Consider the following 72089-nt stretch of genomic DNA (forward strand, 5'->3'; position numbering starts at 1 on the left):
AGCAAGATTAGATCTCATGGAATACAGGGAAACTAGCTATTTGGATACAGAACTGGCTCAACAGATGGTGGTGGTAGTAGAGGGTTGTTTTTCAGACTGGAAGCTCGTGACCAGCAGTGTGCCACAAGGATTGGTGCTCAGTCCACTATTTTTCATCATTTATGTAAATGTTTTGGATGTGAACATAGGAGGTATAGTTATTAAGTTTGCTGATGACACCAAAATTGGAGGTGCAAAGGACAGCAAAGAAGGTTACCTCAGATTACAATGGGATCTTGATCAGGTGGGCCAATGGGCTGAGTGGCAGATGGAGTTTAATTTAGATAAATTTGAGGTGCTGCATTTTGGGAAAGCAAATCTTAGCAGGACTTATACACTTCATGGTAAGGTCCTGGGGAGTGTTGTTGACAAAGTTATAGGATTCCATAAGTTTTAGGAAACTCATGGACAAAGCAGAGATTCGTTTTAAAGGAAGAGTGCTAAATTGAGGAAGACCAACTATACCAGAATTTGGCAGGAGCTGTGGAATGTAGATTGGGAGTAGCTGTTTGCAGGGAAGTCCACATTCAATATTTGGGAGGCTTTTAAAGAGAGGTTAATTAGAGTTCATGTTCCTGTGAAAATGAGGGACAGAAATGGCAAGATTAGGGAACCAGGTGAAATTGAGAGACTGGCTAAGAGGAAAAAGGATGCGTACGTAAGGTCTAAGTGACTGAAGTCAGACAAAGCTTTGGAAGAGTGTCAGGAATGTAGGGCCAATCTGAAACGAGGAATTAGTATTGCTAAAATAAGCCATCAGATATCCTTAGCGAGCAAGTTTAAGGAAAATCCCAAAGCTTTTTATTTATATATAAGGAGCAAGAGGGTAACTAGAGAAAGGGTTGGCCCACTCAAGGACAAAGGAGGAAAGATATGCATGGAGTCAGAGAAAATGGGTGAGATTCTTAAATGAGTCCTTTCCATTGGTATTCACCGAGGAGAGGGACATGGCGGATGTTGAGGTTAGGGATAGATCTTTGATTACTCTAGGTCAAGTCGGCATAAAGAGGGAGGACGTGTTGTGTATTCTAAAAGGCGGTAAGGTGGACAAGTCCCTAGGATCAGATGGGATCTATCCCAGGTGATTGAGGGAAGTGAGAGGGGAAATAGCTTGGCCTTTAACAGTTAACTTTGCAGCATCCTTGAAAATGGGGAGGTCTCAGAGTACTGTAGAATTGCTAATGTTGTCCCCTGGTTTAAGAAGAGTAGCAGGGATAATCCAGGTAATTACAGACCTGTAAGAGTCTGTTGTCAGTGGTCGGGAAGCTGCTGGAGAAGATACTAAGGGATAGGACATAAGCCCATTTGAAAGAAAATGGGTATATCAGTGATAGGCAGTATAGTTTTGTGAAGGAAGGTCATATCTTACAAACCTAATAGAACTTTTTGAAGAGGTGACAAAGTTGATTGATGAGGGAAGGGATGTAGATGTCATATACATGAACTTTAGTAAGGCGTTTAATAAGGTTCCCCATGGTAGGCTTTTGAAGAAGGTGAGGTTGCATGGGGTCCAGGGTGTTCCAGCTAGATGGATATAAAACTGGTTGGGCAACAGGAGACAGAGAGTAGTAGTAGTAGTCGTAGAAGGGAGCTTCTCAAAATGGGGACATGTGACTAGTGGTGTCCCACAGGGATCGGTGCTGGGACCACTGTTGTTTGTGATATACATAAATGATTTGAAGAAAGGTGTAGGTTGCTTCATTAGCAAGTTTGCAGATAACACTAAGATTGGTGGAATACCGGATAGTGAAGGGGACAGAGAGAATACAACAGAATATAGATTGGAGAGTTGGGAGAAAAATGGCAGATGGAATTCAATCCAGACAAATGCAAGGTGATGCATTTTGGAAGGTGCAATTCCAGAGCGAACTTTACAGTAAATGGAAAAGTTCTGGGGAAAATTGATGTACAGATAGATCTGGGTGTTCAGGTCCATTGTTCCCTGAAGGTGGCAATACAGTCCAGTAGAGTGGTCAAGGCGGCAGATGGCATGCTTTCCTTCATCGGACGGGGTATTGAGTAGAAGAGTTGGTAGGTCACGTTCAATTGTATAAGGCTTTGGTACAGCCACACTTGGAATACTGCATACAGTTCTGGTTGCCATGTTACCAAAAGGACGTGGAGACTTTGGAGAGGGTGCAGAGAAGGTTCACCGGGATGTTGCCTGGTATGGAGGATGCTGGCTATGAGGGGAGGTTGAATAGATTAGGATTATTTTCATTGGAAAGAAGACAGTTGAGGGGGGACCTGATTGAGGCCTACACAATCATTGAGGATTAAAAAAATTGAATTTAGGCTGTTGTCAGAAGCAACAAATATATGTAGGTTTTGATGAACCACAAAATGGCTTTTCACTTTAAAATAACACAACAAAATGGCTTCAGGTTATGATTTGACACTGTGAACCTGCATTACTGCTTTGTTGAGTTAGCTGAATGAGAAGATAAAGCAGACAATGGAGTTTTCATAAAATTAATCATAAGACATTAACTGACCACTCAAATTAACCTTGAACTGCCAGCATGAGATGATGACCTACGTAAGACAAGAACTATTTCCCAGGAAATATCACTGGATAAACTTGCTGTCAATCATGTCATTTATTACATTTGATTGGTCTTTTCTTGTAATTAAGGCTGTGCTTTCTCAAAAAAAACCTATTATGTTTAATTTTCAAATGTAATTGTGCAATTTCACAATTACATTTGAAAATTATACAAGCTTTAACCTCTGTTGCTGGATGAAACTGCGCCAGACTGCCTTATTTTATTAAACTGGAAACCTTGCTTTATACAGACTGCATTTCTGTTGATTCTTTTGACTGATCATGAAACAGAGAGGTCCCTCCTGGGATCTAGATCTTCATCATGAGAGGTGTAGACAGGGTGGATAGCAAGAAACTTTGTTCCCCCCCAGAGTGGAGGACTCAATTACTAGTTCAAAGGGAGAGGGGAAAGGCTAAGCAGAGATATACATGGAAAGTTCTTTACACAGAGGGCGGTGGAATGCATTGCCAGTGGAGGTGGTAGGGGCAGGAACAATACTGTCATTAAAAATGTATCTAGAAAGATGCAAGAATGGGCAGGGAGCATAGGGATACAGATTCTTAGAAAATCGGCAACAGGTTTAGATAGAGGATCTGGAACAGCACAGGCTTGGAGGGCCAAAGAGCATGTTCCAGTGTTGTAATATTCTTTACTAAGAGATCTTGGAGTGCAGCTTCATAGCTCCTTGAAAGTAGAGTCACAGGTAGATAGGATAGTGAAGGCATTCAGTATGCTTTCCTTTATTGGACAAAGGACTGAGTATAGGAGTTGGGAGGTTACGTTGCAGCTATACAGGATGTTGGTTCAGCTACTTTTGGAATTTTGCATGCATTTCTGGTCTCCCTCCTATCCGAAGGATGTTGTGAAACTTGAAAGGGTTCAGAAAAGGTTTACAAGTATGTTGCCAGGGTTAAAGGATTTGAGCTATAGGGAGAGCTTGAATAGGCTGGGGCGGTTTTCCCTGGAGCGTCAGAGGCTGAGGCATGATATTATAGAGGTTTATAAAATCATGAAGGGCATGGATAGGATAATAGACACAGCCTTTTCCCAGGGGTGGGGGAGTCCAGAACTAGAGGGCATAGGTTTAGGGTTGGGTTGGGGCGGGGGGGGGGGGGGGGGGGGGAAGATATAAAAGAGACAGAAAGGGCAACTTTTTTCACACAGAGGGTGGTGTGTGTATGTAATGAGCCACCAGAGGAAGTGGAGGAGACTGGTACAATTGCTACATTTCAAAGGCTTCTGGATAGGTATATGAATAGGAAAGGGTTGGAAGGATATGGGCCGGGTGCTGGCAAGTGGGACTAGATCAATCAGTGAAGCAATTATAACAGGATTCATTCACAAGTCATCAGAATTGATAGAGCAAAAATATCTCAAAGTTATGGGGTTGTGGACAAAATTATGAAGATAGGAAGGGTCAAGGCAATGACAGGATTATAAAGCCAGATGAAAATTGTTAAAGACTGTCATTGTTTCACTGGGCATCCAGGTGAGTGAGCCCAGATGTAATGAATGCAATTTGTCACAGTTTAAGACATGGACAGCAGACTTTTTGATGACCTCAAATGTACAGAGGGTAGAATTCGAGAGACCATGTTGAAGCGCCTAAGAACAGTGAAGTTAGGCTGACATCAGAACTGTCCAAGCACCTCAAGATTTGTTTACCATTTGGAAAGTATGAAAAATGTTAATTTTCAGTTTAACTAAAATAGATGCAAGTGTAGATTTGCCACTTCATTCAAATCAGGGTGACATCAAATACTTGTATTCCCTTGGTGACAATTTGAAAAAGTCAACAATTGGGTCAATAGTGGGGGAAGTTTTTTTTTAAAACTGGAGCACGCAAGCTTTCTCTTTTTAATAGCAAGTGTGTCATGCTTCAGATTCAAAAGAATACAGTGAATCCCAGCCAAGGTGATCTGACAAAATGGAAAATAAAGCTGGGGAAAAAGCCTGTGCTTGGTGACACCACAGCTGCTGTGGGAACATTTCCTGAACATGTTTTTGCACATCTGTGACGTCAAAGCTAGTGTCTGAGGAGCTCTGATCATTAAAAAAGCTTACAGATCTAAAATAAAACGCTGAAGCAGATCTTGGGATTTCTGTCTGAATTGGACTGCAATGTTACACTCAGTTGGAACAATCCAAATGTCAAGGCACAAGGTAGGTTTCAAGCACTTTACTGAATGTTATATCCCAGGCTGTAAACATGTACACTGCAGACTTGTACATGGCACGTCCTTGCATGCTGTTATAAATTTCTTTTCCTAGAAGTTTTTCCAAAAGTTCATTGCAGTGTGAAAGGTATTCACATTGCCTTGCATGTAGTGAGAGTATGCAGAGTTGATCTGGCATCATCAAATAATCACCACTGTGGCTTGACAACAGTCAGAGATGGTTGGATGGTCCAGAACAGTAAGTCACATAAAATGTACAGAGAATTGGTAACTGGGTACAAAATTGCTTTGATCAAAGAAGATAGACGGCCATGTGGAGAGATGTTTAATCTGACTGGAGGTCTGTCATCAGTGGTGCTCCATAATCAGTGCTGGGACTTTTGTTTGTAATTTCAATAAATTTGGATGAAAAGGTAGGTGATCTGATTAGTAAATTAGCAATCAACATGAAAATTATCAGAGTTATGGATAATGAGAAAGATTATCAAAGGATACAGCAGGATATAGATCAGTTAGAAAGTTTGGTGGAGAAATGGCAGATGGAGCTTAATCCAGACAAGTGCGAGGTGATGCATTTTGGGAGGTCAAATGCAAAAAGAAAATATATAGCAAATAGCATTAACACACAAAGACATCATCAGTGCTTGGGAGCCTCCTGCGAAGCGCTTCTTTGATGTTTCCTCCGGTGTTTATAGTGGTCTGTCCCTGCCGCTTCCGGTTGTCAGTTTCAGCTGTCCGCTGTAGTGGTTGGTATATTGGGTCCAGGTCGATGTGTTTGTTGATGGAGTTTGTGGATGAATGCCATGCCTCTAGGAATTCCCTGGCTGTTCTCTGTCTGGCTTGCCCTATGATAGTAGTGTTGTCCCAGTCGAATTCATGTTGCTTGTTGTCTGCGTGTGTGGCTACTAAGGATAGCTGGTCGTGTCGTTTCGTGGCTAGTTGATGTTCATGTATGCGGATTGTTAGCTGTCTTCCTGTTTGTCCTATATATAGTGTTTAGTGCAGTCCTTGCATGGTATTTTGTACACTACATTCATCTTGCTCATGTTGGGTATCGGGTCCTTCGTTCTGGTGAGTTGTTGTCTGAGCGTGGCTGTTGGTTTGTGTGCCGTTATGAGTCCTAGGAGTCGCAGTAGTCTGGCTGTCAATTCCGAGATGCCCCTGATGTATGGTAGTGTGGCTAGTCCTTGGTACAAAATACCATGCAAGGACTGCACTAAACACTATATAGGACAAACAGGAAGACAGCTAACAATCCGCATACATGAACATCAACTAGCCATGAAACGACACGACCAGCTATCCTTAGTAGCCACACACGCAGACAACAAGCAACATGAATTCGACTGGGACAACACTACTATCATAGGGCAAGCCAGACAGAGAACAGCCAGGGAATTCCTAGAAGCATGGCATTCATCCACAAACTCCATCAACAAACACATCGACCTGGACCCAATATACCAACCACTACAGCGGACAGCTGAAACTGACAACCGGAAGCGGCAGGGACAGACCACTATAAACACCGGAGGAAACATCAAAGAAGCGCTTCGCAGGAGGCTCCCAAGCACTGATGATGTCGCCTAGCCAGGGGACGAAACGTTTGCAACAAAAACTTCCAGCTCGGCGAACAGAACCACAATGAGCACCCGAGCTACAAATCTTCGCACAAACTTTGAACACAAAGACACTTTCAGGTATAAGTCCAAAGCTCCCTGAAAGTGGCAACACAAATGGATAAGATGGTGAAGGCAGCATACAGCATGCTTACCTTCATCGGTCATGCATGGGGTAGAAAAGTTGGCAAATCATATTGTAGCTGTATGAAACATTAGTTCGGCCTTTTATTTGGAGGATAATGTGCAGATCTGCTTGCAGAGGCTTTGGAGAGGGTGCAAAAGAGGTTTTCCAAGATTGGAGTATATTAGCTCTAAAGAGAGTTTGGACAAACTTAGATTGTTTTCAGAGACTGAGGGGAGACTTAACAGAAGAATATAAATAGATGAGAGGCACGGAAAGGGTTGATGGTTGAAGTCTTTTTTCGCCCAAGGGTGGAAATGTCAAGTACTAAGGGGTATAAAGTTTAAAATGAGAGGGGAAAAAGTTTAAAGGAGATGTGTGAGGCCAGATTTTATGCAGAGGATGGTAGGTGCCTGGAAGGCACAGCCAGTGGGGCGGTAGGAGCAGATATAATAGCAATGTTAAAAGGCAGACATACATGTAAATAGGCAGGGAATAGAGAAATAAAGATCACATGTCGGCAGATGGGATTAAGTTAGAATGGCATTCTGGTCAACACTTATATGGTGGGCCAAAGGGCCTGTTCCTGGCCTGTAGTGTTCTTTATCCTAAATTCTATGATAGCACCAGTTAGAAAGAGGGTCAGCAAAGGCATTGAAGTAGGATTGACAGGGCTCATCAGGAGGTGAGGAAGATGTTGGGGGTGGGGAGCAGATGGGAGGCAAGTGAGTGGTGAAAGGAGAGAGATGGAGTGAACAATGTTGCAACTGCAAACCAGTACCGGTACTCGCTGTCTGCTGCACAATGATCTGGGCAGTGTGGGTAAATAAAAACAAGAAATAAAAAAAGGCCATTCAGCCCTTAGAGTCTGCTCCACCTTTCAATAAGATCATGGCTCATCATCCAACTCAGTACCCTGTTAAAAACATAAGCCTGGAGTTCTGCATATACAAATCTACTTGACATTACTATGATTGCACTAATCTTGGAGAAATAGAGTTCCAAAAGAATTGTCACAGGCTATTTGAGGAAAGACATTCTGGCTATTGAGTGAGTGCAGCATAGGTTCACGAGGTCAATTTCTGAAATGGTGGGATTACCTTACACTGAAAGACTGGAGCGACTGAGCTTGTATACCCTTGAGTTTAGAAGGCTGAGAGGGGATATGATTGAGACATAAGATTATTAAAGGATTGGACACTCTGGGGGCAGGAAACATGTTTCCGCTGATGGGCGAGTGCCGAACCAGAGGACACAGCTTAAAAATATGGGGTAGAGTTTAAGCTCAGTTGTGTGACTCACCGAAAAAGAGGTTACTAAACTCAAATGTTCGTTTCAATTCTTAGTCATTAGTGAGAGAGAAGCAAGCGGTCTCTGATATTTAAGCATTTTAAAGTGACAATATTAGGACAGATGGATTGTATTTTTGTTACTGCACTTTGTGAAATATTTCAGATCATGTTATGAACAACTTGGTTTATTCGTTTTTATCTTCACATCTATTGTGTAATAAACTTCTGTTTATTGTTAAAACCAAATCTGAAGCACTGCATGTATTGCAGTTAAAGACCACTTTGTCAAACAATTTAAAAAGGGTTTCAAATTTCAATGTGGGATCTGACTTGTCCAGTAATAACTAACTGAAATCATGATCAAAAATAGTTCTGCAGAGGTTTCCATTATATGCGTCACATTTTATGGTTTCTTTATATCACCCAGTTATCTTCATCAGTCGCTACTTCTTATTCAGAACAGTCATGCCTTTGACATGACTTTGAGCACACAATGAACTGATATGTGGGTCCCAGAATGAAATTTGTTTAAAATATTTCATTTAAGAGAAGCATTATGCATAGTTGTTTTTACATCTTGTATTGATTCATGCTCATTATTTCATTAAAGTACAGGACGTTATACCCAATATTTAATAACACATGACTGAAACTTAATGATATACAGGCAGAGTAGATTTTAAAGGTATTACCACGATGATAAAATTTATTTCTAACGACACAGATCAGTACATATTATTTATACAGCAATGGACACCAATGCAGATTTGATGTCACTTCCATCTTGGAACATAATTATTTAAACCTGAAATTTTGTAGATCTGAGGCAAAAGTACCGAGCTTCTCTGCTATGGAGTTGATTTGTACTTGCTACTCTGCTTTAGTAGCAAGTACATCTGTCGCCCTTCTCAAAACAAAGCATTTTCTCCAGCACTTTGCAGTCCCTGTGCTTTCGCTTCTTCATTATCAAAGGTTGAATGATGATGAAGAGGTGAAAATGTGTTGCTGGAAAACCGCAACAGGTCAGGCAGCATCCAAGGAGCAGGAGAATCGATGTTTCGGGCATGAGCCATTCCTGAAGAAGGGCTCATGCCTGAAACGTTGATTCTCCTGCTCCTTGGATGCTGCCTGACCTGCTACGCTTTTCCAGCAACACATTTTCAGCTCTGATCTCCAGCATCTGCAGTCCTCACTTTCTCCTTGATGGCGAAGAGGGCCAAGTATGATCAGAGTTATTTCAAGATGACTGACACAGTTTGCTTTTTCACAAAGCGCGAGTCCAGATTTAAAAATAGATCCCAGATTTGAAATGTTGATCTTTCCAAGTTTTCCTCAGCTGTGGCTTCTATTCTTCAGCAGCTCAGTAACTTGCATTTATTGCTTACTCTATAAAAGTTACACAAATGTTAATATTACATCAACATGGAGTGCACACTTCTATTTCTAATATTACACAAAACAAAGCATTGCCTCACACTGTCAGTTTTACACTGTGGCTTTCTTCCTCATTGCTGCCACCAGCTCAATAAATCATGCCTTTTTTTTTAAAACCAGGGCCCAGTGGCTGGCTTCCATTCATCAAGGAATCTAATTTAAATAAATTTGTTAATTTCTGGTCAGCTGACATCAGTTGATGTTAAAACGTGCTCTAAAATTTTAGATGTGAAAGGGAACTGTACATAAGCAAGTGGATCTCAGTTGCTACTTCAAATCTCTCCAAAACATTTGAAACAAGAATAGACTCAAGTCCTTTGAGAACTGCACCAACTTTAAATTAGACACAATTGCCCATTGCTATCATTTGGATAAGTATTTGTGTCATACAGATTTTTTGTTTTCATTACAATTACTCACTTACTTTTTATTAAGAGGGATGTCAGTCAGTAATTGAAGCCCATGTCTTTCCTTTCTAAACTCTTACTAGATCACATGACAGAACACCCCTGGTGCTCACCTTCCACCCTACCAACCTTCGCATAAACCATATCATCCACCGACATTTCCGCCACCTCCAAAAAGACCCCACCACCAGGGATATATTTCCCTCCCCACCCCTTTCTGCCTTCCGCAAAGACCGTTCCCTCAGTGACTACCTGGTCAGGTCCACGCCCCCCTACAACCCACCCTCCCATCCTGGCACCTTCCCCTGCCACCACAGGAACTGTAAAACCTGCGCCCACACTTCCTCCCTCACCTCTATCCAAGGCCCTAAAGGAGCCTTCCACATCCAAAGTTTTACCTGCACATCCACTAATATCATTTATTGTATCTGTTGCTCCCGATGCGGTCTCCTCTACATTGGGGAGACTGGGCGCCTCCTAGCAGAGCGCTTTAGGGAACATCTCCAGGATACCTGCACCAATCAACCACACCATCCCGTGGCTCAACATTTTCAACTCCTCCTCCCACTCTGCCGAGGACATGGAGGTCCTGGGCCTCCTTCACCGCCGCTCCCTTACCACCAGGTGCCTGGAGGAAGAACACCTCATCTTCCGCCTCTGAGCACTTCAACCCCAGGGCATCAATGTGGACTTCAACAGTTTCCTCATTTCCCTTTCCCCCACCTCACTCTAGTTCCAAACTTCCAGCTCAGCACTGTCCCCATGACTTGTCCGGACTTGTCCTACCTGCCTATCTCCTTTTCCACCTATCCACGCCACCCTCTCCTCCCTGACTTATCACCTTCATCCCCTCCCCCACTCACCTATTGTACTTTATGCTACTTTCTCCCCACCGCCACCCTCCCCTAGCTTATCTCTTCACGCTTCAGGCGCTCTGCCTTTATTCCTGATGAAGGGCTTTTGCCCGAAACCTCGATTTCGCTGCTCCTTGGATGCTGCCTGAACTGCTATGCTCTTCCAGCACCACTGACCAGAACATGACAACTGTAGTTGACTGCATGGATAAGTGATGATCACTTGCAAAACCCCAGAGCTGAAGGGAGGTAAAGAGAGGCTTATAATGTTGCTGCAAAGATTCCAGAGAGGTTGGTATCCCATTACGAAATCACCATTTATTTACACATGGAAAGTCCTTGATACTGATCCAGCTCTCATGGTGAGCAGAACGTCTGAAAGCCCTGTTTATATCTGTAAGTTCCCTCTTTGCAACAGATTACCAGCCCCAAAATATTCCATGAGGTCCACCTGGCTTACCTCATCACGATCACTTCAGTTGCCAAAGACAGTAATTAGCCTGAGGATTGGAACACTTTCTGAAACCAGAAAAGATGTACAAAAATGATAAAGATGGATAACAGAAATTAGCAAGGGTAATAAAAGAGGCCTTCCATAAGCACATATTAAAAAAAAAGATCGTGATTGGTGAGAGCAAGTATGGGTTCTTAGAAACTGAGGTAAAATTACAGGGTATTAAAAAAAAAATGTAATGATGTTATGGTTGTGTCTGCTTTACAGGAGAAATTGTGGGGAACCAAAGGGTTAATCGTAAATCAAACTTGAAGTAAGTGATGTTAGTTTAAAAAAAAAGAGAAAAATCAGAAAGTCAAATCGGTAATCACTTAATGCTCACTCAGTTTCTCTTTCATCATCAAAATTACCTATAATAAATTTATTAGTTTTTTGGAGGATGAACTGTCAGGTTCACAAAGGAAAAAGCAAGGATTGTGTGCTATCCTTGGAATTTTGAAAGGTAATAAGACAAGGTCTAACCAGCATGAGAACTCGTTAAAAGGACAAAAAGCAGACAGAAGGAACAAACATTACTTTCTGTTTGGAAGGCTTTTATGATATGGTGTTGCTAGAGTTAATGGTTACAAATGATTACAATATAGATTAATACTTTGTATGCATCCAAGATAGGCATTGCATATAAATATTCAATTGGTTAAATAGGTATTTTACTATTGGTGTTACTAGTTAAAAAAATTACAAAAACATTCTTGGTGATTTTGGTGGTGAGAAGGTCACTCAATTGCTTATTAGCACTTCTGGCAGGGAGAAAGAAAAGGCAGCCAAGAATCAAGAGTTGTTGTGGTGCAGTGATAGTGTTCCTTCCTCTGAGCCAGGAGGTTGATTCAAGACCCACATCCTCGGAGGTGCATAGTAATCTCTCTGAAAAGGTGATTAGAAATTACCTAGATGCAAAGAAGGGGCTTTTGTGATGCAGTGGTATATACCTACCTCAAAGTTAGAAGGCCTGTGTTATAGTCTCACCTATCAATAGGTGTGCCATAAAGACATCTAAACAGGTTTATTAAAAATATCGAGCTGCATCCACGTTTACTGAAAGCTAATTAAGAAAATAAACTGCAAAGAGGTCCAAAGGATCTATGATGGAAAGAAAATAGCTTCAATAAACAAGCAATATGTTATCGATTCACTTTTGAAGGGAGAGCAGAAAGACAACTTTTGCTGGTTTTAAATTGGAAGGTAACTCAAGCAAATATTAAAATTTTGTGCCTGAAGGTGCTGTGCATGATGCCCTCCACTTCCATATAGCTCGGAGATCTCAAGGATCAGTTCAAGTTAACAGTGATAGGTTTATTACATTAACACAAACTATAAACACTGCTGAATAAGTCATTGGTAAGGCCACATCTGGAGTACTGCGTACAATTCTGGTCACCCTGCCGTAGATGTTCTTAAACTGGAAATAGTGCAAAAGGATTTACAAGGATGTTACTTAGACTGAAAGGTTTGAGCTGTGTGGAGAGACTCTATTGACTGGGGCCTCTTTTCCCTGGACCATAGGAGGCTGAGGGGTAACCTGATAGAGGTATATAAAATGATGAAGGGCATAGATAAGATGAATAGCCAAGCTCTTTCTGCCAGGGTAGCAGAGTCCAAAGCCAGAGGGCATTGATTTAAGGTGAGAGGGGAGAGATTTAAAAAGGATCCAACTTTTTCATGTATAATGTGAAGCATATATGGAACAAACTGCCAGAGGAAGTAATAGAGGTAGATATAATTACAACATTTAAGAGATATTTGGACAGGTTCATGGATAGAAAAGGGATTTAAAGGGATATGAACCAAACATAAGCAAATGGGGCTAGTTCAGTTCATGAGATGTTTGGCGTGGGAAAGTTGGATTGAAGGGTCTGTTTCTATGTTGTATACCTCTAGGACTTTATAACATGAAGGTTAAATGAGTTCTTCTTTATCTCTCCACTGTGTGCCTCAGACCATTTTCTGTGTCCATGCAACCGGTCTGTGACAACAATGCAGGAGATGGTGTCAGAAACATTCTTCGAGATATTAACACTTTCAGTCCATATAACAGGAGGCATTTGGTTATCCTTGTACTATAATCAGTAAAGCTAACAAACAGAAATGGCATATAATACAGAAGATAGATGACATATAATTATGTCTGGAGAGCAAGAGTTAGAAAGTCTTACTGCAATTGCAGAGGGCTAAGATTTTGAAGAGAATAGTTTTAATCTCCTTACATAAGGAAGGATATATGCCCCTCATTGGGTAAGTAATGGAGGTTCACCACCTTTAGCAGTGTGAAAACATCATACAAGTGGAGATCGAATCGAATGATTTCAAAACTGCAAGAATGGAGAGGTGATCACATTGAAATCCACCAGCTTTAAGGAATTTGACAGGATCCTGAACAGCTTTTTCCAAAGCTGAAAAGTCTAGGATTAGGCAGCATACTCCCATGATTAAGGACATTTCCTTCCTCGAAGGGTTCTGAAATTTATTTGGGCTCGGGTGATGTTTAGTCATTGGTTATACTTAAAGTTGAGACAGAATTGCAGACACTGACAGAAAAAGATGTTGGGCTTAGGCAAAAGAAACCATTTGAAGATGAACATTTTATTGGTGGGGCACTCATGGGGTCATTTGGTCTACTCCTGCTCCTGTCCCTTATGTTATGACAATTAGTGAGTGGTTCAATGAAGTAGGGTTCCTGCCCAAAAAGCCATCTTTCTTGCTCCTCAGATGCTGCCTAACTTGCTGTGCCTTTTCCAGTGCCACATTTTACCAACACTGACTCTCCTGCATCTGCAGTCCTCACTGTCTCCTAGTTTGATAAAATTCTCCATCTGCTTTTTGCTCTTGCCATAGATTTTACTTCCAGATGGCACCTTGACACATCAAGTCCAAAGAAGCCAGCCAGTTCCAAGTGCAAAATAGTTGTAGGCATGGAGCCACACTTCACCATACAAGCTCACTAATCTCCTCACATTCTGCATTACCCAATTACACAGAGGCAGCAGGGTACAGAAAGGAAGGATTATGGTACTAACATTGAAAATCTTCAATGTTGCTAAAAGACTGAATTTCTTCAGCTTCATTTTATACCTGTACTAATCCAATATTTAAGCTTCAAATCAACACTGCAAGTCAAATATTCTTGCTAATGACTGTCTAAATACTGCCCAAAAATGAAACTTTTCATATAAAAAATTATTCCCCAAGGTTGTCAAGTAATTTTAGAAATATTACACTTTGTTTTTTTTACGAATTACAATAATATGTATCTGCAGCTTTTAATTTTAATTGCCATTTTCAAAGAGTTATGTAGGGCCGAGGGATTGATAGGAGTGGGTTTTGAGAGCACGGAGGTTGGGGAGGTTGTTTCTCTTCATCTCCCTGTGCAAAGATGCTGTGAAATGATAGAGACATCCGGGTCTGATCCCCTAGTTTTATGACTATAGAGGGGTTGGATTATCATAGCTCAGTTGGAATGTCCGGTCCCTGATTCTGACGATGATGGGAGGGAGTTCAATTCCAGAGTGACCACTGATTGCTGTAGTTCAGAAGTGGGCAGAGATGCAAGGTTAGCTCTGGGGCTTTCTTCCTCTTGACCCACAAGCAGTGCTAAGATGGTGCTTATCTTCTTCACAAAACAATCTTTGTCTCCCTCCAGCAACTGATTAAACCTGGAAAAGAACCGTAGTGTAACATTGCAATAGACAATCAACACCTTGTTAAAACTGGAAGCCAGTAAGGTTAAGTGCAAAAACATGAGGGAGAATGTAACCAGAGGAAGCTTTATTTTGGGGGAGTGAAGAGCAGTGTCCTAACATGGAAGGCAGTGGAGCAGCGATGACAACAGATTTTGGAGGCAATTCAGAAGAAACAACATACATAGAGGCCGAGATAACCAAGGGAATCAGGGACAGCATAAAAGAAAAGAAATACAATCTGGTAAAGATCAGGAGAAAGCCAGAGAATGGGAAGCCTTTAAAAATCAGGAAATAGGAGGGCAAGCTAGCTAGTAATATAAAAGAAGTTTGCAAGAGTTTTTCCTCGATACCTAAATGGGAAGAGGGAGGCAAGAGTGGACATTGGACTACTGGAAAGTGAGCTGGAGAAACAGAAATAGGGAACAAAGAAATAACAGAGGAACTGAATAGGTACATTACATCTACCTTCACAGTGGAAGGCATCAGTAGCATACCAGAACTGCAGGGGGCAGAGGTGAGTTTGGTGGCCATCACTAAGGCAGCAACAGGGGCGCGGGGATAGCTGAAAGGTATGAAGAGGAGTAAATCACCTGGATTGGAAGGACTACACTTCAGGGTTCTGAAGGAGATAGCTGAGGATATTGCGGAGGCATTGGTGGTGATCTTTCAGGAATTACAGGAGTCAGGGACGGTCCCAGAGATCTGCAAAATGGTTAAAATAACACCCCTGTTTAAGGAGGGAGGAAAGTAGAACACAGGAAACTATAGGTGGGTTGGCCTAACCTAATTATAGGCCCTTGGTAAGATTTTTAAGAGATTGCAGGGTATATGGGAGTGCATGATAAGATACGGCAGGGCCTGTATGGCTTCATCAAGGGGGTTTGACAAATCTTTAAAATTATTTAACTTGCTTTATACCTTGTCAAATAAAGGAAAGCCAGTGGATGTGATTTGTTTGGATTTTCAGAAGGCCTTTGACAAAATGCTACACAGGAGGCTGCTAAATAAGATAAGAACCCATGGTGTTAGGAGCAAGGCACTGGCACGGATGGAGGATTGGCTGACTGGCAGGAGGCAGGGATAAAGCTGTCTTTTTCTGATGGCAGTTTGTAACTGTGGGAGTTCTGCAGGGGTCCATGTTGGGATCACAAACATTCATATTCTAATTTATTGTTGTCACATGTACCCAAGTATAGTGAAAAGTCATACATTGACATTCTGGATCTAGGAACAGAGGGCATTGTTGCTGAGTTTGTACCGGACACAAAGATAGGTGGATAAACAGGTGGTGTTGAGGAAGTGAGGAGGCTGCAGAAGTACTTGGACAACTTAGGAGAGTGGCAGATAGAATATAATGTGGGAAAACATGAGGTTGTGCATTTTGGTAGGAAGGATAGAGACGTAGTCTATTTTCTAAATGGGGATAAGCTTTGAAAATCTGAACCACAATATGATCTTGGGAATCCTAGTTCAGGGTTCTCTCAAGATTAACATGCAGGTTCAGTTGGCAGTTCAGAATGCAAATGCAATGTTAGCATTCATTCCAAATGGGTGAGAATACAAGAGCAGAGATGTAATACTGAGGCTGTATAAAGCTCCAGACAGACCACATTTGGAATCTCATGCACAGTTTTAGGCCGCGTCAAAAAGGAAAATGAGCTGGCCTTGGAGAGAGTCCAGAAGAGACTCACAAGAATGATCCCAGGAATGAAAGGTTTGTACTAAGAGGGCCAGTTAGAACATAGAACATAGAAGAATACAGCGCAGTACAGGCCCTTCGGCCCTCGATGTTGCACCGATCCAAGCCCACCTAACCTACAATAGCCCACTATCCTCCATATGCCTATCCAATGCCCGCTTAAATGCCCATAATGAGGGAGAGTCCACCACTGCTACTGGCAGGGCATTCCATGAACTCACGACTCGCTGAGTAAAGAACCTACCCCTAACATCTGTCCTATACCTACCCCCCTTAATTTAAAGCTATGCCCCCTTGTAATAGCTGACTCCATACGTGGAAAAAGATTCTCACCGTCAACCCTATCTAAACCTCTAATCATCTTGTACACCTCTATCAAGTCACCCCTAAACCTTCTTTTCTCCAATGAAAACAACCCCAAGTGCCTCAGCCTTTCCTCATACGATCTTTCTACCATACCAGGCAACATCCTGGTAAACCTCCTCTGCACCCGTTCCAGTGCCTCCACATCCTTCCTATAGTATGGCGACCAAAACTGCACACAATACTCCAGATGCGGCCGCACCAGAGTCTTATACAACTGCAACATGAAATATAGTTGAGGACTCTTAGTCTGTAATCAATGGACTTTAGAAAAATACAGAACACAGAGGCTTGGAAAGAGTGGAAATGCAGGAAGAGTCTTTATGAAGAGGAAAGACTCAGACCTGATGACAGAACAATCCTTTAAAACTGAGATGAGGGATTTAATCATGCAGAGAATTGTTAACCGGTGGAATCCATTGCGAAAGAAAGCTGTGGAGGCTTCCATGTATTTATGACTGAGATAGATAGGTTCTTGATTAGTAAAAGGGAGAAAAGATGATGCAAAGCAGGCAGGAGAATGGGATTGAGAAACATCAGTTATGACCAAATGGCAGAGCACATTCAATGGGCCATTGGCTTCACTTTGCTCCGATAATGTATGGTCTTGTGTCCCTGTGTTGCATATTGTCACCAGCTTTTGAATAGAGAGGTTCTTCTGAATTCTAACTGATTTTTTTGGACATTCTTATAATTATGGCCTCCAGTTTTGGATTTCCTTACAAAAGACAATCTCTAAATCTAATAATATCAAGGTTAATGATAATGGATTCCTTTCAGTTAATGCTTGTTTTCCCTTTACAATAAATATAGAAAGGTAAACTATGAAGTAGACATTTTACAACTAGCTTACTTTTCCCATATAATGCCATTAAAGAAAAGATTCTTTCATGCAAAGTGGGTGACTGACAAGTCCAGAATCTGTTCCCATCACCAATTGCACTTTAACCGAGTGACTTGGTTTGAATATTTTATCACAAAAATCACATTGTTGTAGGTCTGGTGTGACATATTGACAAGACCAGGTAAGGCATATTTGTTCTCCTCAAGGAGATTAGTGAGCCAGATGTTTTTTTTTAAATATAGCAATCATGGCACCATAACGGTGATGTGCATTCACTTCAAGATATATTGATTAAATTTTAGATTTTGCCAACTGCCACGGTGGGAATTGAACCCAAATCTGCAGACCATTAGTTCTCAATCAATGGGTGGGAATCAGATAGCTTCCCAGTCAGATCTGGAGTCAGGCAGGGCTGCCCTCTCTCTCCTGCCTTGTTTGTGTGCTGCATAGAGCCATTTGCCAAGTCCATCAGGAAAGATGCAAGCCTGAGAGGGGTGACTATTCCTGGCAGCAGGGGCCTACAGGTTAAGGCCTCCCTGTACATGGATGACATCACCATTTTCTGCTCAGATCCGCTGTCCATGCACAGACTCACGTGTATATGTGACCAGTTCAAATGGGCCTCGGGAGCCAAGGTCAACCGAGGCAAGAGCGAGGCCATGCTCTTCAGAAACTGGGCCGACCAATCCTCCATCCCCTTCACCTTCATCTGAAGGTGCTGGGTATTTGGTTCAGAGGGACTGGGGTGTGCGCCAAGTCTTGGGAGGAGCGCATCAGGAAAGTGAGGCAGAAACTGGGCAGATGGAAGCTATGGTCGCTCTCCATCATGGGAGAAAACCTGGTCATCAGGTGTGAGGTACTGTCAGTGTTGTTATATGTGGCACAAGTCTGGCCTATTCCCAGAACCTGTGCCACCACAGTCACTCGGGCCATCTTCAACTTCATGTGGAGATATAAGATGGATGGGTCTGAAGGGACACAATGTACAAAGATCTGGGCAACGGGAGAGAAAACACACCCAATGCCACCCTCACCCTGATGGCCACCTTTGTGGGTGGCTGCATCAAGCTGTGTGGGGTACACAAACACCAAGTGTCACTATGTACTGAGGTTCTACCTGTCCCCGGTGTTGCGAAGGATGGGCCTGGCCTCGCTGCCGCGGAATGCTCCGAGTAGTTGGACTGTTCCGTATCACCTGTCCTTCGTGGAGAAGTTTATGAAGAAAAACACCTTTGGCCACAAGTCCATCAGGAAGTGGTCAGCACGTAGGATCTCAAGGACGCTTCGGGAAAAGGAGGGGGCAGACTGTCAAAGACATTTGGCAGAATGCCTCATTACCAGAACTTTCCAACGAGCACCAAGACATGGCTTGGCTAGTGTGGAGAAGGGCTCTGCCTGCGAGATCCTTTGTGCATGCCCGGACTCTCTGCCGTACTGCACGCTGCCCTCAAAGCGGCTGTGGAGGGGATGAGACTGTCACACACCTCCTTCTGGAATGTGCCTATGCAAAGGAAGTCTGGAGATGAATGCAGTGGTGTTTGTCGAGGTTTGTCCCGAGCAGCTCCGTGACGCTGGACTCCATGCTCTACGGTCTCTTCCCCGGGACGCACACAGAGACGAACATCAACTGTGCCTGGAGGATCATCAACTCTCTGAAAGACACTCTTTGGTCTCTCAAAAGCTGTTGATCTTCCAGCTGAAGGAGCTGACCCCGACTGAGTGTTGCAGACTGGCACATTCCAAGGTCCAGGACTACGTGTTGAGGGATATGCTGAAGCTTGGAACAGCTGCCGCCAAGACGCAGTGGGGAAAGACCACTGTGTAACGTCTGCCTGCCAAAGAACAGGGGGCCCATGCAGTAAGTGGGCTCCACTGACACCTCAGCTAAACATATGATACATGATTGGCAAACGTACAGACCTGTATATACAGATGAGAAATTCGGATCTGTATGTGCAAAGAAATGGAATGTTTATGTATGTATGGCATGACCAATTGTACAGATAATCAAATATTTTATGAATAAAGTATATTTTTGAAATAAATAAAGTTTGGAGAACTTTTACAATTATATTGAAATTACCAGTCCTTCAATGTCTCCTCACCGTGCAAAAAGCTGCTGAAAAATACAGTTGAGCAATTGAGAGAGTTGAATCAAATTTTGTTTTTCCAAGGACTGGAATTTCTACAAAACAGGAATGGTTGGAAACATTCATACAAAGTCAATTTACATATAATTGGAAATACAGTGTCACCTTTTTGTGCTGACTCACATCGTCATCACATCATTGTGGTCTATGGAACCTTCATTACACTCTTGGTAAGAAAAATCATTACCGCTGCATTTTTTTCCCCACAGCCTCTAAATGTGGGTCCTGCAAAAATGATAAACCTGAACCTTGTGCACAAGTTTGTAAGGATATTAAATGTGTCTCTCTTATCTTTTCCTCAACAGATTGGAGATGCAATGCAAATGTTGCTCTCATCCAGAAACATTGTCAATTAATGGCAAAATATTTCTTTTATATTCATAAAAAGGAAAAATTGTAGAGCTACGAGAAAAGAAGTGTAAGGAGGGAGAATAATTAGATAGGTCTACTAAAGAAGGGGGAAGATGCACGAGGAGGAAAATGGCTTCTTTCTATGGTGTACAATTCTTCAATTTTCTATGTATATTCATGAGCTTTATAATTACCACAGGTTCAGTTTGTCCTGGGTGGCATTGGTAATAGTGACTTCAATCATTGGATCAAACATTTCACTGCAACCAATTTTTAAATTTGTTTTTGAGTTGTGCTTTACAAACAAATGTGTTAATGGTCTGCTTGGTAAAATAGTTCCCATTCAAAGTGAACAGAAACATTTAGTGAAGGGAGTTACATTCCATTTCCATATTCATATAGCAATGTGAAGAGGATGTGTCGAAGGCAAAACATTAAGGTAACTCTTAATTTCAATTACCTTGAAAATTATTTCGCACAATGTTATAAGCATTGTCTACAAATGAGATTAATTGATATTGCTGTGTACAGTAAAGAAGAATGTCCATGGAATAACTTGTCTAAAGTTAAATTGAGATTATTGATGAAGAAAGGTGTCAAAGGTCAGGAACTTTATCAAGAGCAGTAGCCTTTTTCGATCCATTCTCGATTGTATGTTGAACATTTTGCTTTGATCACACTTAGCTAATTGAAGGTACAGGTACACACTAAAACAAATTTTAAAATAAGCACACATTTATGGAATACGGATGCATTTGTGACCTGCCTTGTCAGGCTGTTGAAAAGCAGCAGACAGGAAATTGGTGTATTCTTACGTATGCAAACATGCAGCTATTCTATCCAACCAAATGCCCTTTCTTGAAGAATATCTGCAATCCATGTTGGGTCTGGCCTACACATCCACAGAAATGACTCATCGACTCTTTACTGCCCCCTGAACGAGCCTAACTAGTCCACTCATTTCAAGGGGTAATGAGGGATTGGTAACAAATGCTGGCCTTGCCAGTGACATCAAGCTCTCGTGAAAGAATAAACAAAATGCGTTCAAAACAGCAGGGATGTAAATGATTAGTTCCAAAGCAAGCAGACAAACCACTTATTGAAGGAATATTGGCTATATTAGCAGAAGATGGTGGAAGTGTTATGTTATAAAATATAAAATCAAAAAGCATAAATAAAAGGTAATATTGCCTTTAAACTGGGACTTGCTAAAATAATCCAGATGCCGGGGCTAATGATGTGCAGACATGAGAAATTTAATTTCAGTGAACTATATACAAAAAAAGAAAAACAGTTTCAGTAATAAAAAAGGTCAGGAGGTTTCCGCATTTTTGAAAAATCCTATTTAGTTCATTGACCTCTTTCAGGAAATAACATTCGCCATCCTTACCTGGTCTAGACTTTGAAGAGACTCCAGCTGAACAACAATGTGCTTGACTTTTCATCTTGCAATGGCCTCGTAAGCTAATCAAGTATTCAAGGTGGTGGGTCACATTTAGGAGTGGACAATAAATGCCTACCTTGCCAGAGACACACAAAAACTGCAAATGAATACAGACAAAAAAAAGTACAAGGACAGAAAACTCCACTTCTCAATGTATGAAATACAGATCATGGATTACACGATCTGCTAAAAATAAAAACTAATTATATGGAGAAAATCTACGTTGAAAGCCAATCACACACTAACCCCCTATCCAGAAGTATATTCTCTGGAAAATTGTCACCTTAGCGAAATGATTCCTCAAACCAATAATCACACAAAGTGGCTTCTGTCATGTGAATCAACTGGAATTTTGAATTGGCAAAAAAAAAATTACAGTGCTCGTGAACACTTATGCAACTCTGCCACAGGAGAGACTGTGAAGTATGTCGTAAGGACAGCTGGAAGGAATGCTGCAATGAATGGGTGTAATCATCTTCATTATTTCAGCATGACGGGCCAGCACAAAGTACCCGTACATAACGAATTTCTCTCCTGCTAGTCTTGGACGACGCAGCTACATTCTTCAATGACTAACTCAGTTCTTCCATATCCATACTGGTTGTGCATGACCATCTGGCCAGCTGTCATTGTCAGTCCATTTAAATTTCTTATCTTGCTGGTCCTCGTGTAAAATATTTTGAAGGCACATCTTGTTCAGATTCAAAGAGTATTGTCCAGTCTCTCTAATACATGAGAGGAATAAAACACTGAGCTGAATATTAACATGACTAAATTAATGGGAAAAATTGTGTAATTGTTTCAGAGGGCTTTGTGGAATTATTAGTCATAGTGAAAGCATTTTAGTTCACAATATTATAACCTAGTCCAGTTTGTTATAAAAAGCCACTTAGCTGTTGATCATGCAATGCAAAATCAGAAACAGAACAATCATTTTTTGTCATGAACAACCAACGGTCACACCGATCTGCATGAAAATCTTTGGCTTATGTATATCTCCCTGAATCTAAACCTAATTGAAACCATCTTTCATGTTATGAAATATGGAAATATTTCAACCATTTGCAGGATACTTACAGAATGACTTGATGTTTGCTTCAATGTATTGCACAGTATGTTAAACCATTAAGTTCATTTTGATTTAATCTTATTAAAATCGTATGTATTCTTGTATTTGTGTATTCAAAGATAATGATAAATGGCATGTTTACCATTCATTGTTTCATAAATATTCTGTGTATGGAGGGGGATATATAGAATCTCAGTATCGAAGAGACCCTTTGACCCAACATGTTTGTCACATCAAAAATAGACTACTCCCTACTAGATATGTTAGTTAGATCAACTGGCAGTGTGGTTGGTGAGTGCTACTAACAGTGTGGGTTCAAATCCTGCACTGAGATTATCACGAAGTACCATCCTTCTCAACCTCTCCCCTCATCGGAGGCATGCTAAACCTCAGGTTAAATCACCACTAATGAGTGTGGGGTCTTCTGAGACCAGGGCAACCCACACCATTGACACCCACACTGCCACCTCCCACACTTGGCCCATTATCTTGAATGTTATGAAATATCAAAAAGCTCATCCAAGTAGTTGTTATAGATTGCGAGGTAACCCACCTCAACTGCTCTACTGGGTGGTTCATTCCAAATCCTCACCATCCTCAAAAAGGTTTTCCTCAAATCCCACTAAACTTCCTACCCTTCACTTGAAATTAATCTTGAAGTTTTTAATGGCAACAAATTTTAAGTGATATGGGGACAGTGCAGGAAAATGGTGTAGATGTAGATAGCCTGATTGAACATCACAGCTAAAAAAGGACTAAATAACCTAGACCCTCTATTTTTTAAATGTTCTTATTAAAAATCTGGCATAGAACATAAATCAGGTTCTACGTGAAACAAGCCCAAACTCCAACATGGGGGATAGCCACTGCCACATTGACTCAAGCTGTTGTTAAACTACCAACCAATTGCCGGAGAGCAGTGTTTGATCAACTTAATGTAAAGAAAAGCTGGTGAACTTATGATATTAGGTTAAACACAGTCTGTCCATTAATTTGATTAAGAGTCAAATAATTTATATTCAAAGAATGTGTCATGGTGTTTTAGCCAATATTTTTGTCTCAATCAAAGCAATTAAAAGGTAGATTAATCAGTTCATCAGTAATTGCAAAAACATGCAGGTGCACAGAATATTGGAATAAGATTGGTTGGGTGACAATTTTGTATTCATAGAGGGACTAGGAGAACTTCTGCAACTTAAAAGCCTCCTTAAGTTGCTTCCAGATTAAGCATGCCGAGAATACTAGTTTACCTATTGTACCTGAAATATTCTTGGTTATCTTCCTCCCCTGAAAACATGATCACTGCCTCTTGTGCAACGTACCAGAATTTTCAAAACTTCGAGCACAGGACACATTGAAAACAAGAAAAATCAGTATATGGGACAGTTTTCAATGGAAATCATCATTGCTGGTTTTGAATCCACCCCTGAATGATCACCACATTGGATTTTGAAGCAAAACAATAGCTTTCCTCTCACATTTAGATTTTCATCCAAACTGCGATATCATAACAGCTGAGGGAATAAATAACCTGAAACCAGCCAACTGCGTGGGTTTCCTCCGGGTGCTCCGGTTTCCTCCCACAATCCAAAAATGTGCAGGTAAGGTGAATTGGCCATGCTAAATTGCCCGTAGTGTTAGGTAAGGGGTAAATGTAGGGGTATGGGTGGGTTGCGCTTCGGCGGGTCGGTGTGGACTTGTTGGGCCGAAGGGCCTGTTTCCACACTGTAATCTAATCTAATCTAATCTAATCTAATCTAATCCTTTGGACCTTTCTGGATTCTATGACTCAGTAACTTGACAGTACTTTCATTTCCAAACTATCAGTGGGAGCCCCTGCTTACCCCTACTTTGACTGGTAGAAAATGCTGAAGGAACTTGCATTCATACTTTTGACCTCAGGCCATTTCAAAAGGTGGTGTCTCAATATTGAAATATTTCAAGTAGCTACTACTGCAAAGAAAGACATTGGAACAGTGAGCATTTGCAAGAAAATCTTCCACATATCCTAACACAATAATTTACTTAACTATCTGTAATTCCACTCGCTTCCATGTTGGAGGTTGCACTTTTAGTGCCAAGGTCCTAAACTCTGGAATGCTGTTCAAAATGTTTGACTGTCTACTGCTCTTTCCTTATTGAAAAAAATGACTCAGCATCTGACTTAGTGACTCCTGTGGCTTGGAGTCAAATTTTGTTGTCAACCACTTGGAAATCACTTTGGATGTATTCCTAAAATAAATTTGCTGAATAATTGCAAAATGCCATTGCACAAAAATGGGATTTTATGCATTGGTTGCAGGACAAATATTGACCATACCACTTGGATAAAAAAACACATTCTTTTGTGAAAGTGTAACAGCATCTTTTACATGGGAAGTTTTTTTTTGACAGAGCTCCATTTAGGCCCTTATCTAAAAAGATGTTCAGTCTTATTGCTCACTGCAGTGTTTGCCTAGATCTCATACGGAGATATCTGGGAGTGGGATTTGAATGAAGACCACAAGACAGCAAAAAAGATCGGAACAGGAAGTCACCACTCAGCCCCTTGAGCCTGTTCTGGCCTTCCTTAGGACCATGGCTGATTACATCCTACTGATCAAGCATCTATCTCAGCTTTAACTGTGCACAAGGACTCTGGCCTCATAGCTCTCTGTGGCAAGAAGTTCAAAAGACTCAGAAGACCCATGGTCTTCTGGCTCAGCTGAGACAGTGCTACAAGGTGAGACCATGGTTAATTTCAGCGCAGTTTGTTGAATTATAAATGTACAATGCATATCAAGTGGAAATGCAATCATGTCATCGTCATGATAATTCACCATTTACAATGACTATAATTACCTGATTTGTTCTACAGTGAACAGATAGGCAATGATTTGACCTAATCATTATTCCATACTTATTAGTCTGATTTAAATATAAGAGATGACTTTTATCTGTACTTCAGCAATGAATAGGAAATAATATCAAATCAATCGTTCTTTCTTAAAATGGGTTGAATATTCTCCTTTGATTTTATCTGCCCCTCAATCTTACACATTCAGGAGATTACAGCAATTTGCAGACATTTCATTAAATGGCAACATTTTCTCTCCAGTGTATTTTAATGAACACGCTTATTAGAGAGCCTCTGAATTTCAGACTTCAAATGAACTGAGTCCAAGTGGTGCAATGATACATGTTAATTAGAGTCAGAGATGTACATCACGGAAACAGACCCTTCGGTCCAACCAGTCCACGCCGACCAGATATCCCAATCCAATCTAGTCCCACACGCCAGCACCCGGCCCATATCCCTCCAAACCCTTTCTATTCATATACCCATCCAAATTCCTTTTAAATGTTGCAATTGTACCAGCCTCCACCACATCCTCTGGCAGCTCATTCCATACATGTACCACCCGCTGTGTGATAAAGTTGCCCCTTAGATTCCTTTTATATCTTTCACCCCTCACCCTAAATTTATGCCCTCTAGTTCTGGACTCCCCCACCCCAGGGAAAAGACTTTGTCCATTTATCTTATCCATGCCCCTCAAATTTTGTAAACCTCTATAAGCTCACCCCTCAGCCTCCGACGCTTCAGGGAAAACAGCCCCAGCCTGTTCAGCCTCTCCCTACAGCTCAAGTCCTCCAACCCTGGCAACATCCTTGTAAATCCTTTCTGAACCCTTTCAAGTTTCACAGCATCTTTCCAATAGGAAGGAGACCAGAATTGCACACAATATTCCAACAGTGGCCTAACCGATGTCCTGTACAGCTGCAACATGACCTCCCAATTCCTGTACTCAATACTCTGATCAATAAAGGAAAGCATACCAAATGCTTTCTTCACTATCCTATCTACCTGCAACTCCACTTTCTAGGAGCTATGAACGTGCACTCCAAGATCTCTTTGTTCATCAACACTCCCTAGGACCTTACCATTAAATGTATAAGTCCTGCTAAGATTCGCTTTCCCAAAATGCAGCACCTTGCATTTATCTGAATTAAATTCCATCTGCCACTTCTCAGCCCATTGGCCCATCTGGTCAAGATCCTGTTGTGATCTGATGTAACCTTCTTCACTGTCCACTACACCTCCAATTTTGGTGTCATCTGCAAACTTACTAACTGTACCTCTTATGCTCGCATCCAAATCATTTATGTAAATGACAAAAAGTAGAGGAGCCAGCACCAATCCTTGTGACACTCCACTGGTCACAGGCCTCCAGTCTGAAAAACAACCCTCCACCACCACCACCACGTCTTCTACCTTTGAGCCAGTTCTGTATCCAAATGGCTAGTTCTCCCTTTATTCCATGCAATCTAACCTTGCTAATCAGTCTCCCATGGGGAACCTTGTCGAACGCCTTACTGAAGTCCATATAGATCACATCTCCTGCTCTGCCCTAATCAATCTTCTTTGTTACTTCTTCCAAAAAAAAAACTCAATCAACTTTGTGAGACATGATTTCCCACACACCCCATGTTGGCTATCCCTAATCAGTCCTTGCCTTTCCAAATACATATACATCCTGTCCCTCAGGATTCCCTCCAACAACTTGCCCACCACTGAGGTCAGGCTCACAGGTCTATTGTTCCCTGGCTTGTCTTTACCGCCCTTAAACAAACAAACAAACAAACAAACAAACAAACAAACAAAGTGTTTCTCTCTCCTTTTTCCACTTCTGGATTAAGTATACAGTCAACTCACTTTTGTCACAGTACTCTATTGTTCATAATAAGAACAACAGAAAAAGGTATTGGAGATCCTGAGTAAATCCAGGCGCAGTTACATTGACCCATTTTAAAAATAACAAAATGTAGCTCTCTACAACAATGGGAAAGTCACTTTGGTAGCGTACAGGTACGTTCTCATTCTCGGCTAGATTCTCTTTAAATCTAAATGGTGACACTCACTCTCTAATCATCTCCTGAAGGTACCACCAGTTCTTTGATGTCATTGTGTTGTAAAGGATTTGAAAACAATTACCACAAACATTTTACCGAACAATTTAGAAGAAGTGGTTAAAATAGAGAACAAATACAATGCAGTTGGAGCTACTCTGGTCCTTGAATATTAACAGGACTAGCGAGATTGGATCTCAATCTTATTGCTCCCTGAACAGCATGGTGAGATGAGATCACATTCTGTATACCAGATTTGCAGCTGAACAAACAATCTTAATGGATGGGTTGCACACTAGGTGCTAAAAATTTCATAGTGAAATTTATTCATCAAAGGTTAACTCTTATGAATATGCAAATTTTCCTAAATCCATCATTTTACTCCAGAGTAAACCCTCAAACTCTGGAATAACTGTTTAGCAGACAAGACAATGCAGAATTAATATGCTGGTACAAGTTGGTGTGCCTGACTTGAATTCTATCCATGGAACTGACTGACATGTCAACACATCTGTCACTGTAACAGTGCACAACATTGGGCTGAACTTGACCAGAAATTGGCAAAGTGTCATACATGGTGAGTTTCTCTCAATGAGACCTGACCACTTCTCTCACACTAGGTTCCCAAACTTGTTGCATTACCTATGCAGGAGAAAGTGAGGTCTGCAGATGCTGGAGATCAAAGTTGAAACTTTATTGCTGGAACAGCACAGCAGGTCAGGCAGCATCCAGGGAACAGGAGATTCGACGTTTCAGGCACAGGCCCTTCTTCAGGAATGTATGCATCACAGCTCAATGCTTACAATATTCTTCCAATCCAAGTGGGTGGAGTACTCCCCACAGTTTAGGCTGCTGTAGCTGATGCTACCTTTACAATGAAGCCCTGCATTAGGTTAAGCACTGTCAGTCAGGACCTGCCCTGCACAGTTCCTGCTAATTTCACCAATCCCATCAGACAAATGGAAACAGACCTAGTTTTGCTAATACTGACCTGATCACGGTGGATGGAATATTACAGAGAAAGGCAGTTTTCTTTCCACAGGACTGGAGGAGGAAACAATGCCATCAGACGCTGCCAGTCTGGTATGGAATGGTCACTCGGGTCAGTGCTGTTTCCACAGGCCAGAGGAATGTCCAGAAAAAGGTCACTGATCATCTCCACTCCATCGAGCTAAGTGCCACCATTGTCTCTTCACTACATCTCACACACACACACACACACACACACACACACACACACACACCTGGATCCCAGTAAGGCTCATGATCTGCTACTGTTACCATATGTAACATCTTCCCTCACTCGCTCCAATCAGTCAATCCCACACCACTAATGCTGCATGATCTCTGCATTTCCTGCTCACTCATTTGGGGCACCTCACCAACTGCACCAAGAGCTGTGCCAGCCACTTTTGGTTCATTCATTTCATCCTTTTGTCTCATTCCAGGAGAGAACTGCCATCAATTGGGCAGAAAAGAGCTAGACATGATGGTGGGGTGCCGAACACGTAGGCTTTTTACCCGCGCCCCCCAAAGGGAAGATCCTGATCCTGACTGTTACAACCATCTGATTAACCAGGACAAGTCACTGAACTGATATTGGAGGCTGGGCTCGAGTACTATATTGGGAACACCTAACGGAATGCTGTCTCCCTGGACTTGACAGAGGACTACGCCCTGTTGACTCTGAAATAAGGTCATATGGTTGCGACATTGCTGCACATCACTGTGCTACATCAATGTGTCCATTCCATTGACTGATGGCTGCTGACAGCCATAAGCTGCCTGGCTTATCATCTGTGCTTGGAAGTCAAGACAGAAGTACTGTGAGCCTTTAAGCCATTGAGGCCCTGCTGATCTTAATGCTTGAGCAGTCCTTCATAACAACTGATGGCCAGATTCGCTACTTGCAGCAGCACATCTTTGGTATCAGGAGTCTCCAGTCAGTGGAAACAGTGGATAGAGGCAATTGGAACTTCATGGAGGGTTTCCATGGTGGTTGGGCGATTTATGCCAGGAAGTATTCCAGGAATTTATTTCACAGCAGAGAGCGGCGCGAGCTGGGCGGAAGTGAGGTTGGAGCGCAGAGCTGGTCGGGAAGGTAAGTGATTGATATTTGAGTGGGTGTTGAAGTATACGCACTTGAACCCATCTCTGTGTCCGCAAGTATTCCCTGTCAGTGCTACCTTCTTCACAGCCTCCCTACATTCTTGGACATCCTGACAAACAGCTAGCCTACTTGCTGGACTACAAGTCCGGATCCCATCCCCCCTGCCAAATTAGTTTGAACCCCCCCCCCCGAAGAGTGCTAGCAAACCTACCCCCCAGGATATTGGTGCCCTTCTGGTTCAGGTGCAACCCATCCTGCTTGTACAGGTCCTACCTTCCCCAGAATGCAGTCCAATTGTCCAAATACCTGAAGCCCTCCCTCCTACACCATCCTTGCAGCCACGTGTTCAACTGCACTCTCTCCCTATTCCTTGCCTCACTGTCACGTGGCACCGGCAACAACCCAGAGATGACGACTCTGTCTGTCCTAGCTTTTAGCTTCCAGCCTAACTCCCTGAGCTCTTGAATGACCTCCCAACCCCTCTTCCTACCTATGTCGTTGGTGCCAACGTGCACCACGACTTCTGGCTGCACACCCTCCCCCTTAAGGATTCTGAAGACACGGTCCGAGACGTCTCGGACCCTGGCACCCGGGAGGCAACAAACCATCCGAGAATTTCGCCCATGTCCACAGAACCGCCTGTCCGTCCCTCTAACTAGAGAGTCTCCTATAACTAGTGCTCTCCTCCTCTCCCCCTTTCCCTGCTGAGTCTCTGAGCCAGACCTTGCGCCACAGAACCGGTCACTGCAGCTTACCCCTGCTAGGCCGTCCCCCCCCCAACAGTATCCAAAGCGGTATACTTATTGTTTAGGGGAACGACCACAGGGGATCCCTGCACTGCCTGCTTCCTCCCCTTCCCACCTCTAACTGTTACCCAGCTACCTCTGTTCTCTGGCGTAGCTATGTCCCTGTAGCTTCTATCTATCACCCTCTCAGCCTCTCGAATAATCCTCAGTTCATCCAACTCCAGTTACAGTTCCCTCACTCGTTCTGAGAGGAGCAGGATCTGACTGCATTTCCTGCAGATGAAGTCGGCAGGAGCATCAGTGGTCACCCCTACCTCAAACATCCTGCAGGAGGAACATTCCACTGCCTGCGCTGCCATTACTCTACACCTCGTCTCCAAACAACTGAGTAGCTTACCGGTGGACTTTAACATTAGGTTAGAGGAGGAGGACGATGGGAGGGAGGCCCTACTATGTATAGTAGATCAAGTAGATTGGATGGGGCGGTGTTTGCGCAGTGTGTCCAGGAAGATTTTCTAACCCAGTATGTAGATTGTCCGACCAGAGGGGAGGCCATATTGGATTTGGTACTCGGTAATGAACTGGGACAAGTGATGGGCTTGTTAGTGGGTGAACATTTTGGTGATGGTGACTACAGTTCTGTGACTTTCACCTTGGTTATGGAGAGAGATAGGTGCGTGCAACAGGGTAGGTTTTACAACTGGGGGAAGGGTAATTACGATGCCGTAAGACAGGATCTGAGGAGCATAAGTTGGGAGCATCGGCTGTCAGGGAAGGATGTCGTGGAAATGTGGAACTTTTTCAAGGAACAGATACGACGTGTCCTTGATACGTATGTACCTGTCAGGCAGGAAAGAAATGGTCGTGTGAGGGAACCTTGCTTGACGAGGGAGGTTAAATGTCTTGTAAAGAGGAAGAAGGAGGCTTACGTAAGGTTGAGGAAACAGGGTTCAGACAGAGCAGTGGAGGGATACAGGATAGCCAGAAGGGACCTGAAGAAAGGGATTAGGAGAGCCAAGAGAGGGCATGAAAAATCTTTGGCGGATAGGATCAAGGATAACCCAAAGGCATTTTATGCGTATGTGAAAACATAAGAATGACGAGAATGAGGGTAGGTCCGATCAAGGACAGTAGTGGGAGACTGTATATTGAGTCGGAAGAGATAGGAAAGGTCTTGAATGAGTACTTTTCTTCAGTATTTACGAACGAGAGGGACCGTATTGTGAAGAGGAGAGTGTGAAACGGACTGGTAAGCTAGAGGAGATACTTGTTAGGAAGGAAGATGTGTAGGACATTTTGAACAACTTGAGGATGGACAAGTCCCCCGGGCCTGACGGGATATATCCTAAGATTATGTGGGAAGCAAGAGAGGAAATTGCAGTACCGTTGGCAATGATCTTCACTGTCAACAGGGGTGGTGCCAGGGGACTGGAGAGTGGCGAATGTTGTGCCCCTGTTCAAAAAAGGGAATAGGGATAACCCCGGGAATTACAGGCCAGTTAGTCTTACTTCGGTGGTAGGCAAGGTAATGGAAAGGGTACTGAGGGATAGGATTTATGAGTATCTGGAAAGACACTGCTTGATTAGGGACAGCCAGCACAGATTTGTGCAGGGTAGGTCTTGCCTTACAAGTCTTATTGAATTCTTTGAGGAGGTGACCAAGCATGTGGATGAGGGTAGAGCAGTGGATGTCGTATACATGGATTTTAGTAAGGCATTTGATAAGGTTCCCCATGGTAGGCTTATGCAGAAAGTCAGGACGCATGGGATAGAGGGAAATTTGGCCAATTGGATAGAAAGCTGGCTAACCAGTCGAAGTCAGAGAGTGGTGGTAGATGGTAAATATTCAGCCTGGAGCCCAGTTACAAGTGGAGTTTCGCAGGGATCAGTTCTGGGTCCACTGCTGTTTGTAATTTTTATTAATGACTTGGATGAGGGAGTCGAAGGGTGGGTCAGTAAATTTGCAGATGATACGAAAATTGGTGGAGTTGTCGATAGTGAGGAGGGCTGTTGTCGGCTGCAAAGGCACTTAGATATGATGCAGAGCTGGGCTGAAGAGTGGCAGGTGGAGTTCAACCCTGCCAAGTGTGAGGTTGTCCATTTTGGAAAGACAAATAAGAATGCGGAATACAGGGTTAACGGTAGGGTTCTTAGTGAGGTGGAGGAACAGAGGGATCTTGGGGTCTATGTTCATAGATCTTTGAAAGTTGCCACTCAGGTGGATACAGCTTATAAAAAGGCCTATGGTGTATTAGCGTTCATTAGCAGAGGGACTGAATTCAAGAGTCGTGAAGTGATGTTGCAGCTATACAGGACTTTGGTTAGGCCACATTTGGAGTACTGTGTGCAGTTCTGGTCGCCTCACTTTAGGAAAGATGTGGAAGCTTTGGAGAGGGTGCACAGAAGATTTACCAGGATGTTGCCTGGAATGGAAAATAGGTCATACGAGGATAAGTTGAGAGTGCTAGGCCTTTTCTCGTTGGAACGGCGAAGGATGAGGGGTGACTTGATAGAGGTTTATAAGATGATCAGAGGAATAGATAGAGTAGACAGTCAGAAACTTTTTTCCTGGGTACAACAGAGTGTTACAAGGGGACATAAATTTAAGGTGAAGGGTGGAAGGTATAGGGGAGATGTCAGGGGTGGGTTCTTTACCCAGAGAGTGGTGGGGGGCATGGAATGTGCTGCCTGTGGGAGTGGTAGAGTCAGAATCTTTGGTGACCTTTAAGCGGCAATTGGATAGGTACATGAATGGATGCTTAAGCTAGGACAAATGTTTGGCACAACATCGTGGGCCGAAGGGCCTGTTCTGTGCTGTATTGTTCTATGTTCTATGTTCTATGAAGTGTTCCCATGCCTTCTGGAGCAGTCGTGAACTCCTCAGATCCTCATAACTCAATGGGCTTTGAGAGAATCTATGTTGACTTAATTAATCCAATCTTTTCCAAGTTAATCTTGTTTCTTACAATTCTGGCCCCACACCTGTATTGAGAGAATATTGGAAAGTGCTGGTCAAATCCTCCGGTAGTTTCTCCCTGGGCTCTTTGCACAGCCTTGCAGTTAGTTTTATTCTGCCCTGGTGATTTATCCTTTTTCAAGGATACTAATCCCATTAACTTTTCTCTCCCCATGTTTATGACATCTAATACTTCCCACTTCTCCTCTGAAGTACAATATCTGCATCAACCGCCTCTTCAGAGAGAAGAGATATGCTAACATTTTCATCTCTATTCTGAAAAGGTTACTTTTCTTTTATAAACTCTTTTATGACCCGTACTCTTCCCTTATTTATCTTCTCACTCAATGTACTCAAAAAACATTTTTGCATTCACCTTGATTTTAGTTACCAATGTTCTTTCATGCTCTCTTTTCTTTCTTGCTTTACATTTCGCTTTCACCCCTCCACTTTCTATACTCCTCTTGGCTTTGTTCAATATTGAGCTTTCCGTCCTTTTTCTGGACAGTTGTTGCCTTGAGCGATCGTTTTGCCATCATGTTGCAGGTAAGGTGGGAATCCACCTGACTCCATTTTAACAGCAGTTTGTGGCATCAATTGGGCCCTTGAGCCATGAGCATTGAATGCGAAGTCGGCCATTGCCTGCCTAGAGGAAGGGCCATTTCAATGTTATGAATGAAGAAAATTATGGGGTTAGGAACCAAGTAGGTCAGAGACTTTGTAAATTTTAACTTCTCTCATGCAATATTGCTGCCAGGTAAAGGTGGAATTGCAGGGGCTGGGGAAGGGCAATATTCAAATTCTCAATTGAATGTCTGATGTTTCAAGTCAGAAGTCATTTTCTTCCCACTTCACATTGTGTCTCATGGCTTGAAGAGGTCAGAGCCCCTACAGTGTGTAAGCAGGCCATTTACTCAATGAATCCACACTGACCCTCTGAACAGCATCCCATCCAGATCCCTCTCCCTGTATTTCCCATGGGTAACCTACCGAGCCTACACATCCCTGGGCTTTACGGGCAACTCAGCACAGCCAAACCACCTAACTTGCACATCTTTAGAATGTGGAAGGAAACTGGAACACCTTGAGGAAACCCATACAGATACAGGGAGAATGTCTAAGTCACTCAAAGCTGGAATCAAGCCTGGATCTCTGGTGCTGTGAAGCAGCAGTGCTAACCACTGAACTGTCCTGACTTTACTGGGTTGAGAAATGCTCCCTGTCAGCAGTGAAACAATTAGTGCAGAATTGGGTTTATTGCTGGGTTGGTAATTCAATAAAAAATTAAATCACTGATGAGATCCCAAAGATGTCATTTCACAGTTGCGCTGTCTCAGCCTTTGGACTTTTCTTACTCAATTAAACCTTGAATCCAATATGGTCATGATCCAATGTCCACCTGGAACATGCATGCAAGGACATTCTGTGGTGAAAACATTAAATTGATGACATTGGCCCAACAACATCGAACACGCTGTTCACCCTCATTTCCAATGTTCATCTACAAAGAATTGCCGAGTCAGTGAAACATTGGAGGACAACCGGTCTTTCTAAAATTGTACCTAGCAACTCAACTTTCAGAAATGAGCAAAATAGGAAAAGTGAAAAAATTCAGCATCATAAGATCTTTAAATGTAAAATGTATCCTTGCAATCCCTTTTAATAATTTGAGGGGGAAAGAATTGAGAATTATCTGCCAGGTAAGATATAGCTATTAATAGAAACAGTAGACTTTTGTACTAAAATCGTGGCAAGCAACACACTGGAGCATTTCAGCTATGTCTAACTTATCCCTCTCCTTTAATAATTGCATTGCAACTTTATAGATTCACAGTCATTCATTGCATCGGAGAGTTGGTAATAAAATAGTACAATCTACATGTAGTTTAATGAGGTTATTTTAGTGCACCTTTCTCAAGTCAGAAAAATCATGAAAAATTAAAGCATATCTTGCAACAGTTAAAATAAAATAAGCAGTATACACCAAAATGCATGGAAAACCCATTGGGGCTTTCTGTACGAAGTGTGAAGACATCAAATTTCTCCTGCACTGATAGAAACATAAATCTTTTATTTAAAAAAAGGGGCAAAGCTGTTGGGAATTTCTGCCTTGCAAACTGTGGTTTCCTTGCCTTAAACATCACTGCACTTGATGCCGCTGGTCAAACTGCAGCAAAATCCCCAGCAAAGCATCTTAAATTTATACAGTGGCCAACATTTTCCATTCCTGGCTCTGCAAAGACGAACTGGGAAAACATGGCCTAGAGGACTGGGTTTTCTTTCCAGGAATGGGCAGGAAAAAGTTGAAATCAGGTCTGCTAACCCACGGAATGAGTATTGAGACTGCCAGGTTGAGAGGGGATGTGTGACAAGGACCATCCTCTCAGTGCTCGAGCACTTTGTCGAAGCGGAGTTTAAAAAAAAAGAAGAAAAACAGTCAGTCTTACAGCATGGAAACAGACCCTTCGATCCAACTAGTCCATGCTGAACATAGTCCTAAACTAAGGTAGTCCCACCTGCCTGCTCCAGGCCCCATATCCCTCCAAACCTTTCCTATTCATGTACTTAAAAAGTGTCTTTAAACATTGTAATTGTACCCACATCCATCACTTCCTCAGGAAGTTCATTTCACACGCTAACCACCCTCTGTGTAAACTATTTGCCCCTCATCATTTTTTAAAAAGATCTCTATCACCTTAAAAATGTTCCCCCTAGTCTTGAAAATCACCTACTATTAACCCAGTCTGTACCCCTCATGATTTTATAAAAGTCTGTAAGGTCACCTCTGAACCTCCTACGCTCGAGAGAAAAAAGTCCCAGCATTTCTTTGTAGTTCAACCTCCAGCTATCACTCCTTACACCTCCTCCATAAAACGTTCTCCATTTTTGCTCAAGCCACTTTATGCTGTCTACTCACTCCCATGCCCTTTCCTAATCTCCATGCCAACGTATGCCTCTCCAGCAATGCCACCAACTATCCTTTGCCCTTAAACCATTCACATTCTCTCATGGAAAGAGTATATAAAAAGTCTTGTTTATTTATGCACAAGTGGTAGGCCTCAGGCTTTTGTCAGCAGAGAGAGGGAAATACCTTTTTTTAATAAAAAAAGGCTACAAATAATTATTTTTAAATGTATACATGGCAGGAGCTTTATTTGACAATTTCAATAAGCTTGATAGTTCAAATCAATCTGTACACTTTCTAATACACTCCTTTATCAATCCTAAAGAGCATGTAACCACTCCTAAATGGTTCCTGTGTTGCAGCCTTCAACTGTTCAAATAAAACTTTTCCTTAAAAAGGAATCAACAGCAATTCGAAATACAAAAGTACAGCAAGAGAAATAAACAGGGCATAGAAACTTGCCAAAAAGGAAGGTCATGTTGGGAATACCTCAGTCGAGGACATAGAGACAATTCTGTGTAGACGCAGGCCCTCGTAAGATTCAAACGCAGACAATTGAAAAATCAGATAGGCACCAGAACACAGTAGCTAGTATAAAAAGGATAGTTCCACATTCCCTGATGAACTGGTCCCCAGTAGTTACACTGGGGAGATGTGTCTCAGTAATACAAAAGACCAGGTGCATATTCTGGGTCAAAACCAAACATCCAGCTGCCAAAGCAGACACAAATGGTTCTCTTAGGAAGCCATCAAAACTATTAACAACATTTCAAGGTGATAAAGTCAAGTAACTCTATGCCCGATTGGTCAAGTCTTTGGAAAATTTGGGAAGGTAACCAGGAAGGTACAAGAACCTGGCCCTGGCAGGGTTCAATCAGACCCCACTCTCCAGCCAAATTAGAGGCACATCAAGACACTGCAGAGATCAGAGCAGCTTGCCTCCTGACCAGCAAAAGGAACAAGCCAAAGAATTTAAAAACCCAGCAAAAGTTCTAAATTTCTGGGAAGTTATGAAAGAATCAGATAATTAGAAAGAGAATTGTTAAAATTGTTTAGCTTAGTTCGTACCAGTGTGTCTTCAAATAAAGTTGCGATTATTCCATTCACTGCTGGCTCATGTGCATTGCCCTTATCCTGATACATGTAAAGATATCTGGGTAAATTAAGTTTGCACATATTGGTAAAGTGAGTCCGCGGGGTCGTTGAGATACCCTGTACTGGACAGCATCTCCTGCGACAGGTCAAAGAGATCCTAAAACCATATCCAGAAGGCTACCTTAAATTACTAAAAACAGTAACTACATCTACAAAGAATACGGGTAAGTTTCGAAGTTCTGCATGAGATCTAAAAATTGTGTGTCATGTTTTGGACCTTCCATTAAACAAAATTCAGATATGACTGAAGGCAAGTACTGTTTAGTATGTGCAGCTGCCTCATGAACCACAAATGTGCAACCTACATGTTCAAATTTCTCCCTCTGTCAAGATGGTAAGTATGATGTTCAGGAGTGGGACGTATGAGTTCTGGCCTGTGATATCAATTTTGCCAAGTTCAAGAGCCTCCCCAGTGACCCAAATTTCTTGGCTAACATCTTCCCTGTGCTAGAAAAAGTTTGTAAGTGTTTTATCCAAAGATTAATTGGAACGCAAGGGAAAAGTTGGGCTGATGATCAATAAGGAAGGTACAATTTGGAGATTGTTCCATTTCTTCCCCAGTGTCAAGAGCAAAGTTAAGAGAACTGTAGGGACATGGTACTCGATGCCTTAGCTACTAATAGCATAGTAGACAAGGTACGTTCAGGAGAATTTAGTCAGACTGCTGGAGAAAATGCATTGGGTAGTACGGCAGATAAGATCAGAAAATTAAGCAGTTTTGTTTGCTATCTTAGGATTTACAAGTCAGGCAAAAAAAAATTGCTGTTGAATTAAAGTCCAATTGTGATCTGACGCACTGACCAGAAAGTGTTAAGGAGTGGAATCATATTCTTTTCTACATTAAGCTGGGATACACTGAAGTCTGGAGGAATTTGAAGATGAGAAATTTTCATGATGTTTTGAGGAATAGGAAGTCAATGGAAAGATGTTGAAAGAACTGTATGCATGTAAATAAAATGCAGTAGAAAACTCATGATCAAAGAAATTGAGCTCACTGTGATTCATAAAGTGTTGTCATTCTCATATAATTCGTCCTTCAAGCGAGAGGAAAGAAACACATTTGTATGGTGCCTTTTCTATCCTCAGCGTACTTCTATAATGAATCATAGTTGTTCGATCAGCAAAACATAACAGTAAACTTGCTCACATTAAGTTCTCACAGAGTAGAAAAATGAATCACCAGTTCAGTGGAATTGGTTTAAGTATAAATATTGGCTTGGATTTGAGGATCTGCTCTTCCTCAAATAGTGACTTGTGGCATCTCTAACTATGTGACGGGACAGACAGGAGCATTGAATTAACATTCCATCTGGAAGTCAGTGCTTTTGACAATGCAATATTCCTTCAGTTTTGCACTGCCGTGTCAATCAAGATGAGCACATCGTATTCATAACACTATCTTTTACAGTAATATTCTACAAATGATGCTGACAAAGCAGAAATATTTCAATTTTTGTTACTTCTCAAGGGACTTTATTCCTTATACCTTTCCTGGTTCACTACTCAGTTCCTTCTCTTTTCTTCAACTTCCCACATCTTTTTCTGAACATACTGTATCTGGAGCATTCCTGGTCATCTCTGGAGTGTTTCAGCCTTTGATTGATAACTAAAATTATTTGTCAAACATGTTCTAGATATATTTATAACATGACTTTTTTTTTGCAAATTGTTTGACTCTCTTCCTATCGGAAACAACAACTATTTTCAGAGATTATCAGGACAAAAAAATCCCTGTAGATGTCCCAGTGTACTACTTCTGTCCACTATTAATTGGTGGACGAGGACAACTTGGGTAACTTAATGCATTCGAAACTCCAGAATGATAAATATGATATTAATTCAACATTGTAACCATTCAATCAGAAGAGGGACAACATTAGTTCAAGTCTTTTCAATATTTCAAAAATTACAGACTCGGCATGTTTACTCCGATTAATAGCTTTGCTTCCGGCTTCAGAAAGTATATTTTTGCGAAACCAGTCTCACCAGCCTCTTTCAGTCCATAAGAATTATGGAACTTCAAAAGCCACTTTCGAATCACTCATAAGAATCGCCAGTAAATCTTTAGCAGTGCCTTTATCTCTGAGCCTATTGATTAGGTTTTGGCATGTGCACAATGTACAAGTTCTAGTAATTTGACTTCTTCTATTCATCAAGCAGTGCACTCTGCTGAAGAAAAATAGATTCAAGTCTTCTGATGGGAGGGTGTTAAATTCTTTTGAAAAATTAAGGAACCTCTGTCTCATTTCAGTGGAGTCAACCTTATGTTTCTTTAATGCTTTGCTTAAAAAAAAAAGACATGCTGCCAAAGCTTCTCTTCTTATATTCATCAGAATTGCAAGAATTCCAAACCACAGAAGGGAAAAATAGTTTATATTGCAATGATAAGATGATACTAAATGGTTTCCAAATGGATTTTGAATGGCAGAGGTGTTGCCATACAGAATGCGTCAGGGAACGATCAACTGTTAATTTGCTGTTCAAATTGAAACTCGGCCAATCAACGCTGACTGGCCAATGGGAATGCATCAAGGAATGGCTGATCTTTAGCCCTCAACTTTCCTTTAGTCGAAAAGGCACAAGCAGACACTTTTTTTTATTAGTCCATTTGTACTCCGTTTTGAGCATTTGATACACAAAATCCTGGTGTCAGTAAAAGTGCCCCTGAAGTCATCACTTGTGACACAAAAACCCAGCTGATTCATTAATGCCTGTTCTGAATGAACATCCACCATCTTAACCCAAATAGCTCATGGTTTGGTTCCAGAAACAAATTAAATGTGCTTTTTCACAATTCCAGGATCAAACATGAAACAGAGGTCATTTCCCCAGACTTCTTGTTTTGCCTACCACGACTTCCATTTAGAAGGACAAGGACAGCAGATACAGAAGAACAATACCACCTGGAGATGCACTCAGAGTCAGAGACATACAGCACAGAAACAAACCCTTCAGTCCAACTCGTCTGTGCTAACCAGATATCCTACACAAATCTAATCCCAATTTCCAGGATCTGGCCTATGTCTCTCTAAACCCTTCCTATTCACGTACCCATCCAGATACCTTTTAAATTATACCAGCCTCCATCACTTCATCTGGCAGCACATTCCATACACACACCACACTCAGCATGAAGAATTTACCCTTCAGGTCCTTTTTATATCTTTCCCTTCTTTATTTAAACCTATACCCTCTAGTTCGGGACCCCCCCAACCCAGGAAAAGACATATCCTTTCTACCCATCCACGTCCCTCATGATTTTATAACCCTCTCTAAAGGTCATCCCTCAGCTTCCGACGTTCCAGGGAAAACAGCCCCAGCCCCACCCTAAAGCTCAATGCCTCCAACCCTAGCAACATCCTCAAATCTTTTCTGAACCCTCTCAACTTCCTTTCTTCAAGAGGGAGACCAGAATTGCCCGCAATACTCCAAAAGAGGCCTAACCAACATCCTGTACACCTGTAACGTGACCTCCAAACTCCAATACACAATGCACTGACCAAGGTAAAGCATACCAAATGCCTCCTCATTATCCTATCACTCCACTTTCAAAGAACCATGAACCTGCACCCTAAGGTTTCTTTGTTCAACAACACTCCCCCCAAACCTTACCAAAAAGTGTTTCAGTCCTGCCTTTCCAAAATGCAGCACTTCACATTTATTCAAATTAAACTCCACCTGCCATTCCTCAACCCATTAGCACATCTGATCAAGACCCTGTTGTACTGTGAGATAACTTTCTTTGCTGTCCACTACATGTCCAATTTTGGGGTCATCTGCAAACTTACTAACGATACCTCCTATGTTCACATCCAAATCATTTACATCGATGACAAAAAACAGTAGACCCAGCACCAGTACTTGTAGCACATCAGGCTGAAAAGCAACCCTTCCCCACCACTCTGACTTCCACCTTTGAGCCAGTTCTATATTCAAACAGATAGTTCACCATGTATTACATGTGATCAAAACTTACTAACCAATCTCCCAGGAGGAACCTTGTCGAATGCCTTACTGAAGTCCATATAAACCACATCTACCGCTCTGCCCTCATCGATCCTCTTTGTTACTTCATTAAAAAAAACTCAATCAAGTTCATGAGATATGATTTCCCATGCACAAAGCCATTTTGGCTATCCCTTGCCTTTCCAAGTACATATAAATCCCGTCCCTTAGGATTCCCTCCAACAACTCGCCTACCATTGCTGTCAGGCTCACTGGTCTATTGTTCCCTGGCTTTTCCTTACCACCTTTCTTAAATAGCGGCACATTAGTCAAACTCCAGTCTTCTGGCACCTCACCGGTGGCTATTGATTCTGTAAATCTCAGCAAGGGGCTCAGCAATCACTTCAAGCTTCCCACAGAGTTCTAGGGTACATCTGATCCGATCCCAGGTATTAATCCATCTTTATGCACTTTAAAGACATCCAGCACCTCGTCCTCTGTAACATGAACATTTTTCAGGATGTCGCTATTTATTTCCCCACATTCTATACCTTCCATGTCCTTTTCCATAGTAAACACTGACGCATAATACTCATTCAGTATCACCCCCATCTCCTGCAGTTCCTCACATTGGCTGCCTTGCTGATTTTAAGGGGTCCTATTCTCTCCCTATCTCGCCTTTTGCCCTTAACGTATTGTAGAATGCTTTTGGATTCTCCTTAACCCTATTTACCAAACCGGTTTCATATCCCCTTTTGCCCTCCTGATTTCCCTCTTCAGTATCCCCCTACTATCTTTATACTTTAAAGGATTCATTCTATCGCTGCTGTCTATACCTGAACATATGCTTCCTTCTTTTTCTTCAGTCCTCTCGTCATCCAGCATTCCCTACATCTACCAGCCTAACAGGAATATACGGTCTCTGGACTCTCGTTATCTCATTTTTGAAGGCATCCCATTTTCCAGCTGTCCTTTTACCAGTGAACATTTGCCCCCAAACAGCTTTTGAAAGTTCTTGCCTAATGCTGTCAAAATTGGTCATCATCCAATTTAGAACTTCAACTGTTAGATCTGGCCTATCTTTTTTGATCACTATTTTAAAACTATTAGAATTTTTATTATTGACCTCAAAGTGCTCCCCCACTGACACCTCAGTTACCTACCCTGCCTTATTTCCCAAGAGTAGGTCAAGTTTTGCACCTTCTCTAGGAGGTACATCCATATACTGAATCAGAAAGGTTTCTTGTGTACACTTAAATTCCTCCCCATCTCAGCCCATAACAATATGGCAGTTCCAGTCTAAGTTTGGAAAATTAAAATCCCCTACCATAACCACCCAATTTCTCTCACAGATAACAGATCTTCGTTAGAGTGTAGGTTTGCTCGCAGAGCTGTAGGTTTGATATCCAGACATTTCATTACCTGGCTAGGTATCATCAGTGGTGACTTCCAAGTGAAGCAAAGCTATTGTCTCCCGCTTTCTATTTTTATGTTTGTCCTGGATGGGGTTCCTGGGGTTTGTGGTGATGTCATTTCCTGTTCGTTTTCTGAGGGGTTGATAGATGGTATCTAGATCTGTGGGTTTGTTTATGGCGTTGTGGTTGGAGAGTCAGGCCTCGAGGAATTCTCTGGCATGTCTTTGCTTAGCCTGTCCCAGGGTAGATGTGTTGTCCTAGTCAAAATGGTGGTTTTTTCCTTCCGTGTGTAGGGCTACGAGGGAGAGCGGGTCTACAAAATTCCATGCAAGAACTGCCACAAACATTACATAGGACAAACAGAAAAGGTTAGCCACCAGGATACACAAACACCAGCTAGCCATAAAAAGACACTTGTGGCTAGCTGGTGTTCGTGTATCCTGGTGGCTAACTTTGTTCCTGTTTGTCCTACGCAATATTTGTGGCATGGAATTTTGTAGACCCGCTCTCCCTCGTAGCCCTACACACGGAAGGAAAAAAAAACCACCATTTCGACTGGGACAACACATCTACCCTGGGACAGGCTAAGCAAAGACATGCCAGAGAATTCCTAGGGGCCTGGCACTCCAACCACAACGCCATAAACAAACCCACAGATCTGGATACTATCTATCAACCCCTCAGAAAACGAACATGAAATGACATCACCACAAACCCCAGGAACCCCATCCAGGACAAACATATAAATAGAAAGCAGGAGACAACAGCTTCGCTTCATTTGGAGGTTGCCACTGATGATGTTACCTAGCCAGGTAATGAAACATCTGGATATCAAACCTACAGCTCAGCGAGCAATCCTACACCCTAAACCTCAACTGAGCTACAAATCTTGCAGAGATCTTCTTACAAATCTGTTTCTCAATTTTCCGCTGACTATTTGGGGGGGTGCTCTATAGTACAATCTCATACTTCTCAGTTCCACCCAAATAACCTCCCTGGATGTATTCCCAGGAATGTCCTTCCTTATTTACAGCAGTAATGCTATCCCTTATCAAAAATGACACTCTTGCTCCTCTCTTGCCCTCATTTCTATCCTTCCAATAGGACCTATACCCTGAAACATTAAGCCGCCATCCTGTCCATCCCTGAGATACATTTCAGTAATTGCTATGAAATCCCAGTCCCACGTTCCTAACCATGCCCTGCATTCATCTGCCTTCCCTGTTAGGCCTCTTGCATTGAAGTAAATGCAGTTTAATTTATCAGTCCTACCTTGTTCTCTGCTTTACGAGTTGAAATCCTCCCGACCAGCTCGAGGAAAACTCCCTGACAGTATATTAGTCCTCTTCCAATTCAGGTGCATTCTGTCCTTCTTATTCAGGTCATTTCTATCCCAGAAGAAATTCCAATGATCCAAAAATGTGAATTTTTCTCCCCTACCAGCTCCTCAGCTATGCATTCATCTGCTCTATCCTTCTACTCCTCGTCTCACTAGCTTGTGTGACCAGGAGTAATCCAGACATTACCTCCCCTTGAGGATCTCCTTTTTAAATTCCTACCAAACTTCCCCTATTCTCTTCTCAGAATCTCATCTTTGTCTCTTCCTATGTCATTAGTTCCAATGTGTAAAACCACCTTCTGCTGGTCCTTCGTGCCTTTGAGAACATTCTGCGCCCTGTCCGTAATATACTTGATCCTGGCACCAGAGGCAATACACCATTCTGATGTCTCACTGTCAGCCACAGAGCTGTCTGTCTGTGCCTCTGACTAGACAGTCCCCATTACAATCAATCACTCAAAACCTGACATTACATACAATCCAGTCTCAGTATGAGAAACCTGGCTGTCAGTGCTACATTCCCCTGAGAGTCCATCATCCCCTATGTTTTCATAAACAGCAAACTTGTTTGAGATGGGGATAGCCACAGGAAATTCCTGCACTAGCTGCCTACCTTTCCTGTCGGTTACCCATTTACTGGACAATATCTTTGGTTTATCTCCGTTCCTGCAACAACTGTCCATCACACCCCCTAGCTCCTGTAAATTCCTTATTGCCTCTAGCTACTGCTCCAACTGATCCATGCTATTGATAGGACTCACAACCAAGTATACTTCCTGCAGACGTAATCACCAGTAATATGGAAACTCTCCCTAATCTCCTACACCTGACAGCACAGGGCACATCACTCTGCTTAAGGCCATCTTTGCACATTAAGCTATAGACCCAGAAAACAGCACCACCTCACTACTCTAAAAAGCACTGATGCAGGCTAACTTAGTACCTACGTTTTATAGTTTTAAAGTTTAATCAAGAGACAGCTCAAAAACATAATCAGGAAGAAGCCACTCAACTCACTATTGTAGATTTACAAAAAAAAAGTTAGCCACTTAGCTGCTCCCTTGCTGCGAGACCCCTCACAAATTTCTCTTGCGCTGTTTGTATTATTTTTCTTGGACGAACTCGGATGTCCATCAGTATTTGAAATCAAACAGCAGAAGCAGTAGCTGTGAAAGTTCACCGCTGGGTCAGACAGCAGTGTAGGTTTCTTTTTCCATTGATTCACTTCCCACCATGTGTTCACTGCCTTTGTCTCAATTCTAAAATGCAGTCATCTTGATTCTTCCCCCTAAATAAAAAGTTCTGAAACAATGCAACTGCTTATAAAACAGTAATTACTGTTCCTCGAATTCAAGGAAATCAATTCCAACTATGAAAAATACCTCCCCAAAAAAAACAGCAGCTTATACAGCCACAATTTTCTTCCTGTCCTCCATCTTGGATAAAGCCACCTGATTTGGAAATAGATCACTGCTCCTTCAGGGTCACTGGGTCAAAACCCTGGAACTTCTTCCCTGACAGCATCATGGGTGAACCTCTGCCAAATGGAATGCACACAGAACATAGAACAATACAGCGCAGAACAGGCCTTCGGCCCTCGATGTTGTGCCAACCTGTGAACTATTCTCAGCTCGTCCCCCTACACTATCCCAAAATCATCCATGTGCTTATCCAAGGATTGTTTAAATCTCCCTAACGTAGCTGAGTTGACTACATTAGCAGGTAGAGTATTCCATGCCCTTACCACTCTCTGCATAAAGAACCTGCCTCTGACATCTGTCTTAAATCTATCACCCCTCAATTTGTAGTTATGCCCCCTGGTACAAACTGATGTCATCATCCTAGGAAAAAGACTTTCACTGTCTACCCTATCTAATCCTCTGATCATCTTGTATGTCTCTATCAAATCACCTCTTCGCCTTCTTCTTGCCAATGAGAACACGTTCAAGTCTCAGCTGTTCCTCATAAGACCTTCCCTCCAGACTAGGCAACATCCTAGTAAACCCCCTCTGCACCTCTTCCAATGCTTTCACATCCTTGCCGAAATATGGGGACCAGAACTGTACACAATATTCCAAGTGTGGCCGCACCAGAGTTTTGTATCATTGCAGCATGATATTGCGGCTCCGGAACCCAATCCCTCTACGAATGAAACCTAACACACCATATGCTGGGTGGCAACTTTCAGGGATCTATGTACATGGACTCCAAGATCCCTCTGCACATCCACACTACCAAGAATCTTTCCATTGACCCAGTACTCTGCCTTCCTGTTATTCCTCCCAAAGTGCATCGTCTCACGTTTAGCTGCATTGAACTCCATTTTCCAGCTCTCAGCCCAATTCTGCAGTTTATCTAAATCCCCCTGCAACATTCTTCCAAACTGTCCACTACTCCACCGACTTTAGTGTCGTCTGCAAATTTACTAATCCATCCACCTATGCCTGTGTCTAAGTCATTTATAAAAATGACAAACAGCAGTGGTCTCAAAATACATCCTTGGGGCACGCCACTAGTAACTGGACTCCAGGCTGAATATTGCTGAAAATGTGTTGCTGGAAAAGCGCACGTCAGGCAGAATCGACGTTTCGGGCATAAGCCCTTCTTCAGGAATGAGGAAAGTGTGCCCAGCTAAGTGTGCCCCCCACCTTGTCTCAGTCAAATCCCTCGAACTCAGCACCACCTTCCTAACCTGCAATCTTCTTCCTGACCTCTCCGCCCCCACCCCACTCCGGCCTATCACCCTCACCTTGACCTCCTTCCACCTATCGCATTTCCAACGCCCCTCCCCCAAGTCCCTCCTCCCTACCTTTTATCTTAGCCTGCTGGGCACACTTTCCTCATTCCTGAAGAAGGGCTTATGCCAGAAACGTCGATTCTCCTGTTCCTTGGATGCTGCCTGACCTGCTGCGCTTTTCCAGCAACACATTTTCACCTCTGATCTCCAGCATCTGCAGTCCTCACTTTCTCCTCCAGACTGAATATTGTCCATCAACCATCACTTGCTGCCTTCTTACAGAAAGCCAGTTTCTAATCCAAACTGCTAAATTACCCTCAATCCCATGCCTGTGCATTTTCTCCAACAGTCTACCATGTGGAACCTTATCAAAGGCTTTACTGAAGTCCATGTAAACCATGTCAACTGCCCTCCCCTCATCTACATGCTTGGTCACCTTCTCAAAAAATTCAGGTTTGTGAGACACGACCAGCCCTTGACGAAACCATGTTGACTATCTGAAATCAAATTGTTGCTTGCTAGATGATTATAAATCTTATCTCTTGTAATTCTTTCCAAAACCTTTCCTACAACAGAAGGAAGGCTCACTAGTCTATAATTACCTGGGTCATCTCTACTGCCCTTCTTGAACAAGGGCACAACATTTGCAATCTTCTGGTACCAAACCTGTACAGTAATGTAGCAGTTCAAGAAGCCAAAGGGATGAAAAATTAAATCGGGAATATACAGGAAAGTAAAGTTGAGGTTAAAATCAGATCAACCATGATCTAAATGAATGGCAGATGGGATTCAAAGGGCCAAGTGGCCTTGTTTTGTCCCTTGTTTGAACACAAGAGAGAACATTACAACCTTCAAAACAGCAAGAAGGATGGGCAACAAATGCAGGCATAGCTCTCAAATTTCATCTTAAGAACAAATACAAAAAACCCACAATGCACCTTAACTCCTATTACCTTTACTCTCACCGCCAACGAGTACGTGGAACTCATGCAGTCCTTCATCACAAAAATCAAGCTGCTGAGGCTTCCTTCTCTTAGGATCATAGAATCTCCAGTGTGGAAGCAGGCCACTTGGCCCATCGAGTCCACACCGATCCTCCAAACAGCATCCCATCTACCCACGTAACCCTGGCCAATCCGCTTAAACCATACATTTTCGTATTGTGGGAGGAAACCAAAGCACATACGAGGAGAAGGTGCTAACTCCACACAGTCACCTGAAGGTGGAATCGAACCCAGGTCCCTGGCACTGAGAGGCAGCAATGCTAACCAATGCACTGAGCCACTATGCCATTTGCACTTGCATACTAGATCAAACTTCCCTAAGATTCACTTTGCCCTAGTCCTGAACCTGCATCTTTCTCCGGTTTCTCAGTCTTCCATCTCCAGGCTCAGGAAAAAGTGAGGACTGCAGATGCTGAAGATCAGAGTTGTGTGGGGTGCTGGAAGAGCACAATAGGTCAGGGAGCATCCAAGAAGCAAGGGAATTGACATTTCAGGCATTAGCCCTTCATCAAGGCTTCAGAAAGATCGAGATGTGGTCGTAGTTTTCAGGAGCACATGAATCAATGGTAATACTTCTGAGAAGAAGTATGACAGATTTGAAAAGGAGAGGGTCAAGTCTTGAGGAGACTGAAGTATTAACAATATCATTTAATGTGGGGCCTGATGAAGAGCTTACGTCCAAAATGTCAAATCGCCTGCTGCTCAGATGCTGCCTGACCTGCTGTCTTTCTCCAGTACCACATTCTCAACTCCAGGCTCAGACTTGATCTCAGGTTCACTTAGTTCTCCCTCAATTCTACTCCCAAATTAGTTGCTGAAAATTCAGATTTCATTTCTGCTCCTCACATTAAGTGATATCATTAATACGTCGGTCTCCTCAAATCTGCAAAAATTCTCAGAAGTATCACCATTGATGCATCTGCTCATGAAAACTACGACTGCATCTTGATCTTCCTTTTCTTTGATGTCCTCAAGTATGCTGTTGCCTCCCAAAATACTACAATGGCTCTTAAAGTTACAAATGATACTGCATAAAACTGTGACTCGGTAAACACTCACTCTCTCTCTCTCCCTTCATAATGATCTCTCTGCTGCCTTTGCCATAGCTGACCACACCATGCTTGTCCAACATCTTTCCATTTAGTCTGGTTCCATTATCATCCAAGCAATTGGTTTGCGAAGAGAGTCATGCACTGGGTTTCCCTCCACCATTTCGATGTGACCTCCTTCAGTTTTACAATCAGATGAGAAATCTGCACTCCTCCAGTTCTGAATACTTGACCGTCTCCAAATTTAAACATTCCAACATTAACATCTGGGTCCTCAGCTATAAAGGCTCCAAAGCTTCCTCACTGAACCTTTCCACTTCTCTGCCTCTCTTTCCTCCTCCAATATAGTCTTTAATCTCACCTCTTGACCCAAGTTTTTATTCACTTCTTTGGGCCTTGGTGAAGCTTTTTGTTTGATTGTGTTTCTGAGAAGCACCTTCCAGCATTTTACAATAAAAAACAGATGTAAATGCAATTTATTCTTTAGTTGTTGCTATCCGTTTCAAAAATGAACCCTCACTTAAACTTCTGTAAATCCACCTGCAATAGCAAACTAACATTCATTTAATTCAGACTGGGTTCAGCTTAAGTTTCTGAAATATGCAATCCATTATTTTTGAGAAAGCAAGTAAAATTAGACAAATGTTCTCCTATTTTGGATAAAAAAAAACACTTCATGGCCTCGCAGAAATTTTGCTCTCTGCAACTTTCACAAAGGATCAAAAACCATTTGTAAAACATGGAAGGTTCACATGTACAGAAAAAAACATGAACATGAACAACCCCTACTTTGATCTTGGGACCACAATATCTCAGCATGTTGTCATACTGGACTTCTCTCTTTTTGAAGACTGAAGATTGGATGCTCATCCATTCGCACAAAGAGGGTAGAATGATCCAACTTTGGCTCGACTATAATAGATGTAGAGAAGTCTCTTAGACCACAGAGGACGCAATTACAAAAATAGCCATTTAGCTGTATAAGGAGAAAATGAGGACTGCAGACAGGGCAGCATGGTGACTCAGTGGTTGGCATTGCTGCCTCAGTGCCAGGGACCTGGGTTCAATTTCCCACCTTGGGTGACTGTGTGTGGAGTTTGCACGTTCTCCCAGTGTCTGAGAGAGTTTCTTCTGGGTGCTCTGGTTTCCTCCCATAACCCAAAGATGCGCAAGCTAGGTGAATTGGCCACGCTAAATTGCCCATAGTGTTAGGTGCATTAGTCAGGGATAAATATGGGGAGTGGGTCTGGGTGGGTTTTTTTTTGGAGGGTTGGTTGTTGGACTGAAGGGCCTGTTTCCATACTGTTGAGAATCTAATCAGATGCTGAAGATCAGAGTCAACAGTGCGGTGCTGGAAAAGCACAGGTCAGGCAGCATCTGAGGAGCAGGAGAATCGGCGTTTTAGGCATTAGTCCTTCATCAGGCTTATGCCTGAAACACCCATTCTCCTGCTCCTCAGCTGCTGCCTGACCTGCTGTGCTTTTCCAGCACCACACTTGACATTTGCCTGTATAACAAAAAGGATAAAAATAAAAAGACAGAGGGAACATTTTAATTCCTGCTTTATTGTTTCTAATTTCCTATTGTTCCTGCACAAAGGACCATTTTTCGAAAACCACATGCTTATAGTGATCATATGATACAAGAAATGGAGTAGCCTATTCGTCATTTGAGTCTGTTCTAGTATTAGTCAAGATGATAGCTCATCCTTTATTTCAACTCCATCTTTCTGGATGATTTCTATATCTTTTATTTTCTTCAAACACAAATATCGCATTTTGTTGTGAATGTACTCAATGACTGAATATCCACAGCCCTGTGGAATTGGTCATTTCAAAGACTGAAAGAAGTTCCTCCTCAACTCTGTCCTGAATAACTAAATATTTTGAGACTGTCGCCCTGTTTTCTAAACTTGGAACTGCAAGAACTGAGTCTGGGATGAATGCATCGGTCACTAAAGAGAGACTGGATGTTTTCCCTGGGTCAACTCATCAACCTAATGTTCAACAATGAATCTTCCCAATGTGCAACCTACCAGAACAAGGTCTTTGGGACAGAGAGAATTATTTACTTATTTTTGATTCAAACCACCCTGATAATATGAAGAAGCACAAACCAGCGAAATTCAACATTATTGCCCAATGCAAGACTAACAGCTTTGCTGAGTTTTACAACTCTTCAGTGTTCAATTTCACTGACTCTGAGCTTGCCACATTTTACCTGATCCACAAGAAATGTAGTAGCAATTAGTTACTTTGGCACCACTCTCCATGGCTGCACTGATACATAGTATTCTTGAACTCATTTTGCTGTTGAAGGATATTTACATTAACATTCTGTTTTTGAAATAGCCTCATCTTACTGTGGGTTCATTTTGCCACAAGTCTGCAAAAGTGAGCAAGATCATGTTATAATGCATTGCCTCCTGTGATGTTATATGTATTGTATTAGCATAACAAACACCTTGAATTAACCTTGTATACTGCATTCTAAACCTCATGATCTCTCTCAAATCTATTGGACTCAACTTCCAGTCTTTCTCCTAATTACTTATGATGGCTCATCATTCAGTCCCCTTGTGATTTTTTGTGAAATAGCTATGGACTACTATATTTGGTAAGATACAAATACAAGCTCTTTTTACTGATCAGAGATATTACCTTATTAATGGTTAAAGCAAATCCTACTTATGTCTTTAACCAGAAACAGGCAAAGATCAATTAGGGTTTACCACAATCCTCAGTGGCCTTTAATTAGAATATTAAAAGTCATTGAATTTAAAACAGATATTTTTCACTTCACTAGTATTGAAAAACAACTTTGTGAAACTAACATCAGGGTGCTAAACTAACACCATGTCAAAGTCCTTTGTCTACATTTTTTAAATAATGTCACAAAACTGTTGCAATTGTGTTATGGCAGTGGCAAAAATGGACTTTCAACCTTTAACTTCCATTCACTAATTGGTATATGCAACCTTTCATAAAAGTAAAATGGTTTAAAACAAAGGACAGATGCTAATCTAAAATGGATGCCATGATGTCTCAAGCACAATTGAGGCAAGGTCAGGAAATGAACGGAGAATCACAAAACCATTGACACAAATTACTATTTCATGGAAAGGCGTTGAAAACAGCCAACTGAGTTAGCATCAAGAAATTCATACTTGGATGATAACTGCACACATTGGACACAAACTAGAAAGACAACATAGTCAGACCCTGGAATGTACAAAATGAATCATACTTCAGTAGCTGTTTCTTTAGAACAGAGAAGGAAAGAGGAAAGTGGGTTTGAAGCAACATCAGAACACTTCCTCTCATTCTTCCTCCTCTTCTCCCTGCCTATTTATCCCAGCAACACAAAAGTAGCACAGAGTGGAAAAAGCCAATTGCAGCAGCAAACAAATTTAATAATTTTTAAGTCAAAGACCAAATTCAATACCTCAAGGAATCTAAGGACTTCGAGTCATAGAGCTGTACAGCATGAAAACAGACCCTTCAGTCCAACTCATCCATGCCAACCAGGTGTCCCAATGTTAACTAGTCCCATTTGCCAGCATATGGCCCATATACCACTAAACCTTGCCTATTCATTTACCTACTTTCACTTATTTTAAATGTTGTAATCATACCTACCTCTACCACTTCTTCTGGCAGCTCATTCCATACATGCACCACACTCTTATGTGATAAGGTTGACAAGAAGGTCCCTTTAAATCTATCCCCTTCACCTCAAAAGATATGCTGCCTAGTTTTGGTCTCCCCTACTCAAAAAAAAAAAGCCCTTGGCTATTCACATTATCAATGCCCCTCATGATTTGATAAACCGCTCTAAAAATCACCACTCATCCTCCTATGTTCCAGTGATAAAATTCCCAGCCCACCTTTAAAACTTAAATCCTCCAATCCTGGTAACATCCTTGTCATTTTTTTTTCCCCACACTCTTTCTAGTTTAACAACATCCTTCCTACAGTGAACAGAATTAAATGCAGTATTCCAAACAATGACCCCACCAATGCTTTGTACAATAGTAAGATGATGTTCCAACTCCTGTACTCAACATCTGATTTAAATCAGAATCATACAATCCCTACAATGAGGAAACAAGCCTGGAGTACACACGAACCCTCGGAAGAGCATCCTAAACAAATCCTACACCAATAACCCTGCATTTTTCACGGCTAATCCACCTAGCCTGCACATTCCTGGACGCTATGGGCAACGTAGCATGATCAATCCACTTAACCTGTACCTCATCAGACTGTGGGAGAAAACCAAAGCACCCAGAGGAAACCCACTCAGACACAGAATGTGCAAACTCCACACAGTTGCCAGAGGCTAGAATCAAACCTGGATTCCTGGCATTGAGGCAGCAATGCTAACCACTGACCAACTGTGCTGCCCCAAAAGAGGAAATTATACATTATTTAATATAAAATGCATTATCTAAACTGTGAAACATTTATTCTTCTAGGCCAGCATTTTAAGACTTATCACCTGTGTTTGTTATTGTGCTTATTTTTATTTACTTTGGGGTTAATAGATTTTTAAAAATTCTTTCCTTCATGCAAAAAAAAAATCTTGGGCTCCTTCATTTTGATCTATTTTAATGTGATGTTGCAGTGTTTGAAAAATAACTTGTGACTGACAGAGGGGGTTTAAATAGGAGACCGCCCTCCCTCACCTGGTTGTAATACTTTAAAGTGGATCGGCCAAGAGAGACAAATTAATTTCTATCAATGCATAGTGTATTCATGCATCCTGCAATTATAGGTATTTTTAAAATAAAATGCTATCATATCTAAACTAGCAATTTTTTTTTTCCAATGCTCGCCGATAATTTAGAAGTAATTTAACCTTTTTAGATAGGTTGCTAGTTGGAATACAATCGTGGGTCCATGGGTAATGCCCTTAGCTCTGCACCAAAAACTTTGAATTCAAGTCCCACTCAAGGGCTTGTTAACCACAGAAGAATCAAATCTGTCCAATATACTTTTGGCAAGCTCTAACACTGGGAGAAAAATGATCACTAAGTGATAGCACCTAGCTAGTGTGTCAGTACACAACCAAACTTCTTCATGAGAAAATGGATGAGGAGAGATCAACTTTACACTGGATGAACACAGCTGTATAAGATAATGTTAACCGATGCAAATAAGGAACATGAGTAGGCCACTCAGTCCTTCAAGCCTGCTCCACCATTCAATAAGGTCACGGATGCACTGATTTTCATGTCAACTTGACACCCTTGCATATCCCTGATAATCTAACTTGCTGTGGTTATCAAGAATCTATATCATCCTTTAAAATATTTAAAGACTTTGCATCCATTGCCTTTTAACAAATTGATCGCCAAAGATTCAAACTCCTAAGACATAACACATTCTTGTCAATTACACAGTAGTCACATGACAATTCCACCATCTTTTCTGCCCCACATCTCTTATTTCTAAGGATCTGAATACAAATTAAAACTTTGAAAAGTTTCAATATTTATTCTACTTTCTTGATAAGCATTATAAAGTATTCTAAGGCAATGAGATGAAGTAGCATATTGCTATTTATCTGCTTAATCAAACCATGCATTGTGCTTAAAGTGCTCCAGAGTTCAAGAGAGTCCCATTAAATATTTCTGAATCAGCCAGTGTCTGCAATGATATTAGGGCATCTGCTTCAATAGTTCTGAAGTACTGAGGCGAATTGGTCATTGCAGGTCACTAACCCATTCAAATGGCAGGTGCGTGCATGCTTTTCGAGTCAAAGATCTGGCTCACCAACAAAGTCCTCAATAAATATAGCCTGTCTTTCCTTTTAACTTGCAGATAAAAGATGAAGTGTACAAGAACTGCCACACTCATCATATTCAACACAACTCATTGCATTCAGAGCATGAGCAGAGACAAATGAAAATATATGAAAAAGTAAGCATTTACAGCAATAGGGCAGCTGCAAATATTCGCACCTTCAATAACAAGGGGGCCATTATGATAAAAAGGTTGGAAAAAAAGACTTTGCATTCACTGGTTATCTTTGAATAAAACAGGATCAAAATAAGGTTGTGCAATGTGAGCAAAAAATGCATAAACTCGCTTCTATGAAATTCAATCTGGCATTTTAGCAACAAGTTTAACTTGGTGTGAGGAATTTTACGCGAACAAGTTGACATATTTAATACTGATGGTACAAAATGCGATTCTAGCCACATGGGTCCTGAAAAGAAAACTAAGCGCACTCAGTGTTCAGTATTTCTGATTTTTGAATCCTTCGTATTTTTCGCCAGCATAAACATTATATGACTAGGATTACACAAACAGACTTTAATCGCTGGACAGTTACCAAAGCCAAATTGCTTTGAAGTTTCTTCCATTGAAACTTCAGCAAAAACCCCAAGTAACTAGGACCGAAGTGCCAAGAAAATTCGGCCACATTATGTCTTGATGCCAGGCTCAGGACAATAAACTTTTTGTGGTGGCTTTTCAAGCATGGATTCATTTGTAGAGATTAAATCATATCCTTAACTGAGGGAATGAGCAAAATATTAACGTAACACTAATAAAGATGCTTTTTTATTAAAAAAATGTTCAGTTCTAAATTCCATTTTCCCAAAACTATTGGTGCATTTGAAGATTGCATGATACAGGTGACAGCATAGTTAAAATGGCAGAAGGCATCACAAGATTTCTGGCACATTGTGATTTCTATTTATTTTACAAGATTAAATTATGAAATATTACATATTCACATTTCTGTATGTTTGGTTGAAGGAAACTAGGTTGGATGTGGTGATTTGATCATGTAAAATTGCTGCTATAAACTATGCTTCAAGTCGATGCTGAAGATAGATAATAACATGCAACCAATTTAGTTGCTAAAGTGACATTCATTGAAAACATGCATTGGAAATTTTTATACCTTTTTAATGGCTGAGATTTAGTTGCGTGATAGATGTGCTGCTGAAACAGTACATGTGAGAGGTATTCCTTACAATACACACTACAGATGCACGATTTGTCTGTCAGCAAAAGTCACTGTAACCAGTTCCAGGGACACACTTACTTATGAAATCAAAACAACTATAAAAATCACCTAAGCATGTTTCTATAATTTGCGTGGTCTCTTTCTGATCTTTGTCTTTGTTTGACCTCGAAAATATGGAAAGCACAAAAGGAGGCAGCTTGAATGGTTATTCTAGCGAAATAAAATGAGCGATGAACATTTACACAACCTTTCCATGTAAAATAATGAGTTTAACTGGATTAATCCTTTCCTTATCCCTTCAACATGCCGGACAGATTTCTTGTACAACTTTCATTCATATGGTGCCAAATTATTTTGATAACTTCAGTAATGAGACCTTGTGCAACAAAAGGGTGCTAGATTTATTTCTGGTTAACTTTGATGCATCTCTCTAGAAATACATTTTGTAATTTGTTACTTGGTTTGCCATTTTGCAATACCCACTGGATTGAAGTTATCAGAATAATTTGGCACAGGTTGAATACAAGTTTTATGCTAAGCCTATGTAAAAAAGGCTTATTTTGATTCAAATTAATTCAAATAAATTCTAGGTTTGTAGCTCATTAGATATGCTGTATGAATAGCTGGTATTAAAACGCTTATATCCTTTACCTCTGTTGCACACAGGGGTTGCAGTAATAAGTCAGAAAAAAAACAGAATCAGTGCAAAAACCAAAACACTATTGGGAGGTTGAAAAAGAAGCCGCTCATTGCAGCTTAACTTTTCCCTCTTCAACATTTGCATAAAACAAATGATTTAGCAGTGTTGCATCAAACAGGGATGACATTTAAATATAAAATCTATTATTATGATGTTTGATTTTTAAACAGGTTGTCCCTGACTTTCCCGTCGCCCTCTGACATTTAAAAGACTCGGCTGTGTGCAAATGTTAGAGATGCACCCAACCAGTAGCAAAGCCCCAATCTCCGTGCCAGACTCCTCTCGAGTCACAGGTACACCCTGGCCAGCGGTGACGAGAGGTTCAGGAGGTGACAGCGACTTCTCTCCCAGCTCTCCATTCACATCAGTTTCGGTCCCTAGTTTTCAAGGTAAAAAGTGCTTCCCTCAAGTGCATGCACATCGATTAGTTATACCTTATAATAATTCTGTAGCGTGACAGCTGCAAGATCTGGTCAGTGCTTGGACGAGTCTTCACCAGCTCAAAGTGCAACCAGAATTACCCGACTAAACATTTCCCACCTTGTTGAAAACGGATCACAGGTGAACGCATTCACCTCCCACCTCTGCATTAGAGTTTTTCTTAATTTATTCTGCTAAAATAATAACGATTGTTTCGGAATACACATGAAATAATATCAAACAACTGATCACCGTTAACTAGCGCAGCACTGCATTTTACAGTCTCGTTACCCAGTGATCCCTGTGCACTTAACACCGACAAGTTACTATTTTGCCTCCTCAGACTCAAGTGACGCTTGCTCTACCCAAATAAATTGGTGACCAAAAAAAAATACAGTTCATGCGGGAATGTGAGGAACATTCACAATTAAAGCGGTGTAGCATTCCAAACAGCAACCCAACATATACTATTCCAGCTGAGTACATCTTCCAAACTTGTGAATGGAGTTACATCTGCAAAAATAAACAAACTTCTAACCTCGTTTTACTTAGTCCTTCATCTAAATTATTGTTCCTCGTTTACCATAACCGTTGCTCATCGACTTGAACTTGAGATATGACACAGCACGATCACATCTGAGGCGCGTTTACCTTTCCAGTAAGACTTCACGCCACCGATTCTCCCAGGAGAGTTTAACCGACTGATGCCTTATTTTTTTTGCTTTCAATCTTCCTTGCTCAGGGATGATCAACGGCGAGCGGAACTTTTAAGTTCATTTACTTTTGTTTTTTAAAAAAAACACCAAAACAATAAACAGGCACCAGGCAGAGTTGTCCGCGCTGCAAACCTCACTTTTGCTACCATCGCTTCAAAGAGGGAGGATAGAAGGAAAGTCTCCCAAATCCACTGAGAAGCGACTCGCCGTAGGCTGCAGCCCTGCGTCTAGCGCTGGGAATATCGGTGCGCGGTGAGACGGCTGCTGGCTTCACCCACACAGAGGGACTAAAGCAGCTCAGCACTGTACACTCAGACCCTGTCGCTGAGGGGAATGAGCTACAATGCGAATTGCAATCTATTCAATGCAGAATAAGTGCACCACAGTGCTCAGCGGAACCACGAGGTAATAACATCCCTTTCACATATTAATAGGGTTGGAAGAAGAGATGGGCAGAGATATTTAAATACACACAATCCCTGTGCCTATCCGTGGTCGGGGTGGGGAGCGTCACAAAACAACCCCCTCAGGAGAGTGGGAGGGCTAACCAACCCATTTCTCCCGGGACTGTATGTCGAGAAGAGTTACAGTCACAGGTCCCGCCTTATTTTCTCGCCTTCAGAGCGAATATATGAGAAAGTTTGAGAATACATTTCTCTGGGGCTTTTGACAGCAGCCTTTAGAATGAACTGCGTAGTTTGGGGTGAACTTAGGGAAGGGGAAAGAAACAGGGAGAGCGCTCCCAACAGGGTGGAGCACTTCCATAACCAGCCCACCCTTGTCATTCCAACCCCAACATATCTCTGTGAGCCTTTGAGGGACTCGTCCTGTGAAAATCACTGGGATAGCCAGGACTTCTCCATGGACGGCGTGAGAAAAACATCGCAGACCGGAAAAAAAAAGAGAATAATCCACACTTTTAATCTCTCTGAATTACAAGCACTCAAAAAAGAATCCCATCGTCAGTGGAATCGAGAACTAAGTCACACCTGCTCTCACTGAGAGAGGAGTTTTGCCTTCAAACACAAACTCTCCTTGTGATTGTCGATTCAATTGCTGCAAAATTAACTGTGGTGATTATTGTTTTGTTGTGTGATTATGGCGGTGGCGGCAGATACTGATTAGGAGATGTCACTAAGACATGGGCCGGTCCAATTGGCTGCCAATTAACTCCCTATTGAAAAAGAGTTGTTCTCTTACAAAAGCTGTAAGAGAATGAAAAATATCAAATAAAACAGAGATGCAGGATAGAGCGTATGACTCAAGACTTAGAATTCGACATGATTTTTTTGGCAAAATATCTGGCGGTTTTTAAAATTCTTAAGTTAATGCGCAGAATTTGAAACAGTGGGGGAGTTGGAGTAAAACAACACGTTTATTTAAGAAAACAATATTGATATCTTAGCATATCCATCAAATGTCCCAAAGCCTTATCCAGTTAGCAGTGAATTAAGAGAGCAGTGCAGCTGAGGGTGTTTCTCAACGCCAATGCTCTTTCCCTGTCTGTATACTCTCAGGAATGCTGCTTTCTGCAAGTTGGGAGAATGCGGCTTTCTGACTGAATTAGCTGTCACAACACAACGCCAACTCTGATTCCTGCAAATCCCGGAGGTCATGGGGAAACACGGCACTGCCCATCACATCGCTTTTGAAGGGGGACAATAGACTTGAACGTTAGCGAGCATCCAGCCAGTTTGACTAAGATTGGTTCTGTCAGACACACAGCGAGTGCGACGGCCAAGTGTCATCCCAACCCTGAGCTCCACTCTCGTCCTTTGCTGTTTTACAGCAAACCCGAAAGGGAGCCCAGCGCTCATTTCCCCAGGTTTCAGGTGCAGCTGGTAATGTGAGAGAGCTCAGCATCCGGACGGAGTACATGCCATTTACAAATAAAACAAAAATCGCGATGATTTTACCGACCAGGTTAAATTGGAGCAGAAAAACCTTGGGCTGTCTCCTGGGGAGGGGGCAAGAAGGGATTATAAAAGAGACAAGCTCCCATCCGCTGATAGCACCAGGATGAGAGCACACAGGTTTTTGGACGGATGCGAAGACTTTTTTTTTACGAGAGTGGCGAAGATTTGGAACTTTATGATTAGTGAGAGCAGAGTCGGTTCTTTGCGAGGGGAATGGAGGTGGAAACTTCAGGAAAATGAAGGGACTGCAAGGAAAGGGAGGGGTAATGGGATTGTTCTGCAGAGAGTTGGGAGAAACCCGATGAGCTTCCTTCAACAAAGTGCAGCAAGGTCGTTTGAACGATTCCCCTGTGAAAGCGTCCAGAAATAAGAGACATTCAATGAAAGAAGGAAGTCATGGAGTTGCCGGTGTTGGACTCGGGTGTACAAAGTTAAAAATAAGGCGAAAGTGAGGATTGCAGATGCTGGAGATCAGACTCAAGGTTAGAGTGGTGCTGGAAAAGCACAACAGGTCAGGCAGCATCCGAGGAGCAGGAAAGCCCTTCATCAGGAATGAGGCCTCGTTCCTGACCCGAAACGTCGATTTTCCTGCTCCTCGGTGCTGCCTGACCTGCTGTGCTTTTCCAGCACCACTCTAATCTTGACTCTGAAAGTTAAAAATCACACAACACCAGGTTATAGTCCAACAGGTTTATTTGGAAGCACTAGCTTTCGAGACTGCTCCTTCAGTAGGTGGTTGTGGAGTGTGAAGGTAGGTCGTCTAGGACAGGAATAAGGTGAAATGTCTTCCTTTTGAGGGTGGTGCATCTCTGCAGTTCTATACCTTAAGGTGCACGCTTTAACAATGAGCATATTCAAGACAGATGTCAATACATTTCCAGATTAGATTAGATTATCTACAGTGTGGAAACAGGCCCTTCGGCCCAACAAATCCACACTGGTCCTCTGAAGAGAAATCCATCCCCCTATATTTATCCCTGATTAATCCATCTAAAGCTATGGGCAATTTAGCATGGCCAATTCACCTAACCTGCACATCTTTGGACTGTGGGAGGAAACTGGAGCACCCAGAGGAAACCCACATAGACACAGGGAGAATGTGCAAACTCCACACACCAGTTGCCCGAGGAGGGAATTGAACCCAGGTCCCTGGTGCTACGAGGCAGCTGTGCTAACCACAGAGCCAAAGTGCCACCCCTTCAAGGTATGAAGGGATATGGTGTTGGTGTGGGGAAATGGCAATTGGCTAAATGGAAACTTCACCAGTTCTGAGGAACGCTAACTTTAATTTCACTCCACAAATTGCTTTTCCAGCAATTTCTGTTTTTATTTCTGATTTCCTACAAGCTCAGTTCTTTCAGTTTTTTATTAGGAAACTCGATCATGATGTGATTGTGCCTGCTCCATAATCAATGGGTAAAATGACCAATCCCTGTCTTTCTAGTTTGTGACTCTTGGGTCTGAATCTTACTTTGGCTATGTGCAAGTTGAGTTGAGTTATTTTTTTGGAGGGTTTTTCACCATGAAGTCCAATGAATTTTCATTTTGTATCTTAGTAAATTCATCTAAATAACAGAAAGCCAAAAACTCTGGAAGTTGAAAATCTGCAACAGTCACAGAATGCTGGAGCGACTCAACAGGCCTGGCAGCTTCAGTGGACAGAGGAGTAGAATAAATGTTTGGAGTCCAGTGTGATTCTTCTTCAGAATACTGAAGAATTTTCTGGAATGGAACTGTACACAAAATGTGAACTCTGTTTCTTTCTCCACAAATGTTGCCAGATCTATTGAGCTTCTCCAGCATTTTCAGTATTTTGTTTGTCTTATTAACTACCAACCTCGACCCTGTGGTGTCTGTCTTCCATCCCCATCTTCCCACCTACCATTCCTGAAACAACTTGCCATTCAGTGGATAGCCACCAAAAGAGACAATATGTCTGGCACCCGCACCATATTTAAATAGCTGCTCTGCAACCGGGCAAGTACTAGCATTCTAAAGCTGAACTGTTTGATGATGAACGTACAGTTTGAAGCTGACAGAGCAGCAGAAAATGACTGATTCTCCAACAGGGACCTGGAAGGACCTAGTGGAGGGGGTGGAGCAGAAGAGGGGATGTTTTCTACTGGAGGGCCAACCAAGGAGGTCATGCCATCAGACCCTGATAAGGCTGGTCAGATGTTCCTACCCAGGTCAATGCATGCTCTGCCAGGGTGCTACGCACCCTCTGCTGCACCAGCCTCATACCAATGCGTATATTCCACCATTCTCAACAGTGCCTACAATACCTTCCCTCACTCTGTCTCACTCCCGACCTCCCATTGTACTAACCCTGTATGACTTCTCCATTGCCAACTCACTCCTGCTGTACATCACCACCTTTTGAGCAGCCACTCCAGCATTAACAGCTGTACCTTCCACTTTCTTCTCAATGAAAGCCTCCCTCTCTTCCATTCCAGAAGATAGCACATAATCTGGTAGAAAAGTTCCCTGATATGAGGAGTGGTTCATGACAACAGAATTCTGCAGTACTTGAGAGAAGATCAGGACTACTCTTGTGGAAATGCTGAGAATTCCATCTCCCGATAATCAAGTAAGTACCACTTTTAATTTCACTGCAACAGTCACAGTAATCTCTGTCAGCCTCCTTCATTGTACACTCTTCTGATTATTGGCCCTTCGGCCCAAGAAGTCCACACCAACCCTCCGAAGAGAAACCCACTCAGATCCATTCCCCTACATTTACCCCTTCACCTAACACTACGGGCAATTTAGCATAGCCAATTCACCTAACCTGCACATTTTGGACTGTGGGAGGAAACACAGACATGGGGAGAATGTGCAAACTCCACACAGACAGTTGCCTGAGGCGGAAATTGAACCCGGGTCTCTGGCGCTGTAAGGCAGCAGTGCTAACCACTGTGCCACCGTGCTGCCCATATATGGCTGGTACTAATGGAATGTCCATGACTTCAGCAGAAAATCATTCTATTTCATCAGAAGTCACCTCTTGGCCTCTGAGGATAACAGTCTCATCGGCAAGGCTTCAACGTTCACCCCACCAGCATCCCAACTATTGACACCTTTTGGAAGGGATGACAGATTTAATGTCCCAGACCCCAACTGATAATTGTACATCTTCTCAATCATGTTAATGCATTACCGTAGACTTGCTGCTGTGGAGTCACACAGGACTTACCATGACCCACATCCCAGACTACAGAAACATAGACTCCCTGGATTAGAACATCCTGAATGGAAACTCGATCATGGCTAATCCCCGGACTGGTATCGGAGAGTTTAATGCGCATCCATTGTTTGCTGGATGCATGGACTTAGGTGTGTACTAGTTCCCTAATATTTTGAGCCATGGCTGCTTGTTTGCTACACATTGCAAGTGTTTGTTGCATAAACTGCTGGGACATGATGGAGGTGGGAGATTGATGTAGCATACAGCAAGAAATGTGCCCCCTTGAATGAGGACTGTTGACCAGCAAGGCAAGCTGTCTGATGTTAATTGTTAATTGGCACAGCAATGCAAGACAGGGAAATAAAGGGGTTCTGTGAATGTGCAGGTAGGTGTTAATGAGTGAGTGCTAAGAAGTCAGCCAAGCAGCTCAGAGATGCAACCTGGGCCAGTCTATGAGCTAGGTGCCTGTCCCTGCATGCAAAGTGTCCTTGCAGTGGCCCTTTAATGCTAATTTTCAGACTGCCTGCAATGCAAGTCCATGCTTTTCTAAGCATCCTTCAAGTGGATCATTGAAGTGCTGGGACTATTGTGAAGGGTTGCCAATACTTGTGCACAACTAGTGCATTCAGCTGTGCCCATGGAAGATGGATGTACTGTTTGGTTCTGAGCAAAATAGAGATTCCTCATAGCCAGCCGCAAACTGAAGTCACCAGGTACCCACTCTGCCCTCTTAACATCTAGCTTAGTTTAGTGCATTGGTAAGATGGCAAGATTAATATTAATGAGGTGAGTTGTGGCATTAGTGATGTGTTTAAAAAAACATAATTCTTCTTAACTGCTGATGCCTAGCGAAAATCCAATTTGCCGCTTGGCATATGCATAGTCAAAACAACGAGCAGTTCCAAGTTTTGCGATGAACCTCTTAAGATGTCTTGCATGATCCTGACACAAATGTCACTATTATCCCCTCATTTAGACTGTTATAAGATTCCACCAAATGACTATAATGAAGGCTAAGTGGTTGGAAGAAACCGAGTGCAATGTAATGATTGTGAAACTCTTACTTAAAGAAATGTGGGTCTGATATGAATAATCATAGTGGTGGCTATACCTCGAGATCGGGGATAATGGTCTTCATTCTGTTGATCTATTTATGGCCTCTCAGGTGGCTTATGAGTCCAATCTTGGCTTTGAAAATTCTTCTCTATTCAGGACAAGTAGTTCCAGATGGCAGAACTTACCTTGGCAGTAAGGTCAAGGGTGAGGTCCCTGACAAAGAACAATCCAACCAAGACCTCAGTGCTGGAACAGATGGACAAAGTTACTTTGAACTCAATGGCTGTGAAGGCTGCAACAAATCCATCAGCTCCAATCATCGTGGTCTCCATGCCATTGGAATCAGCTGGTTGCTTTGTGAAATATCGTGTGCTTCTCGGAGTGTAACATCAAGTACACATTAAACAAATACACTCACAGACGTCTTCACTCTGTGGCCTACTTCTTCAAATCTTTCGGTGACCAGCAGGGCAACTGGAGCAGGCAATGTGATGCTCTCCGTGGATTTTCACCTCGTTGTAGTGGAGAAGCTTCTGTAGTCCTGAGATTGTGTGAGCGGTGCTGTCTGGAGCCATACTCCTGATAGGATCACCCATGGCTGATATTTATAGCTAGATAGTAATCAAATCATTTGGTATGGCAATTAATTGTTCAGAGCACAAGGGTTTGATTTTTCACTCGTCATTGAGGGGGGCATTGATGGAGAGTACCAAAACTGTTGATGGGCTGTGAAGGACAAGAAATGTGAACATTTCCATTCTTGCTTGCTATTGATTAATCTAGAGATGAGTATATGAACCAAGGACAGGATCTGAAACTGGTGGCTTTCTTGGTCCCTTTGATTCAAGAGCCTACTGGCACTCTCCCTTCAAAGCTCAAAAACACAACTGCAGCCAGTGGGAAGATATACTGGAACAGTATTATTGGCTGGGAGCACAGACTTGAGGATAGGTTTAGTAAACACTGTTCAGAACTGTTTCCTTACAAGACAATTTATTTTCAGAATTTGGCATGACAGTGCAGGGACCATCCAAAATGTGCCAAGTCATGATAGCACATAGCATTTAGCAATGCTTCCAATCTCATGTTATTTGTAAAGTAGACAAAATACAGTCAGGAATTGTTAACACTTGTCCAAAGCATGTGATTACAGTTCTTTAACAGGAAACAGAACAATAAAACTCTTGCTCATCATTGAGTGTGCAGAGCGTGGGGCAATAACTTTCAAACATCAAGTAAATTGGCATGGGTAGAAGTCTTGACGTTCACACTCAGGAGAGAAAGTGCACCACTAAGATGCTTTACTTCGGGTACAAAAGGTTAGAAGTAAATATCCCTTCATTCTGACCTCTGGCTTGCCCAAGTTTTGTTCCTGTGCTATTGGTGACCAGACAAACAGCTGCCTAGGCCATCGGCTCTCAAATCAATTTGTTGAACTTCTGCACTTTTACTCACCTTCTGACATCCTTCAAGTCACTTCTAAAACCTATCTCTTGTCCTGAGCCCTAATGATTTCATAAATCCCGACAGCATGAGAGCAGACCATTTGGCCCATTGATTCCACACCACCCCTTTGAAGAGCATCCCAATTAAACCCATTCCCCTATCCTATCCCTGCATTTCCCAAGGCTAACCCGCCTAACTTGGACACTATACGCAATTTAGCATGGCCAATCCACCTCACCTGCACATCTTTGGACTGTTGGAGGAAACCGGAGCACCCTGAGGAAACCCGCACAGACACGGGGAGAATGTGCAAACTCCACACAGACAGTCACCCTAAGGGTGGATTTGAACCCAGGTCCCTAGTGTTGTGAGGCAGCAATGCTAATCACTGAACCACCCTGCTGTCCCATTCACATGATTATGTTAATTTTCTTTTCTGATAACACCCCTGTGGAGAAGACCTGAAAATATATTAAAGGTGCAATGTAAATTTGAAAAATGATTCCTCCAAAATAACAGGCATTGAATAATGCCAGCACATAGCGTTTTTTAATGCAAGTATACTCAGTGCTTTAACGAGAATAGTTACTGCTGTAAGAACAATGTCACATATCTACTGTGTCGCATGTCTATTACCTCACATACAAAGGAAAATTTTCCAACACTGCATTTTGCAATAGAATATAATATTTGGAATTTGGGTCCAAAATTTTGCTTATTTGATTTAGACACTTAGTGGATTTTTAAAATATTGAGTGACCAGTTTGCAGTGATTCCAGGCAAAATACAGTCAGAAAATTATCTCAGTTTCACTCGCGACCACTGTCATATTGTAGGTAATTTGACTTGATATTAACAAATTCTAAGCACATGTAAAAACAAATCTGCTGTTTCTTGGCTTGTGTGAAAACCGTTTTAAAATTGCCAGCTCACAAAGTAACCCCAAAAGTGTCATGCTTGTCCTTTTGCTGAACACACTGGACTGTGGCTAACCGTAGCAATGAACTCACACGTACAATCAGCACACTTGGTGATGAAACATTTTGGGTGCACTTGCTCAGAATATTAGACAGAAAGATGGCGCAGGAGAGAGCACGACATGCTGACATACTAATCAGGAAAGAGAGAATAAACTGGTACAGGCATGCTGAAAACATGACTGCTGTAAGGCTCCTGTGCCATCTGTTGGAATGGCACCCAGTGGGAAAACCGAGGCCAGGTTCAGAAGACGATGAGATAACTGCTGTGATTGAGAGAGATGTCACAGATGAAGTGCTGACAGAAGTGGCACAAACATTAGCAATGAACCATGATCATTCAAATTACTTTGCGCTGCCACTATGCGATGATTAAAGATCCAGTCTTACAAAAAAAATTGTGATTTAAATATCCTGTCACCCCTTGCCCCCTTAAAATTGTCATTTGACTGTATAATTATTTTGTCATTCTAACTACATGTCTAATCTTCAATGGATATGGTGTGTGAGGGAGCAGAGTGATGTTGTGATTGGTGCAGATATCTGTCCCTTCTCAACTCCAGACTGTTAGGGTGCTCATTAATTATTGGGACTGTCAAGCGTACATAAATGAAAGTTCCTGAATATAGCAACTTCTTCGAACTTCAAGGGCACCTTCAAGAGAAGAAAATCAAGCTGGGTGGCATTACAGTGTGAATGCCTAATGTGCCTATCAAATTCCTGTCTATTTTAACGAAGCATTCAACTATTAAATATAAATTGGTTAAAATCACTGTTAGAACAGGAACTCAATACCTTTATGATAATGTTGCACACAATGGTTGACAGGCTGAGAGTTCTGGTGCATATTAGGATAAATTCTTTCTTGCCCAAAGCTTGTGGCACAGGCATCATTCATTAAGCCAATGCATATTACAAAACCTGGGTGCTTGCTAGGCGATTGAAAAGAAGTGCTGACAGAAAAGCAAGTCCTTTAGCTTTTCTTTCTGGATAATTTGATTGTAAATTTAATTAACATTGTTCATCTCCTAAATTTATAACTATCTCAACTGGATAGGTTTTTTAATTCTTCCATGTGCTGTGGGTGTCAACAGCAAGGCCAGCATTTGTTACCTGTGCCTAATTGCCTTAGTACTGATTTGGCTTGCCAAGTCATTTCAGAGAGCAGTTCACCGTCAATCACATTGTTTGTGGACTTCCTTCCCTAAAAGACATCGGTGAACCAGATAGGCATTTATATCGATTGATGATCGTCTTATCATCACCATCATTAAGACTAGCTTTCAGTATCAGATTTATGAATTTAATTTAAATTTCATAAGCTTATCTTGGGTTTCTGCAGTTCTAGTTGAGTGACTTTGTTATTTTGCAAATCTGCTACAGCATGTTATCTATTTTTTTCTTACGAATTGTCGATCAGTCTCGCTTTCCTCACTTGCTTTTCAATGAGAAAATAATGCACCTATCAGGAACAAAAGAATGATAAAATAGTTAGGCCAAATGATCATAAGATCATGAGATCATCAGGAAGAGGAGCAAAAATAAATCATTTTGGCCATTAATCCTGCTCCACATTCTAATAAGATTACCTTTGATCTGACATACCCTTAATTCCTCTTTCTTGTCTGTTCCCATAACTCGTGACTCCCTTGTCAATCAATACTTTGTCTAACTCAGTTCAAATATATTTAATGAGTCTTACCTATTCATGCCTCTAGGAATCAGTCAGGAGAAACATCTTTGTGCTAGTTTCAAAGTAAGTATATTCCTCCTTAAGTAAGGACACCAAAACTGTACAGAGTACTCTGGATACAGTCTCATAAATGCCATATATAGCAGTAGCAAGACTTTGCAGCATTTCCATTTCATATCCCTTGCAATAAAGGCCAACATTCCATTTTCCTTCCTAATTATCTGCTTTACTTGCATGTTAACTTTTAATAATTCACTTCCCAGGACACCCAGATCCCTCTGTACCACATTGTTCAGCAAAACTAAATGTTCTTCCGTCGGGCAGAAGCTACAAATGTTTGAAAACATGTACCAACAGATTCAAGAAATCTTCTTCTCTCCTGTTATTACTTACGAATGAACTTCTCATATATTAGAGTAGGTCTTTAACTGCAGCTTCTCTGTATTCTGCATTCTGTGATACTATACTGATACACTTATGTAAGGTATGAGTTGTCTGAATAGCACACAAAGCAATACTTTGCACTATATCTCAGTACATGTAGCAATAATAAATCAAGTAAGATTAAATCAAATCTTCTGCATTTCTATTCTTCCCAGGAATAGGAATAAACTCTCATTTTCCTGCATTATACTTCATCATCCAACTTTTCTTCTCCCCACTTGCCAAGCCAGTCAGTATTCCTTCACAGTATTCCTTCTCTTTGAACTGAATTTTCATTCCTGGGTCAGGAACGTGGAGTCGGGAACATTCGCAACTTCACCAACGCAAACTTGGCAGAACGCCTTAGGGGACGTTTTTCTTTTTACTCGGGTTGGTGAATATTAACAGGAGTTGAGCCCATCACCCTGGTAAAACCCAGTAACTTCAGGGGCTGCTCGGTGAGGAGTATGATAAGGTCCACCTCAGTAATCTGGATTTTGTCACACCCCAAACACTCCCCATACCTTCTCCAGGCCAACTCATGACACCTCATGCCTGCCTCTTATGGCTCCTAATATCATCCTTGCCACTCTATGTCTCTTCACCCACATTCATGGCCCTTTCAGGCCCTTATGTCAGCTGTGCCAAAAAAAATCACACATATATATGCCAGACCATTCAAGGTGTGACAGACTTCCTCCCCAAAACACTAGATTTTTACAATGGATCCTTCTGTTAAGCCATGAATTCCCATATTTACTGGGATTAAGTGCATGATATACCATGGTGGGATGATTTTGCCTGTCCAGTACCAAAACTGATACACTGTCATAATCTATCAAACTGATAAAGTGAATATGCCTGGACCATTGTCAGCTTCGCGACTTCTTTATTGCAGTGCATTTAACCTGTTTAACTGGTTTAGCTTTTATGCAAACAGAGACAATAAACATTCATAATAGAATTTCAAAATATATTTTCCTGTTCATTATACATTTTACTGAAATAGCATAAAGCTTAATTGAAGAAAGCCTTTTGTTTTATTTGATCCCGCCATGTCAACATACCATTTTCCCAATAAAACATGGGGCACCTTTAAATGCATCTAATACCATTGTACTCAATAGCATTAGGGACTCATTCCTGTAATACAATAAGGTATATTTCCTTCTTTGTAGAGCACGAATCCTCTTAAGCAGCACTGAAATAGATTTCATCCATGGGCAATCCATGATTCTCATTAAACATGTACATTTGCTCTTCAGTGGATTAGATCTGGTCATCAGAACCATTGCTCTATTCTCATTTATTATCTCATAGAATAAAAATGTGTGGAACCTTCACACTTAAGAACAAGGTAAAAGTCAGTCAGAATTGGCCCTCAAAAATTATTACAGATCTCACAGCATTGGACAAATCTGGTCTACTTAAATTTGAAGTAAATGTCAAACCTGTCAACAAAAACTGTTTACTAAATTCAATTTTTGGATAGATGATTTGCAGAACTTAAAAAATTTGGAGATATTCTCTTCAGACCTTCATTGATATTTTCAATCCTCTCCTTGCCCTACTCTACAAGATGGAACTGCCGGGATCAGAGATCAGAATAAGATATTGGCAGAGTAGAAATGTCACTGAACTGGTAAAACCAGTGGTGCAGACCAATACCCGAGGGAATGGGCTCATATCCCACTTGAAACGACTATTGTAAAAAACAATCTGCTTCACTAATGTACTTTTAGAAGGAAACTTGCTGTATTTTTTTCTGGTTTGAGACAAGAAAACTGCAGATGCTGGAATCCAAAGTAGACAGGCAGGAGGTTAGGACCAAATTGAGAAGGAATTTCTTCACCCGGAGCGTTGTGAATCTATGGAATTCCCTGCCCAGTGGAGTGATTGAGGCTTCCTCAGTAAATGTTTTTAAGCTGAGATAAATACTTTTTTGAACAGTAAAGGAATTAAGGGTTATGGAGAGACAGCGGGTTAGTGGAGCTGAGGCCACGAAAAGATCAGCCACGATCTTATTGAATGGCGGAGTGGGCTCAAAGGGCCAGATAGTCTACTCCTGCTCCTAGTTCTTATGTTCTAACACAGTAGGTGAGGCAGCATCAGGAGGTGGAGAAGTTGATGCTTCAGGTATAACCCTTCTTCAGGAAACCTTTCTTCCTGGAGAAGGGTTATATCCAAAATTTTGACTTCTCCACCTCCTGATGCTGCCTGGCTTGCAGTCTTTTTCCAGCCTCCTGCTTGTCTACTTTCCTGCTTTGGCCTATAAGGGACTCCAGAGCTACAGCAGTATGGTTGACTCTTCACTTGCCTCCGCGATGACCTGGTATGACTTTCAGTTCAAAGGAAATAATAAATGAGCAATAAATCCTGGCCTTGCCAGTAACCCCCATATCCCATGGAAGTATAAAAAGGTTATCAGTCAACATGATGTGATGATTGTTTAACAAACATGAGCAACGAATGTTAATGCATGTAAGGTCATGTCCTGCACCAGTTTAGATTACCTGACGGATCAAAAAAGAATTGTCCAGGGACTTTTTATTCCCTTCTTGATACTTTTTCTCTCTTTGTTTTATCTTGTCTAAAGGATTGTATTGCTACAAGATGGTGGAAAGTGTCAAGTCATGGACAATTCTTCAGCTTTGGGTGACACAAGTGTGGGACCGGCTTTGATGGACTAATGTGAATTCACAACAACCCACACTTGAAGAACTGGGTGCCCCATATTAATCACAGAAATGTGACCACATGGATATAAAGCTATTTCAATTAGATTATTTTGGGTAAGAGTCAGGTACCCTTCATCACATACAATTGGAGAATTAAAGTATTCTTAACACATGCATGATTTTTTAAACCCATTTACTCATGCAAGGCCAGCAATTATTGTCCACCCCTAAATGTTTGTGGGAAGATCCTCCATCTTGCTTTTATGATTATGTCTCACCTTCTGAGAACTGACAGAGCTGCACATTACATCATAACTGATACCTCTGTGACTGTTACTTTTCATGGATAGTGAACGTCACCAGAAAATACATCCCCTCTTCAATTGCAAAAAGGATTTCATGGATTATCTTTCAAACTGCAAAACAGTTGTTATTCACCGTGGTCAATTTGATACCAGACAGGCTGATATGAGTGTCTTATAAGAGTGTACAAAGGGATATAATAATGCAAACTGAGTGGCAAAAATTTCCAGCTGTGGTAAAATGCATGTCTGCGCCCTTCGACAAAGAACAGAAAGGGTGAATATTATTTAAACAGACAGAGCCTGCAGAAAACCACAGCACTGAAGGATTTAGGAGCCATCATGCGTAAAGCTAGGCTGTAAGTTCAGCAGGCAATAGGGAAGGTAAACCAAATGTTGTCCTTTGTTGTTTAAAGGCATTAGTGTATATAAGTAGAGAAGTCTTGTGAAGACTTTATGTGACACTAATCATACCACACCCAAAATATTTGAACATTTTGGTTCCCCTTATAGAAATACATACTGACATTGCAACAGTCCAGGGAAGGTTCACATGACTGGTATTGGCTCTCGAGGGATTCTCCTTTCAAGTGATGTTGAGTCGGATGAGCCTATATTCCTATTTGACACACATAAAGTTCTTAAGGGATTTCACAGGGTTGATGCAGAAAGGTTTTTCCCTATTCTGGGGATATCCTGGACCAGAGGGCATATTCTCAGAGTAAGGGGTCACCTAGTTTGGA

General features: G+C 41.9%; 1 long non-coding RNA gene across 2 annotated transcripts; it reads right to left on the reverse strand.

Annotated features, from left to right (window-relative positions):
- Positions 1 to 8929: 8929 nt before the first annotated feature.
- LOC122557338 (uncharacterized) lies at positions 8930 to 58001 on the reverse strand. Of its 2 annotated transcripts, none has more exons than XR_006313808.2 (3): positions 57604 to 58001; positions 10953 to 11011; positions 8930 to 9183 (listed from the first exon to the last, which is right to left on the reverse strand). It is a non-coding gene; the product is annotated as an uncharacterized LOC122557338 (long non-coding RNA). The 2 variants fall into 2 exon arrangements; XR_006313809.2 differs by lacking the exon at positions 57604 to 58001 and adding an exon at positions 21481 to 21627.
- Between the last annotated feature and the right edge of the window lie 14088 nt (positions 58002 to 72089).

The sequence above is a fragment of the Chiloscyllium plagiosum genome, unplaced genomic scaffold, assembly GCF_037043375.1.
Source record: "Chiloscyllium plagiosum isolate Xiang-an unplaced genomic scaffold, Cpla_swu_hap1 HiC_scaffold_2, whole genome shotgun sequence".
Classification (NCBI taxonomy): domain Eukaryota; kingdom Metazoa; phylum Chordata; class Chondrichthyes; order Orectolobiformes; family Hemiscylliidae; genus Chiloscyllium; species Chiloscyllium plagiosum.